Below are 72,089 nucleotides of genomic sequence, written 5' to 3' on the forward strand. Positions count from 1 at the left end.
TACAGTTCTAAACTCACTTTATGAGGTGTGCAGGAGAAGAAGACTTTAGCTACGAGCCAGAACAGGCACAGGTATCATTAGTTTAAACAAAGAACTGGAGGAGGTAGAGAAAATCATAATGCAGTATAAAATCACAATCCATAGTTGGCAATGTTCAAGAGGGTTGCACATGTTAGTTCCCAATCTCATCTTCTCAAAGCATTTTGTAGTTCTGCATTAAAATCAGGTATAGGAGATCAGAAGAGAAACAGTGGCACCGTGAGAAATGCTTTTTCCCTAGAAACTGTATTTTTCAGTCTTTTATTCTTTATTCCTGGCAAGGTTAAAGACTTGTTTGAAGGATAGCAGGCTGGATTCTGGGAAAGAGATTTCAAGGGGAAGGAAGGAATGATCATCTTCTAGCATATGTTGTAATTGTTTCCCACACACATCTTATGAGCCAGACAGTATAGGATCAGGTCACTGATACTTGTTTTACTGCAACAGCAAGAAAAACAGATTTTGGTGATGGGGTGGTGGTTGTTTTTTAATCACTTCATGCATTTCTGAAAGTACAGGGGAAAACCTGTCAGGTTTTTAACTGAGGTTTTTCTGGATAGACCTGCATTGTGAGCCATTTCTTTAACCAGCTGTAGGCCAGGTAGTTTTTATATTTGTTTCTTAGAACACATGCCCTCATGAACATCTGATAAATGTTACAATAGTGTACAGTGCACTCTGACAGAAGTGGACAAAATGATGGTACTATTGTATTCTATTAAAAATTAATCAACCCAATAGCATAAAATCTCCTCGCATCAAAGCTTTCTTACTTCACAGAACTTTTTATCTTGTCCTATGATTTTCTTTCTATCCAAGTGTATCTTTTCAGGGGAAAGTGTAGAATTTGGCCTTGTTGAAATTGTAATTTTCTTAAACCTTAAAATGTCTCTCATGGCTCCAGATTTGCAAAGGTATCTTGGGTTGAGTGACAAAATTGTCCTTTTGTACTTCTGATAGGTTTGTTAGGTTGATTGAGAGTCAGTGGGTGAAAATAGGACTCGAATTCAGTTTTGATTGATGAGTCAGATGACACAGTTGAGGAAAAAGTAGGACACTGCAGCTTGTGTTCCTTCTAAGTGGATAAAAATAAAGGACTAAATTTTCAAAAGATTCAGGTCACCGAAGTAGGCTTTGCTATTCATTATAGCAGGTGCATGTGGCAATAGGACCCATGGGCTGTTCCAGACATTGGTTCATCGAGGCAATGAATTGCACTTATTAAAATTTAACTCTGCTGAGGCAGAAAGGTTGCCTGGAAAATGAACCTGTCCAAATAGCATGGCTAGGTGGGAGTATCTCAGACTAGATGGTTTTGGTTGTATTTCCTCATCTGGGAATAGTAACTCCTGCTTACTTCATCATAGTAATGTGGGCCTTCAGCGACGAGGAATAAACGCCACGGCTGAGGCTTTCTAGTATGGTGTGTTGTTTTGTGCTGTGCTCCCAGTGCAAAGGTATTAGACCCCAGAGCTATCAGGACTGACCATTGGAAGACATGGATTTGCTCTGCAGGAATGACAAAGGAAGGGTGCCTGCTTCAACACTTACCCCCACCATGTGCTGGCTGTAAAGCATGTGCCTAGGGAAGATGGTTGCCTGGGTTCTCCATCCCGCTAGGACAGTTGTAGAGAAGTATTGGAGTCTGTGCCAGCCTACAGATAAACATAAAGCTCCTTCAGGTTGTAGGATCCATCCAGCACAGAAAACATCCAAGGTCAGACACAAGGGTTGTTTTCAGGTGTATCTGAGGATCTGGGTTAGAGAATACTTAGTGTACTAGAGAGTTGCAATGATCTGTAAGATGTGTGTCTCTTTAGAATTTAAATTGTCCAGGAGTCTAGTGCCCTGAAAAGCCAAGTTGCTCTCCATCCTAGCTATAAGCTATGGCTGCAGCAGGAAAGAGAGATCCTTTCCCACAGCTGCAACCCTACTCTTCCCAGGGTCCCTTACTTCTTGGGCTGCATCTAGGCAGCATCTGAAAGTCATTCTGAGAACCTGCCTTGTGGCCTCTGTATGATTCACAGGCAGGCAAGCCACATGCAGCACCGGGCTTCCCTGCTTCAGCAAAGTAACTTGGCCTGGAGGCAATGTGTAGTTACCACAAGGTCTCATACAGGCCAGGATGGTTGCAGGCATCCAGAAGTTCACTGTTACCAATGACAACGCCTTCAAAAACATCTCCAGCCACCCGAGCCGAACTGCCCAACCCAGAGTCAAAGGGCACTTGGTGTCAGGACCAGCTTCGGCACACTGGCTCGGGTGCATGAAGAAGTCTGAGTGCGCACACTGCTCAGTCTGAACTCATCGCCCGGGTCAGGGAGGGCTCGGAGAGCAGCGCTGTGCTCTGTACACATGCTAGAGCCCAGGAAAACAAATGGAGCTGAAGCTTAAAGCTATTTTGCCAAGTTAACATGACGTTTCTGCAAATGGGCGAGAGGGTGTGTTACTTGTCAGTGAAAACGCCACCGCTGCTGGGTCCGGGTTTACTTCTACACATCTTGCTGTCACACAAGTCCAGCTCAGCCTGTTGCATAAAATTGATTATACGAGTACACAAACTCTAAGGCAGCGCAGACTGCATTAAAACAGGCAAAAGAACCTACCAATACTCCCCAAGGCAGCACTAAACTAAGACACGGGGTCTGAGCCTCAATTAACCAAAACCAGAAATCCTGGAAATACGGCCTAACTGCTGAATAAAGGAATTACAGGCAGGTTATTTCGCGCATAGCCCTTTCTGGGGCTTTGTGTTTTGAAAGTGACCCAGAGAAAGCTGGTGGGTTTTGCTGGAACCATCATTTCTTGGGTGCCCAAGAACCAGCAAAACATCTCTGAGACAAAACCAAGATCAGTTCTGGAGGTCATAAGACCAGGAGGGAGGCTTGGACACCCACAGCTCTTCGAGTCCATCTCAGCTACTGCATTCTTTTATTTCCTTCTATAAACATCTTTGTCGCCAGGCTGCCAAGACAGAGGAAAAAGTACTAAAGATTATATGGAGTAGAAGGAAGAGAAATAAAGTATTTTGTGAACCCTTATTTTCAGTACAAAGTATTAAGTACCTTAACTGTTTTTTCTTTCTTCAGCATCTTGAACAAGAGGTTAAAAAGACTTATTCTGCTGACTGACTGCCAGAGGACTTAGGAGGGCAAGGTCACTTTATTTAAAACACGGAATTTTATTTAATGTAATGCTCTAATAAGGTCATGTTGACATCCTGAATTCTCTGAGTTGTTACATTCCTTCAGCATTAACACAATCCTGCAAATCACGGGTAATTACCTTTCTAGCAAGATACGGAGCAACTTAAAAATTCTAACAGTGAAAAGTTTGCAGAAGCACACTACTTATATAATCATATACAAACATACATATATATACACATATGAATGCACATATTTATGTACATATATGCAGCCCTCATCCCTAATGTACCTACACCTCTTAGAGTGACCAGGTTCCTTTTTGGATAAGGCCATTGGGTAAACCTGATGGTAAGTATACAGGAAATTACTTTTTCTGTGACATACAATGCTTATCTTATTAAAATTGTTATCAGTTATTCCATTAGGACAACGAGATCATTGGCTAAATATGAATACTTACGGTAACTCTAAGGAAAATTACATTTAAGCTGAACAGGGCATGACTCACTCGAGAAACAAATTGTGCCTGCCCATGCATATAAACTTTCTTGATTCTAAATACTACTACTCCATGACGTAAACCTTCCCCTAAATATAGCCCCCACACCAGGCACATTAATTCTTTTGCTATCACAGATCAGTGGTCTTAACCTTTATGGACAGTGTCGCACCGTTAAGTTAACGGCATAAAATTATTTTTTTTTTTTTTTTGAGGAAGCCACTAAATCTCAAACCATTTTCCCTCCCTCTCAAGTAGAACGCAGCCAGGCAGGATATTGGAAATGGCACAGACACAGACTTCGCTGACTCTTCTTCTTCCACGGCAAAACTTCTACTATCATCATCTTGCTTAGTGATAAATTTTAAAGACCTAAATATGTCTGTACTCTCCTATCACATCTCTATCCTCCTGACATATTAAGATGGAAACGAATCCCCTGTTCAAAGGTTACTTTTTCCTATCAAGTCAGACTGTGTTGTTTCAATTTTTATAAGATTCACATTATTTGACCCAAATCTAGATGATTCCCTTTAGCCAAAATAGAACACCTTAACCCTGTGAAACAGAACATACGGCAACCCATTTGACTGCTTCTCAACTTAACTACATTTGTGTTGGTGCCTCTGAGGATGTGGTTCTTACAACTGCACATCCTGCCTGCCCACGGGAGCATGACATGCAAGCAGAGCCACTGGACAACCTTATATTAACTTTTGCAAAAGCCTAAAAATTTTGTGTTCAAAAACAACTGTTCAGATATACTTTCTTCTACAACAGGAAATGTATTATGTTCCAGCCTTCATTTAACAGATACAGCAAATTATGAAGGATTCTACTTCTTTTCAGTTTCATTAAAAAAAAACAAACATATTCATGGGAACAGTTAAATGTGGCAGAATGCTTAATGGAAGTAAATTCAGAGAATTTTATGTTTATGGCTATCTTTCGTCATGTATGCATAATTTAGGACAGATCAGTCAGACTATAGGCTTGCTATAACCACTGAATTTATACTCATGCCAAATTTGAAGAAAAACCCTGAAGGACAAATCGGTTCCCTATTGCTGCTTGATATTCAGCTGTAGGGTGACACAGCTTTGATACTATTTCCTGTTCTCTCCATGTAACTGTTTACTGGCTCCCATACCATTACAGGCTCATCCCACTCTTCCACACCCCCCCCCCCCTCCTCTGTTCACTGTACCGTGAGCTCATGCTAAAGGTATGCCAGAGCAGAACAGGTTTGGCAGGACGAGTATTGCCTATAACTGATTTTATTTACCCTGCTTCTTAGGACTTCAGGTTCTTCAGTGTAATTATTTATACTTTTTTCAGGGGAGGGATGTTTTCTTCTGAGACTGATGTCAAAGTGGAAGGTTTTGTTTGTGATTTTGCCATGAGACTAGCTCTTCTGAAAAAAAAAACAAACCTTTCAGTCAACTTGAAACTGTGTATTTGAGTCACTTTCAGTTCTTTCTTTTCGGTGATGAAAATATTTTATAGTCTTGAAATTGGTAACGGTGCCAAACGTGGGTGTTTCCGTTTCCCCAGACTCATCTCCCACAGGGTCTAGAGCTCAGTGATCAGAGCAGCAGAGTCCCAGCATCAAATCTCCTCTTTACAATATGCCATTGAGCATAGGCCAGTCTCTAGCCACTGGGGCATTCTTAGGAACTATTCTTGCTTTTCACCGAAGCTAGTATTTTTGTCTAATATCATTTACATTCACTGGACAAAAGACTAGAGTGCAGTGGCCCCCTTTCTGGTCACTGTCTGCCACCAGGCTGTCATCTTCCTCCAGCCTATCACCATCTCCTTGTCTTCCAGTGTCTGGAACACTTCAGTATTTTACTGGAATAAAAGATTTTTTTAGTTAACCAAAAAAGCTCAGATAAAAATAGGCTGCCATTACCACAAAAGCTCTTTATTTCAATTTCTCCTCTCCTAACAGAAAATGTGATTCACCCAGCTCTGAGAGGGCCTTACATTTCTTACAAGAGAGGATTTTCTCAGCCTCTGGACAACCCTAGAGAAGCTGTTAACCCAGTGATGTGATAGGGGAGTTGCCATATCTCTCCAACCAGCAGAGTTAGACAGTCTACTAACTTTCTCTGTGGTTCTCTAGCACCTCATGATTTCTATCTCTCTCAGTTCTACGATTGAATTAGAGTGTCTGTCTTCTCTTCTACCCTTGTAGACGGGCAGCTCGTACTTGCATTTTCTGTACCTCAGAGGGGAGTTTGGTGTGATAGGGAGCACCAGTATCTACCAATAGCAGATTTCTTCTCCCTGCTAATACCTGGATTTCTCTGGCAGTAAGGAACTCAGTCATCGCTGAGCTTAGCTAGAGGATGAGTGATGTGATGATGTAGTACACTTTATTAACTGGATTCATGTTTTATTGAGAGGGATGATCACAGTAGAATGAAACTTCTGCTGGAAAAAGACTGCTCTGTAACAGCCTGCTCCAGAATTTCAGTCAGAAATTGCTTCCTTGCTGAAGTACATTGTGATTTTCTGTTACGCAGTACAAAACACTGGATTCAGTGCACTGAATCTGTGACTAGCTTGATCCTTGACTAGCAAAACAAGGTGAAAATGGACATAGCATGATCTGGAATTAAACCAGAATGACATAATTGCATTCATGTATAATATTATCATAGTAAATATAATCACTCAAAGTCAGAATACTGAACATTATGACAGCTTTCTGCACATCTATCGCAATGAAAACTGTAATTAAATTATCAGGTATATTAAGGGCTTTGAGTTAAAACATGAACATAAACAATGGTGGCTAAGACTCAGACTGTCCAGGCATTTGCTTTGGAAGCAAGAACGTGAACGCTTTGGTGACACAGCTGTGCTGCTCTGCTGCTGTTCTCCCCAGCCCATGTCTCCCAAAACCTGTGGGGGAAAAATCGAGTTGTAAGAGCAGTGCAGGTTCTGTTCAGCAGACAGTCCTCCTTTTCTCTCTAGTCCAGCAAGCCTCCAAGCGTGAGACTTCTAAGAATGGAGAATGAGTGATTCATAAAAATGGAAAACAAAAAGAGGCCACTAAATAAAACCGTTCAGCTACCCAGCCACAGTTTCTTATCACCACTGAAGAGATGTTTGTTCTTAGGCAAACATTTTCTAACCTTTAAACAAATATTTGGCTTGAAGGTTGGGAAAATATTGTTTTATAGCAAAGACATGCCATTCCCTATCATGAATGCAACTGCACCTACCAGATGTAGCCATAAATTAGATATTATGAAACCTATTGTATCTGGCAAACCGAGTACACTTGATCAAAACGGAGCCCAGTATGTCACACATATTGTTTTAAATGGTTTTTCTATTATAGATGGAGACACTCAGTCATTTGGAATTTGAGGGGACAAGTGATTAAGTAATTGGATGGACTTAGCCAAGCATACCAAATTGGTCAATCAGGTTCCTTGACCTCTTTTTCTGTAATGATGTTTAAATGCACGCTGTCGTAGTGCAATGCAATAAAACATTTGTTTGGAATACTCTCTTCAAAAGCTTGTCTGCATTACACTCTTTCAGACAGTATCCATTATTAATTGTCACTGTTATTGATTTAGATCGCCTTTTTCCTATACATCACTGGTTTACAGTAAAAAAAAAAAACAACAAACAAACATTTTAAAGATACACTGATGCTGATGAAAGGTGCTGAAGTGATGGTGTACGGACGTGACACCTCTGCCTTTGTCTCTCCTTCTGTCAATTAACTCTTGGATATATAGCATATTTGTCTTCAGTTGCTCATTTCAGACTCCTTCCCTAATTTAATTAGGCTGCACCTCTGTTCAGTGCTACAATTTATACATATGAAGAGGGCACTTTGGAACCATTTACCTTGCAACAATTCAGGAGTTTAGCCCTGCGGGAAAAGTTTGTCTTCCTACCAAAACACCCAAGTGCCTATGGTGCCCCCTCCCCGGTTGTATGATCGAAAGTCCATGCAAGAGGTGCACATGCACGCGCACATGGCAGATGCACATGTGTAGGCCAGAACACGTGTGCGCTCCTGGCACGGCATCAAGAGTCTGCTTGCTGGGCCTGTCTGGTATGTACCTGCCACATCCCCCAAGCGTGCTATTTGACCATGCATTCAAGCAGCTGCTTTTTGCATGCACGACGCCTTTACATTTTGATCACCCAACAAGAGATGCAGGGGGGGGTTAAGCCCCTGGAACAACTCAGCTCTAGTTGGCAGTGGGGAATGGGCCAGGAAATGGATGAGCCGTTCTGCCAGGCCAGATTCACACCCACAGCCCAGTGTAGCTTTTGTATAAAAGGAAACGTTGACATATCGTTTTAAGTTTCTAGCATGAAAAATTATTTCGTGGTGCTGTGGTTTAACCCCAGCCAGCAACTAAGCACCACACAGCCGCTTGCTCACTACTCCCCAGTGGGATGGGGGAGAGAATCAGAAGCATAAAAGTGAGAAAACTCGTGGGTTGAGATACAGACAGTTTAATAGGTAGAGCAAAGATGCGCACACAAGCAAAGCAAAGCAAAACAAGGAATTCATTCACTACTTCCCATCAGTAGGCAGGTGTTCAGCCATCTCCTGGAAGGAAGGGCTCCACTGTGCGTAACAGTGACTTGGGAAGACAAACATCATCACTCCTAATGTTCCCCCTTCCTCTTTCTTTCCCCAGTTTTATATGCTGAGCATGACATCATATGGTCTGGAATATCCCTTTGGTCAGTTGGGGTCAGCTGTAGCAGCTGTGTCCGCTCCCAACTTCTTGTGCCCCCCCAGCCTACTTGCTGGTGGGGTGAGAAGCAGAAAAGGCCTCGGCTCTGTGTAAGCACTGCTCAGCAATAACGGAAACATCCCTGTGTTATCAACACTGTTTTCAGCACAAATCTAAAACATAGCCCCATACTAGCTATTGTGAAGAAAACTAACCCTATCCTAGCCAAAACCAGCACATGTGCCTTTCATTTTGACATTCTTTTCCCATTTTAGCCCTTACAGCTCAGAGGGGTACCTCACGGCTTTGAGATATGTTGCCAGATTGGACATACTCTGTCTGAGCTCACCGGCTCAGCCCCAGTAAGTTTCTAATTTACAAGCTACCACTCTGATTCTGTGACTGCACAAGTTGCCATCGGCTGAGAGGTGAAAGCGAAGTGGCAGAGCTCTGCAGGATGCAACTAGAGAATCTCCTCTCGCTGGTGCCTTTCGTTACCTCAAGGGATGCTTTGGGAAGCTACAAGTTTCACTGCTCCTTTTAATGTGATGAGGAACTTCTTTGTGGGTTAACTGTATGATTGCTGGCCAGAGTTTGAGATGGATGAAGGAAGAAGCATTTGAAGTGAAACTTGAGAAGATCACTGGTTCGGACCACACAGAGGGCTGGCAGGACGGTGCATTTATCTTCATCACGGACACTGCTCCGAGCCCCGGCTGGCTGCTTCGTACCATTAAAAAGTAAGTACCACCAGGAGCGCAGCACAGAAGTAAAGATTCACTTCGTTCGGATGGGGCTCCTGGAGGTCAGCTGGTTCAAACCGCAGCCCCAAACAAGCCCCATTTTGAAGTTACGTCCCAGTGGACCTGCGGGAGGACATTAACGCCGGCCATCAGAGTTCCTCCTCGAACGCATCGCATCCCCAAACTGAAATTCAGCCTCCTGCTTCACACCGCTCCGTCTCCGGCATTACCTTCTTCCGTGCCTTTTGAAACGTGGAAAAAAACAAAACAAAACAGTGAAAGGAATTGCTGTTTTGGGGGTTCCTCACTGCAGGGGGTGGGGAGCAGGGAGGCACGGGAATCTCCAGACACTTTTGTGTGAAAAGGGGAGGAAATCTCCGGGAGGCGCCCGGCCGCACGCCACCCCGCCGCAGAGACGGCGGAGGGGTGGGGGCGTGAGCTCCCGGTCGGCTTCACGGAACGTTTAGCTGGGCCCCCCCGTGTCACCGAAACAGAAAGGGAAAGAGAGAAAAGACCGCTTTCACCGGCGGCGGAGACCTGAGGTGGGTGAGCGGGGCCGGGCGGGCGGCGGCGGGAGGCCGTCCCTCAGCCGCGGTACCTGCGCCGCGCGGCCACGTGAGCGCCACATCACCGCCGCTCCGCGCCTTCAAAGTCAGCGGCCGCAGAGAGGGCAGGCGGCGGCCGCACCGGCCGCGCTCCCCTCCCCTTCCCTCCACTCCTCTCCTCTCCCCGTCCCTTCCCTCCTTCCCCCTCGGCAGCCCGGCCCGGGGCGCAGCCGGCCCCGGCTTGGGGGGGGAAAATGCTGCAGTCGCTGGCGGGCAGCTCCTGCGTGCGGCTGGTGGAGCAGCACCGCTCCGCTTGGTGTTTCGCCTTGCTGGTGCTGGGTTACCTGCTCTACCTGGTGTTCGGAGCCGTGGTCTTCTCCTCGGTGGAGCTGCCCTACGAGGACCTGCTGCGCCAGGAGCTGGGCAAGCTGAAGCAGCGCTTCCTGGAGGAGCACGCCTGCCTCTCGGAGCAGCAGCTGGAGCAGTTCCTGGTGCGGGTGCTGGAGGCCAGCAACTACGGCGTCTCGGTGCTCAGCAACGCCTCGGGCAACTGGAACTGGGACTTCACCTCCTCCCTTTTCTTCGCCAGCACCGTCCTCTCCACCACGGGTAAGGGAACGGCGGCCCACCCGCCGCCGGAGGCCTTCCGGGGAGGCCCGGACCCCCTTTAGGGCCGCCGCGGAGGTCGAGGGGTTGGTGTGGGGCCGCCTTTCCCGCAGAGCGTGGGGGCAGCCGGGCCTGTGGGCCGGGGACCGGGACCCGCCGCTCCCCCCTCACGCCGGCGGCCCCGCACCAGCCCCTCGGCCCTGGGCGTGAGGGGGGAGCGGCGGCGGTTGGTCTCCGGAGCCCTCGTTACTCGCCAAACTCTCTTGTGTGAGAGGAATACTTTACGTAAGATGCACCACTCCTATTTTAAACCCACCCTGTTTAGCATGAAGAGGCCAACTCCCCCCTCAGCTTGAAAATTTTAGTGCTTTTGAGAAGCCGGCCAGGTGCCCATCTTTTTTTTTTTTTTTTTAACTTTTAAATGCCTTTTTTCTGGGGGGGGGTCTCTCCTTAAGCTCTTAGTCTCCTTTGCGCTTCTTTTCAGTCTGAATTGTTCGTGGGGAAACTGCTAACTTGGGTATAATAGCGAAGTTAAATTTCAGTTTCACGTTTATCATCAATTTCCGTTTAATGTAAAGGATCAGAGAATGGTTTGGGTTGGAAGGGGACCTTAAAGATCATCTACTTCTAACCCCCCTGCACGTGAAAGACTAAACGATAGTGCCTACTTGCTTCCAATTAGCAGTTTTCATTGATAGATTGAAAAGCCCGAGGAAACATTCCTTTGACCATAGTTTTTATAAGCACTTATTTTTACAGCAGGCGCGTTGCAGCCTTCTTGTAAAGGATGAGTGCAGGCATTTGTGCTGGGAAGCTGGGCTTTGGCAACTTGAATGTGGTTCACTGGAAGTCTTTTTTAAAGCTTTTCTTATTCGAGAATAAATAACAAAAATTACCTTAAAACTAGTTTAGCCTTTTGAGTCTTGACAGTGCCTGGATACTACTATAAAAGATGCAGCGCTTTTTTACTTTTTTTTTTTTCCCTCTGCCCCTAGGTGAGCACTCTTTCTATTAGGGAAATATAATCAGCTGATATCAATAATAACATTTAATAATTTACTTACTTGATCCTATTTTGGTGCTTCCTGACTGGTTTAAAACAGGCAATGCTTGTCCTAAAAATAGTTGTCATTGACTTTACAGATCCAGGTTGTCTGCTTGTTATAAGGAAGTTGTGTTTTGTTTTTTTTTTTTAAAAAGAAAGTAGAATAGAGTTATGAGTATCCCTGTAACACCTCCTCCCAGCTTAATAACTAGAGTAAGAGTTTGTAAGAATAAAGTGAAATACTTGTGACAATTAAATGCTTGCAGTGAATAAATTTCTAAGCATTAATCAATGTATAGTAATACTATTGGTGAGAAAAGCATGGAACTGTGATAGTACTTCAGCACTTAATTTTTTTTTCTTTCAGTAAAACCACGAAGTACTTTAAACTTAAGGTGTTGAATTGACCTTGTGAAGACTGTTTCCATTCCTAATCAATTACACTTTCTAGGACTATAAAACGTAAATAATTTTTAAGAGCTATTTTTTGTATTCAAATTATTTTTTCTATAAAACAATAACCTGCATTATCAAAAAAAGGGTATAAAGAATATCCTTCTATTTGTTCTTGTATAGTGTAGTGTATGTAACTTCTTTGTTTGCTCAGACAAAAATTTCATCCACAATCCCTGCAGTCATTATTTTTAAATCTTGCGATATTGATTTTGGAGATGAATCAGTCAAATATGTTCACAATCAGGACAGTGGGGATGGAACTGAGTTGTTAATGCTTTAGTACTGCCTGCTAAGACATAGCTACAGGATGTTTGGATTCAGTAGTACAGTTCAGGCAGAGATACCTCTTTCCCACTGCACACCCTTGCTTAAGGGCAAGGCATAACCTGGCGCTGCGCGTTTAGCTGGTTTGACCATAGAGGCTCTACACAGGAAAGTACTGAAAACACAAGGTACCAGAGTCCAAATTTAAAACCTTTCAGAAAACTCTTACTAAAATGGCATATGCTTAGAAAACACAGAGGTCTGAAATGCATGCAATATTATTATTTCCGTGAATTTCAGAACTGGAGTTCATCTAGTCATCATTGATGTAATAGACCAGGCATCAAATGGTGGTAATTCTTTTTATGTCCAATAGCCCTTTGTGTTGGACCCCTTTTTAACAAAATCCATCTGTTTCTTGTTTTATGCAGTGGCATTTAGCTTTTCTTGTTTCCTATCTAATATAAGTAAGAACTTGTGCAAGTTGACAAGTATAAATGCAGACCAATGTAGTATGTCCAACACTTTCTCAAATTCTTCCCAGAATGGACAGATTTCTGGTGAGGTGTGGGTTTTCTTTTCCCCCTCCCAATTTACTCTGCACGTGTGCAAGAAATCTTTTGAGTATTTCGAAATGGCCGTTAAAATGAAAGAAAAGCAAGAAGCAGAACCTGCCTGGTAATCTCAAACAGCTGTTGGGAAGTGTTTGAACATTCCAAAAATGCTGTATTATTATAAACTGTACACCTGAAATGCCCTCTCTTTGCCAAGTACAGTAAGGACACATGAGAAAAGGGAACCCTGGTACTAGTGGTACCAACTGAGGGTTGCTTCTGTGCATAAGTGAAATTGCAGGGAGCACCGCGATGTTCCTTGTGTTTGGCTGACTGAATTTGTCATTCATCACATAAATAAATGCACACCTACCCTTGTACAGAGGACAAGGCTTATTTCACAGCCTTCTAGTTTTCTATATAAAGCATGTAGGGAAAGTGTTTAATTTTAGCATCCTCAACTCCACTTCTTGTTCCCTCCCATCCTTATTATGTTCTTTGGCTTCTTACTCACTAGAGAAAATCCTTGGAAGAAAATGATAATGCCAATTAAGAATTTGGAAAAAAGTCTTAAATGGAGGGAGTTTGCAGAATAAACACAGTAAGGCAAATTGAAAGCAATTTGTATTGCTGCGCACAGGGACTGTCACAGGACTGTCACGAGCTGCCTGAAGGACAGGCAAACAAAGGGCAGTGAAATGGACTGGCGGTGAGGCTTCCGCAGATTGTAGCAGTGACTGGTAGCAGGTTTCTTTTCTAACAACTTTATTCCTCCCTGTGCAACTTAAGCAGTCATGCAGAATGCCGTATGACCAGTGTGCAAGAGGAAGCAATTTGGTCATTAATCACTGACAGCATAAACACTAAGAATATACAATTGGGTGTATTTAAATAGCATCTGTCTTGGAAACTCTGTAATTATGACCTTATGCACGTCTGTGGTCATCACTTGTCTCCATGCTAGATGGCATGAATGATCTTGCTGAAGCAGTTGTTTCTGGTTGTCTTTGTTGTGAGGGCCATCTGTATGAATGTGTTTTATTTCTAGCAATAAAAACGAAGTAATTATTTGCGCTTGCTCTCCCAGCTACTGTGTTTTTACTGTTCTTGGCATGCTGTTAGGCTCTGAGATCTTATCCTACATTGGTGCAATGTGGGAATACTGCACTACATTAACTGTAAGCAGAATGGAGTAAAAAAAGAAATCTATATTGGTTGTGTTGCAAGATATGAAGAGTAAAGTGGCTTCTGTTTGTTGAAGGAAAGGAGATGCCAATTAAGGAATTTGGAGCCTGTATTTTTATGTTTGGTTTTGGAAAGGGTCTTCTCAGTGTAATGATGTCTCATGACACTTTATGCAAAAGGACCATAAGTCTTGTTCTGACTGTTCAACTGAGTATTTTTGCCTCCATCACACAGAACTGTAGGTTTCATTTAAAATTTGGATACCGGAGGGATGCTGAGAAAGAGCTTCTTTGGATCCTTCTCTGTTGTGATAGAGTTGGCAAGACACACATTACAAGGAAGTTAGGATAGCCTTGTCCTGATCTAGGGATTTGTAGACGAAGAGTGAGGAGAAGCTGTGTCTTCTATGATGACAATGCATGTTTGTTTTTGGTTTGTTGTTTGTTTTTTTTTTTGTTAAGATCTTTCTGGACTCTCATCTGAGCCCCAGGAGTCAAGATGGTAAGAGAAAGGAGGAGAGGGCAGTTCTGAAGCCCACAGTGTGGTTGTCTGCAAGGTGGTTATTGCATATCAGCATCTTCTCCAGAATTTAGCCTCTACCAGTTTCAGTGATGGTGCTAAGGATGGGTGTATTACGCTGTGTTGCAAGGAGTGACACCAAAGAGCCGTGATGTGCTGAATTCGGGTTTCTGCTTGCTGTATTCTGAATAGAGTAAGGAACATCTGTGGAGTAGTAATAGCTAAATGCCGACAGTGGCTGTTACCTTGAAACTGCTTGGTTGAAGGACTAGTAAAGAAACAATACAGCTTTCGGGGAAAGCTTTGCATTCAAGTTAAATATCTTGTATGAGTCTTGCTGGCAAGCAGTATGAGGAGGTTAATACTAATGCATATATCATGTGATTCATAAGGATGTTCTTTGTTAGGTCTCATTCTCGTAAGCATTGCTACTGATGACTTGCAAGAGAAAACTAAACTGTGCTTTTATTTGTGAAAGATAACAAACTGGGAGGTTGTGCTGGAGTCAGTGAACATGCTGCAAAAGAAGGTGCAGTCCATATGAAGAGACCAGGGAGAAAGAAACCTGTCAGTCTCCATCATTTTCTCCACGTTCTTCTGTCAGGAAGTGATCTTTCTCACTTTTCTTCCCCCTCAGGGGGGGAACAGACTCCACATCCAGTGCATATTTAGTGTGCAGTAGGGATCTTACCAAACCCATGGAAGATTAGGGCATGCTATGAAAGCATCATGATGTCTTTGTAAACGCTCCATTGCAAGATTCGTATGCCCTTACAATAGAGCCCTTGGGTAGAAAAGGCTACTTAGGTTTTTCCTATCTTATGGAAGAATGTGAATTCAACTTAATTAGAAAGAGGATAGTTCAGAGGCTTTAGGGAAAGCAGATTTTTTTTTGTCCCATACTTGAATTTAATGTTAAATGCATTTTTTATTTTGCTAGCCTCAGAATATGTGGCCTGCGTTCTGAGGATGCCTGTATTAGCTCATTAACACACTGAGTAAATACATTTCATAATTCATACCAAATGTATGTCTAGAGACCTGTCATAAGATTCTCTGTTGCCTCTTGTATGAAAATGTACAAACTCTGATGGTTTAAACTCAGTCAGTCAGCCTCTCTAGTAGTCACCTCTGACTCCGGCAGAAAACTGAAGCTTCCTTGTACTACTGCTCTGACTGTAGCACTCACAGATCATTTAAATGCATGTGATAAATTGCAACTATTCACCAGGGTGGAGATGCCAAACTTTGGGAAGAAACTTTGTTGCTCTTGAAAGAGTTGTTTGTTACTTAGCAACGACATCTACAGGAAAAGGTAATTTGCTGGGGATGATCTAGGAGACAAAGCGAGATTGTGCTGTGCCCTGCAACAGAGTGTTTTATATCCTGGAGTGCTTCTAAGAAAAGCAAAGGAAATGAAGAGGTAGGTTGAGAAAGATGCCAGAGGAGAAGGATTACATTCAATAGGCCAACTGTTTGGGCAGTGACTTGAGGTGTGAGAAACCACGTTCTTTTCACTCCTTTGCCTGAAGGGTTTTGGAACGGAGTCCCAGGAGAGTGTTTGAATGCTACGGGGTGTTCTGGGACAGGGTAGTTATAACTACTGTCTCTGAAGCTGTCCCTTTCCAGATAGATCAGTAGACTGTCCTGGAACCAGGCGTCCCACCTCTCAGATTAGGTAGTATAAACATAAAGTGAGAGTCATTCTGTCTTCCTGTGTGTCTACTTTCCTCTTGAGGGAAAATCTCTATATTTTATACACTGCCGAACAGCTCTAACTTGCTGCTGTCATGTTCTAGTCTGGCCCCAGGGTTAAGATGATGTGTGCTGGGATGTAGGAGGTTTCAGTTGAGTTCTGCTTAATGCCATTCTCAGGACAAGGATTTGAACTAAGGTTTTCTAGCTGTCTTTAAGAAGATGAGACAAAAAGAATACCATCTAGGGAAGCTGTAAGAGGGAGGTAAGATGAGTATGTATAGACTGATGCCCAGAAAGTAGATTGGATGTTTTAATTTTAACAAAATTAAAAAAAAAAAAATCAGATTTAAAGCCAGAGAGGAGAGGTCTTAAGAAGGTTTTAAAAAGACAAAAAAAAACCCCACCAAAACCCAACCCAAAACCAACAAACAAAAAAACCCCCAACAAACCAACCCCAAAAAACCTATAAGCAAGCCCACCAAAAAAACCACAAACCAAAAATCTCATGTATGAATATTTCCAAAATACCTGTATCTGTCAAAACTAATGATAAACTTTTTGGGAAGGCTATTAGGCTCCCTACTTCAGGACACAAGCCGCGCTTTAGTTACCAGAGGTAACAGTTATAGCCGAAAGGCCGGTCACATTATCTCTTGTGTGTCCGGGACAAAGTTCTTGTCTTCTTACTGAAGTAGGCAGGAACAGAGGGGAAGTCCGGGTCTGTCCTGTCTTGTGTTCCAAGCAGGCTGGCAGTTCCTGGTTTCTTATATGAGTACACCAATGAGCTGTGCCAAACTCCTGCTTGTGCTTGCAAAGGGTGGCAAGAGTAGCTGTAATCCAATGTTTATGCTTTACAGGCCAAAGAGTAGTAAAAAAGGTCTCTTGGCAGAAATCGGAGAAGCCATGGAGTAGCATGACTGTATTATTGTTTGGAGCAGTGCTGGCTGCTGACGGATGGAGTGTCTCTTACAAGCGCTGTACTCACTTCTGTGTCCTGCTGTTCCAGCTGTCTTGTTAAATTCCCAGTGATGAGGAGCCAGCCCAGCACATCTCCGCAGGTGATGGACTACAACTGCTGCCCCTGTAGTCCTTCTGTGTCAGGTCTAGGGTCATTCTACCTCTGCTGAAGGGAAAAATACTAAAAAAAAAATTAAAAAAAAAATCACAAAACCAGTCCATTGAACTTAGTATGATACACAAAGTATAACTGGGGTCAGGACTGAGTTAATGGTGTTCTGCCCTGGGCTTATTAATTGACTCATTTTTTAAAATGTTAACTTTGCTACTTCCCTGTTTTTTCCTAATTCAGCTATGTTAAAATTATTTGCTGTTTGTCATAGAGGGATTACATGGCCTCCTGTTATTCTATTATTATTTCTAATTTATTACTCTGGTTGGCTTTATTTTGTTCTGTTATTTACATCTTTATTGAAAGGAAGAGAGTAATTTCTCAAACTGCCTTTCATTAAAAAGTTTCTATTTGTAATCCTTTTGCAAAGCTGGAATTTTTATTACCATTCTACTGACATCTTCAAATCAAATCCTAAGCTAGAAGTTACGTACACTTTCAGACAGGACTTCTTAACAATTAAATCCTGCTGTTCCTGACCATCGCTGAGTAGGATTTTCACTTTTATGTGAATGCAATTTAAAGTAAGTCTTCTTTCAAATCTGTAGGTTCTCCTGTTTTCATTTATTTGTTGGATGGTGTGGGATTTTTTTCCCACTTTGGCCCACTGCAGCATCGTTTTACAAATCTATGGGCTTTTTGGATAGAAGAACATCATAATCTGTGGAGAAATGTCTACTTTAGCCATTGCTCCAGGTTAATTATAAAGTAGGCCACAAGCTGCTAAACCGTATGAAGACCAGGATATATCTTGATAGTGTAGAAGTGGAATTTTAGCAGCCTGAGAAAAACTAGGATACCTACGAGAGTTTTGATACCTTCAGGATTAAAGAATAGCAGTAAAAAATTTCTTGGGAATTAGCTACCTAAATTCTTACTGTCTCTATGGATCTGACCTCAGCTGCTTCAAAGTTATGATATTTGTGTAAAATTCAACCAAAGTCCTACAGTAGTTACTGATGGTGACCCAGAAGATCCTAGGAGAAATGTGTTAGTTTGTTTTCTCACTTAAGAACCTAGCTGAAACCTGGCACAGATTGCATTTCTTACAAGGACAGAACAGAGATGTTGTTCTGATTAAGACCAGGACTGAAAGGAATGAATGGAGCAAAGCTTTCAAGTGGCTGTGCTTCAGAAAAGTATTGGAGTGGCTTTTGCGAGAGTATATGGATTGTCTCTCCCCTGGAAAGAAAGAGATACACATTCATCTCTGAAAGCGGAGTATGAAAACTTCCTTGCAGGAAAAGCACATATGAATCAGTGGTACACCAGCTGTCACCAGACCCCAAACGTTTACCAACTGATGCTTCCTAGGCAGAACCATAGTCTGTACTCTAAATGGATTCTGTGCCAATAGCTTAAGCAGCTTCAGAGGTATCACAGCATCTTTGAGGAACTGGGAGAATGCTGACGCGGAAGCAAGGAGTTCACTTAGGCAGCATTCCCTGGCAGCAACTGAGGGAGGAGGTTGGGCTGGGAAACAGGTTTTGCCAGCAGAACAAGCCAAAGCGGTACTCTGAGTGCGGCTCCGCTTGCATGCGAGAAAGTGAGGCTGTGCCCTCTGATGAAATTGCATACTGTTTACCAGTAGAAACTTTAACAGCAGTTTTCCATCTTTCTCCTGAAAATTGTGAGTTCAGACTGTCATTATGCTAACAGGGAGTAGAGTCTTTTTGCGTCTTTTTACTGTCCTCTCCTACAAAGTGAAAACTTCTGGCGTAACCAGAGCTTCTATACAGAATGTTTTCAAGCATCATTCAGTACCACTGCAAATGCAGCTTTTGAGAGAACTGGCACCATGAGAATGGGGTTGTCATCTTTTGCTCCTTGTGCATTTTATGTTCCACACACTGAATATATTTTCTGAAGATGTTAAAAATAACTCCAGAAGCTGAAATGAAAGGGTTAAAATGTACTCTGAGTTTCATCCTATGTGTAGTATCTGAATATCTTCTGTGTCTTTCAGTTATTTGAAGACCATTTAAATCGAATCGGCTAAATAACCTTAAATCCCTTAACAGTAGCTACTTCACAAATGGTTTCGAAAAACAGAAATATGAGTTGATTTTAGGGGGAGAGGAGGACCAACCAGAATTAGATATTGAAATGGTAGGGTTAAGACATAAATTGTACTGTTATTTACATATTTTTTTTTAATAAGCAGAAGCTTAATTCTAGTGGTAGATGAATTTCGCTTCAGTACTCTGACTTTTACAAAAGAAAATTAATTTCAGGCAGCACTTAGATTTTGGCATTTAGTTTTTGTTGTACTGGCTGTATGACATTGCTAGTTGTGGTATGCTGAAATGACTGTAAAAGGAATCCTTTTCACAACTTTACTGAAAATATTTAATTTAGAGGTTAAATATTCTTTATTCAGTGTTTACAGTAAAGGCACTGCGTTTAGTTGATATGACTATATGCCATTAAAATTGCAAATAAGTTACATATTTACTTCAGCATGTTTCCTGCAATGTTGCTAAAAGCTGTGTATCAGGCTTTTCGTATGCAGTGAGACTAAAAGTATGAACACATGGTCTGTTGGCAAGAGAAAAGTAGTCTGCCCTACATAAAATTACACAACTACGAAGCCTGATGGGAATTCTGTCATGAGTGCACATCTGCTTTTGCATCTTCTTTTCTGTAGTAATGTGCCTAAAGGTGACATGAGTATCCTGAAGCTAAGCTAAACACAGAATTGCAGGGAAAAGCTCTCCTGCGTAAGGAAAAAGGAGGCAGCCAGCTCAACAAGGATTGTAAAATTTACTGCTGTTTCAGAAAGTTCTTCTCCCTTTTTGTTACACACAAGGGTTAAATACATACCAAAAAGATAATTATTTCAAAATGTGAGAAGATTTCTTAGCATTAAGAGGCAAAAGTGATCCTTCAGAAGACCTCAAATGATGTCAGTGGTGGCTGGGAAGGGGGTTAGGCATGTTTTTCTTTTAAAGCCTGTACTCAATTGTCTCTTACATGACACTTGGTCTTCTACCTTCTTTGTTATTTTAAACCTATATAGCACACTATGAATACATATTTTGCACAGTCGAGCTTTTAAAATGTGATTGGCAGGCTCAGACATTGCAACATGCAGTGGTAGAGCCAAAGTCCAGAGGCAAGCTAGAGTAGGTATCCTCCTTTGTTTACAATATAGATTGAAAGGAAGTTTGTTACTTCAGAGTCATCAAATGCAAAGGCAGGGCAAAGATTCTGATTTCACCTCTTCCCTAATAGGCTGGAACTGTACTATACATGGCTTTAAAGGAAGCTGTAGTGGAAAAAAAATCTTTGCGTTCAGAAAATAGCAACGTGTTCAGAGAAAAAAGTATCTTGGATGTTTAACTCTTGGGGACTTCATTGTACAATCCTATACATCTCACCTCATAAAAGGAGCAAGAGAGCCCTACAAATTGCTTGTTATATTTAAGATTAATGTGAGAAGGCCATGAAATCTCTACTCTGTATGTTATTTAAGTAGCTATTTACCAAACTGCGTGCTGTACAACAATGGCATAGACCTTTCCATTTGGAGCCTGCAGCCTAAAGGAAATGAGAAAATCCTAAAGCAAACCGGAGAACTTCTATCCCTTGTAGAGTTTTGGAAGGTCTAGGATATATGATTTACTAATGGGCAATTAAATTTTAAATACTTCACAGCATGTCTTGTTACTTATTTTCATGGCTGTATTTTTATTTAGTATTGGAATGCTGACTCAGCAGTATAGAGAAAAATGACTGAGGCTCCAAGATGTATCATTGTGTTACTATTTGAAAGTCCTAGCTACTGTAAACTGTGATGCATAGAAATGAATTCAAAATGCTGTAAATCATGTGAATGGTTAATAGTTGGCAATGAAGCTCTCTTATGTGAAGTTAAGAGATTTTTTTTAATTTATCTACGTGTGTTTGCACATCTGAGAAGTCCAGGCCCCCAACCTGGCTCCTAGTCCACTGCTGCAACTCCAGTTGGACAAGCAAAGAACCATGAGCACTACGTGATGTTACATTGCGTGAATCAGCAATTCATGTTGATAAGACGAGTAAATCTGAAGTCAAACTCCTGCCTTAGTTCATTATCGGAATCATTATGCATTTACATTCTGCCTATCTGTAGAGCAAAGATAAACCTTTGTCTTTCAGTTGTAACTTCTAGTGCAGCTATTTGTACTAAGCGAAGCCAGCTGGATGTTCAGGTCATGCTTTCTGGGGGTAGTTGTCACCTGACAGAATTCTGTATGCTGCTTCGAGGAAAATGTCACTTACGCTAGAAGATATTAGTAGCTGTGAATCTCAACCAAAGCAAAAGTTAGAAATTCTCTCAACGTATCAAACAGAAGTTTGAGTTCCAGGTTTTAGCCTTGCATTGTACCAAGTCCCTAGATGCCATGAGGGAGATGGCAATAATCTTTCATGTTTCTGAACCACCTTCTATCAGTAGACCCTGAAGCATGCACATACCAGGAACTGCTTTACTGATTGGAGTGCCTTTATTATGTTCTGCATCTTGTGAGATTAGAGTGTTATTTCTGTATGTATTTTGCAAAAGGATGAACTAAGACAAAGAAAAACGGTTGTGAAGGATCATGTAAGAGCCATTAGTATGGTTGAGAATAGAAGCCAGTGAATTTTGTCCTGCAGTTCTCAGCTCCTGCTGCTAGGCTGTGTTTCCATACAGTAAGCTGATTTCCCATCCTGCTTTTTCTTGCATTTCATTTTCTTGCATTGAATGTTCTTCTTTTTCTTTTAGTAATAGCTTTTCTGCCTAGTAATATTAGAGGAAATTGCAGCTACTTGAATAGGGACTTACAGAAGCCTTATCAAAGAGTGCAATACACATCTGTGTATCTTTCCTTCAGTGGAGACTCCAGAAATATTGACACTCCCTTCTAGGAAATTGTTCAGTTGTGCACTGTGTGTAGAAAACAAATTAAACATCAGTTAATACAGCCCACACAATTTACCAAATGTGTGAGTGGCCTGCGTGGGAAGAAGGTGGTGTTTGCTCTGCTTTAGCATTTTGGTTGCCTCTACTTATACCTAGTAAAATGTTTGCTCAGGGTGGTGTAAAACAAAACAGAATGAGCCTACTTAACAGCTCTGCCAGCAGAAGGAAGATGTCCCACCCTATGGTCCAACCTTATTCTCTATGCTAGGACTCTTGCCTACTGGACCACAACAGTAAGCAAAGTCAGTTTATCAGATTGGAAGAAATGTATTTGCTTTCTTCTGGATTAGTTTACTCTGAGTTATTGCAGTCAGGTAAACGACAACCAGTGTGAGAGGGGGCAGACCCACATAGAGAAAAGGATCTTTCTCAGTGGTAACTCTGGGATTAGATTAGACATTTCATGTAACAATTTGGTGAAAGCACGGAAAGAATCAAAAATGCACGGCCAAATTAAAAACTGTAAGAAAGGAGCTGGCAACCTAAGAACATGTTTCCTGTAATGATAATGTATCTGATAATTGCTGGTTGCACCTTGTAAAGGAGTGCTATTTCAAGCAGGATTAAAATGACAGCTAGCAAAGCTGAAAGAATTTAACAGAACTCCTCTTTGTCAATAGAGATGCCACCACTGAAATATTTCTGTGTGGTGTGCCCCAGGTACACGGATCTCAAGGGGGACTTTATTTTTTCCCCATTGGTGACTAGCATTATGTGATAAATTGCATTGTCTCTGAAACTAGTGAGGAAGTAACGCAGTCCTACTGTTCTGTTTAGTTGGTGTAACTAATTTACAAATTCCGATCCTTGACAATCACAAGAAATGGGGTATGTTCTTAGGGCCAGATGCTTGCAAAGAAATTTCCCCCTTGAAAAGATGTGTTAACTATCGATTTACACATTGCTGCCCAGGCTCTTCAATGCTAGGTCTTTATTTTGGAATTACCAACCATTTTACATTCCCTTTCCTTTTATACTGAGGTCTGAGAGATGCCATTTACAGCATCCTGCTTTCCTTAGGTTGCATTGATCCCGCCTTTTCCACGTTGGCCATGGTTTGCAAATGTAAGCACTGGCAGGAGGGTGCTGCTGAGCATGAGACCGTAGTCAGTCGTCAGCCTGGATGATTGCTAAGCATTTCTGATGTGTGGTACCTTAACATAATGGGATTTAAGGAAATGAGCCTCAAAATTGTTGTCAGTGTTGATGGTCTTTGACATGGTAGGTCTAGAATTGTGATTGGGCAGTCGGAGCATTTTTGGTGAATCACCCTTCTGATTTAATGTTGCCTACGTTCGTTATATTGCGGGATATTCTTACTCTGTCACTGAGAGGTTAGAATGATGTATTTTTCACGAGGAGAATCATCCTATAGTTGTACGAATTTCTGAAAACATCAAATATCCCACAAAGAGACATTTCTCTAACAAACTGAAGATACATTCACAGTTTTAAAATAAATTGCCATTAATCTAAACAGACAATATAGTGTTTGAAAACCACAGAGCATTTAAGTTGCTCTGTCTATATCTTTACGGGCTGGCTAAATGTCTTGTATCTGTAGTTTGTCTTTCTAAATGTTGCATCACTGTTTATTTCTAAATAACTTCTGATAAACAAAACCATCTACATTTCATCCATTTACGAACATAAATAGTATATGCAGCTACAGTGCTGTTCTTTTCCTTTCTGTTTGTTTGTCAGTAAGTTGTGATTATCCTGGGTATCCTGATTCCACTGTAACTAATCAAATTTATGGTTCCCACAGTTAGTGCTTGGTATGTGGGATGTCCTAAACATGTGAATGATTCAATAGGACTAGTGATCTATAAAATTTGCTTATCGTTTCGTAAGCTAGTTCTCACAATAGTTGAAATATTTCCCCATTGGGCCTTGCAAATTAATGTTCTATTTTGAGCATGAAACTGTGAGTATATTCAGCTAGGCTATACTCAAATGGTGGAGTACCATCAAGCATCATATTTAGGACTGTGATTTACAGTTTAGAATAAGCCATCATGTCTGAAAAGTGTCTCACTTTGCCCCTTGTGTAAATATTGTCTCTTCATTTTTCTTAATTATTATTTTTAAGTTATAAATTAATATTCTACATGGAATATGCTGGGTGTAAAAGTGGAGACTGATGCACTTCAGTTCTGTATGGTTTTGTAGTTGCTTTAGTGATTTTTTTTTTTTTTGCTATTTCTGTAAAATTGATTTGCTTCTATTTTGTTTTATATACTGTTGAATTCCTCATGTTTCTGAGAAATAGCTATTAAAACAGAAGACAGAAATAGGATTTATTTGTATGGAAATGCATTATGATGTCTGATTTATGTATGAAATATTGAAGTATCTTACAAAAGACTATGTGTCTTCCTCTGCCAAACAAGGGAGCCGATGCTAGTTAATTTCCCTGAATTCCTGATGTTAAATCGATAACAAGATTCTAAGTATAAATTCCTATTCTCCTCCTGCATCCAGCAGGTAACACTTTCTTCCATTTTAATGCAAAGATGCTGCTTACAGATTTGATTTTAACTCTACAGCATGAAACGGCCTAATTTTTTTTAATGTTGTGTTATAATTCCTTACTGCCCACAATACCAGTTTCATTCACTGTTTTCATGCTCAGTTCTTTCTGATGGTGCAATAAAGCAATTTGTGTTACAGAAGTGGAGGTGGGAAGCATACTAATTTGCAGCTGGCTGTTTCTTTTTATTCCCAGATGGTAGGAAGAACAACTGTGGTTCATTTCAGTGCAAGAAATGATAACTTAGCAAGACTAGGTATTCTTCACTAATTGGATACGTGATTAAAGCACTGCAGTAAGTGCCACTGCAACACATTCAAAGCTTTTGACACATCCCAAGGTGCATTTGGGATGGTAACAGGTGCAAATTACCAATTTTTAGAAACCTCTTTCCAGTAAACTGCACCAGGCTTCAAGCTGAGTACCATACTGCACAGGTGCAGGGCTCAGCAGTGGCAGCTGGCACGTCCCTGTGGTACACCATGCATAAACAAGGTCTTTCAAGTGGTGGAAGCTGAAGTATTTGATAGACCTTTAAAACCTGTTACAGAACAAGTAGAGGGGGTGGGGAAAGAGAAAGTTGCAGCAGGAAATGAAACCATGGTTCCAGACCTTTTCCAGAAAGAAAAAGCTCCATCTTCTACCAACCAGCCTCTTCAGAAAGTGTGTATCCTCTCAGCTTCACTGCCAGTTAGATGCTAAATGTGTCTTGGCTGCTAAAATGAGTTTTTCCATAGGTGCAGACTGCCATATCTAAATACAAACTCTGGAAATATCGCTGTTGTGTAAGACATAGCGCCTTTGTGCTGCAGTCAAGATGAAAATCTCTCATCATGCTTTTTACCAAACAAACATGAGAAACGTGAAGATCACTATCATGGACAGCTACTGGCTAAATCTAGTCGATATCAGAGGAAAAAACATTTTCCATGTTAAGATTTTTTCCTACTTTGAATATTTCAGGATATGAATCACAGAAAGAACTGCAGAAAGGCTTGTACCCTGTTCAATACCTTGAAGTTGGTGTGGAAGCTAAGAAGGTTTTCAATGAAGCTGTTTCTTTGATTGCATGTTAATCTTGGTGATCAGCGGCTTTAAAAATCCATTATTGGGATATTGCTGCTGCATATGTGTTGCTGAACATTAAAGTGCAAAAACCCTTAACAAAAGACCAGTGCAAAACCTCATCTTGTTCTGTAACACTTCTGAGGACTACAAGTAAAGCTTGCCTAACAAAGCTCACTCATATTTCTCTTTATCAGATTTAAGTTCCTGAGACTTACAGAGTTTGTTCTGTCAGGAAACATTCATAATAAAGTAGTCTGTTGGTGAGGCCCCTACTTTGATACAGATTTTTGACCATCTGTTGCCTAGCAGGCAAGTAAACCAATAAAAGAATAATTGGAATTTTCCTGGCTGAATTCTCAGAGGAGCCCTCAGGAAGTCTCACCTTGCTTTTGACCTGTTGGTTGGGTTTTATTCAGCAAACTTTTGTCATTTTCATGTTTTTCCTCCAATGAAAAATGAATATGATTTACAGGGAAAATAGCTTTTGAAACAATATATAGGCTTCTTTACTTATGCTACATCTTGGCTAGAGGTGGATCTAAAGATGTGATGTGGATAGATATTTCTAGAAATGTGCTGTTATTGAGAGGTTGGAGGGCAGGGGGGTGGGAATCTCAGCACTGGATGGGTAATAGTTTGGTTGCAGTTTAAGCCTTAGAGGGCCTTAAATCCAGGATAACACTAAGCAGAACCAATTTCTAGTATAAAGACTTCAAGTTAAAAATAAAAAATGCTGTTAATGTTAAAACCCAACAGCAACAAAAAACCAAACCAAAACAGTAAACTGAGAAATGCATGCATATCTCTTGACTGTCATCTGTGATAGAAGTAAAGCCTGAATGTTTTGCCACAGAAGTTTAGGAGACCTCTGTCTGCTGAATGCACTGACATATTTCGTCTTTGCTCCTGCCTGGAGCACCGTGTGAAGCATGCAGAGTGCATGAAGTCTTCATTAATGAAATGTCACTTCAAAAAACATGACTGAAGTTGTCAGGGTTCTGTGGGAGCACAGGTCCAGCCCACATGAACCTCATGTCAGGCTGAAGGTTTAGCATGGCACAACAAAAAGGAGTTTCTCAATGGAGAGTTTGATAGGAGCTCTGTAGCTTACAGCTCGGATTTGAAAAATTTGTCCTCGCAGGGTAAGTGGGAAAGCCAAGCTCTTCCTGCAGAGAGCATGTCCTTTCTAAAGGCACGTTTACTAGCCCTGGAACGGAGTACGTGCCTCACCTGGAGTCCTTCCACACCTCTCTCATGCATGGTAGGTCCCTTTTTGGTGGTGTGAATGTGTGCTTTCATGCAGACTGCTGGAAGGGTCTAAGAGTACCCTTGGGTTGATAATGTCTGCTTTGCTCATATATAATGTATCCATGCAGGATTATCAAGATCCAGTGTCAGGCAGTGGCATGAAAGATGCTATCACTTTCCACTTAAAGTGTCTATCTTTTGAATTGTATTTCTCTCCGATACTTTTGTTGAGAAGAGATAGTATGGCACCAAACACTTGCTAATAATCATCTCAGATGTGGGAGGGACATATTAATTTCTGTACTTACTCTTTTGTCTGCATTTGGTTCCTGTGCAGTGGATTCTGTCTACTGTTGTGCTGCTCTAGTATAACATGTCCTTCTACTCCACAGCGTCTGTACTGAGCACTTCCTTAATATATGGATCTTAATTGCTAGTGTGGGAATGACTTCATCATTAGCATGGCTGCTCTACAGTTGTGATGTTTTTCACTGAACTTCATTAAATAGTAACTATGGATAAATACTGTCTAAAACAGCAGTCACTGTAAATCATAGAATCATAGAATGGTTAGGGTTGGAAGGGACCTCAAAGATCATCTAGTTCCAACCCCCCTGCCATGGGCAGGGACACCTTCCACTACATCAGGTTGCCCAAAGCCTCATCCAGCCTGGCCTTGAACACTTCCAGGGATGGGGCATCTACAACTTCTCTGGACAACCTGTTCCAGTGCCTCACCACCCTCTGAGTGAAAAATTTCTTCCTTGGATCTAATCTAAATAGTGAAAGCGTTACTGCTTGCTAGCCATTCAGTGCGCCCATCAGGCTGTCATCTTTGCATCTGGTGTGCATCGCCTTGCATGGTGGTGTGAGCGAGACGTGGATGAACTTTCTGATGAAGTGTGGAGTATCTGGATCAAGCTTAGGAAGTATTAGCATTTTTTTGATTTGGCCCAGAGTTGTATCTAGTTTCATGTCACTTCATGGAGCATCCTTGTATGTTCTCAAGTGACCTGTTGCTCAGGTAGCCTCACAAACTGTTAATACTGTCATCATTCATCTTAGAGTCATGATGGCAATTCAGAAACTATTAGTGAAAGTCTTTCCTACAAAAAATCTGGAGCCCTTTAGAGAAGTGGAAACACTTCACACATGAGAATCCGTGCTTTTAAGATACTCTGACATAGCCCTTCTGAACACGAGTGCGGAAGCTCATGCTAGAGAACTGCTGTTAACTTCAGCTTCAAACTGAAGGCAGCTGAAGTCTGCCAGGTTTCTTGGCCCTACAGTAGTGTTCTGGTTGAGATCAAGAATGCACTGCTGAAACAAATCTCCAGATTGTTCCCACTTCTGATTCACACTTGTGGAGCAGTTTTGGAGTGTGCAGACTGGGCTGCTTTTCAGTTGAACAGCCTCAAACAGACACTCTTGGAGGAGGGCAGCGAAGCACACCTCAGCTATTACTGAGCATCCAGTCTTTGCAAACAGAGTAGAGCAGATGTGAAGTAAACCCTGTCTTCCCTAAATATAATGGTGAATTTAGGTTGGTGCTACTAAGTATTCCACTCTATAGATTCACATTTACTGTGCAGTAATACTAATGTAAGCAAGGTGACTGTGCAATTTTTTTGTTGTTGTTGTTTATTTTTCCTGTTACTATACTTTACATTCCAATAGCCAAAATAATTGGTTCTGGACAGGAATTGACAGATAGTGGATCCTTTAAGTAATATGATCAAACATTGCTTTTTTTCCATTACGTTCAATTGAGATCTTTAGAATAAGATCTCAGCTCCTGTTGCAACCAAGCTATTTTCATGTTTTAAAGGACTAGTTTTGTTGACAAGCCAACAACATAAAAACATTTTCTTCATCACGACATCTTGTAATGTCTCCTACTGCCTCTGTGGGATGTGAAGAATATAAAAAACGATCACATTTTTTAAATGGAAAATTACCATCTATAAATACATAATTTCCAGGGGTCCCCCTGCACCAACTGTGGCTTTTCTCTTGCTGATTCAAATAACAACAGGGTACTTGCACTGCTTCGTTTTTGTCACTCAAATTTGATTGAAAAATATTTTTAACATGCCTTTCTATATTAGTGTTTGTGGATCACAAGAGCAGCTAACTCACAGGTGAAGCAAAGCAATTTTTCATCAGTCTTCAGGAACATGTTTTTTTTATCTAGTTTGAAAAGATGTGACTATATTTTAATCTCTACATTAGAGAAAATATTTATAATAATTCATATGACAGTATGTCAGAATTTGAAGAAAGAAATAAAAGGTTATTTGTGCTTTATTGTAATTTGTTCTGAACATTTAAAGTGACAACAATTCCTCTTGCTACATAAGTGGTACTGAAAAAAAAATAGAATTGGAAAGACATGCCCAGGCCACAACATCAATATTCCTACCTTCTGTATCTCATGTTTATCTCTAAAGTTGCACTGCAACACTAATATAGTCCAGGGTACAGAAATTTCTGCTCAGACAATTCTCCAGCATCTGCAGCTAGGTTGGAACAAAGGCAACAACCATCTTAATACATTTCCTAGCTGGAAAGAGCAAGAATATTCATATTCCTTGGAGATCACAGAAATGGGTTAATGGTAAACATGAATAATGTAAGGTTTTCCATTCCATAATTTTGGAATTATAAAATGTTTTTTGGAACTTGGGAGTTCCCAGAACTGCTAAGCTGCAGAAGGGGACAGCATGTATTGCTCTAGAAAATTGTAAGTGGACTTATAATAGCAAAAAAGATACATAGGAGTTCTTGTTACAAACAAATGGTACTGTAATTTTTCTATAGTTAAGAAAATAAATAGATACACAACGTATGGTTTTATTCTAGTCCCGATTGCTAAACTTGTCTGAAAAGACCTAATGCACTTTCCATTTTCCTTGCATAATTAATGGCCGAAGAAGAGCCATCAACATGCCCCAGTGGCAGAGGGCTAATGGTATCGTGAGCTTCATTAGGAGTGTTGCCAGCAGGAAGTTGGTCCTTCCCCTCCGCTCCACACTGGTGAGACCACACCTGGAGTGCTGGGTCCAGTTCTGGGCTCCCCAGAACAAAAAAGATGCAGAGCTACTGGAGAGAGTCCAATGAAGGGCCGCTAACAAGGGACTAGAGCATCTCTTCTAAGAGGGGTGGGAGAGACTGGGACTGTTCAGCCTGGAGAAGAGAAGGCTCAGGGGGTGCTCGTCAGTGTATCTAAACACCTGAAAGGGTGGGTTAACTAGTGATGGTGCAGGTGGCATATGGATGCTGTTGTGTCGCACACTACCCAGTATCATCTTGTTCTTTTCCACCTTTCTGTTCATGTTCACCAACTGCCTTGTATTTTGTACTGAAGTTGCACATTTTGAGGGCAAGGAAATATTTTTATTCTGTTTTGGTAGCACAGTAAGTATACAATAACTGAAAAGTATATAAACAGTAGTGATATTTATTGTGGCATATATGAAATACTTTCATACAAGTTTTAGTTTAGTTTTACATATTTATTTATGTATTAAGTGCTAAATGCTTATTACATTTATTTAAAAATAATATGCACACAAAATATTTGTTAGATATTGAATTTTAATGTATTTTTATATGGATAATTATTTCTTTTATTTCTGTAGAAGTTATTTTTCCACTAGAAGTGTCACCCTGTGCATAGGTCCAGGTCAGTAAGAGCTTTTGCTCTCTCTTCATGTGGGACTTCCAGAGAAGTCATGGAGTTGGGATTGAGTTTATTGCAGGAAAGGAGATAACTTTTCAGAGGGCTAAGAACATACTCAGTAGGAAATATGAATCATTACTCCTGCTCTGGCATGAGATGTTTGGTTTATTTATTAATTTACTTTTAATTAACAGTCAGCATGCTTTCTGGATGTGGATGTGTTCCATGTCAATATGTAGCTCTACCTACTGTCGCACTGGTTATTTAGGCTGGCTGGCCCAGAACATACCAGTCCGAACAGGAAGCGAACGTCAGTGTTTTGCCAGCATTGGTACAACTTGTTGGGCAGCTTAAACAATACCAAATATAGGACCATAAAGCAAGCTGGTTATCTCAGTGTATTCACACAAATAGTGTGAAAATATCCCTTGTCTTCATACAAGGATTTCCCCCAGTTTAATTCATCAGCGTCCCCTTTTCCCGGCATCTGTGGATGTAGTTTCTAGCTTGGGTACTTTGGGGAGGTGATATATTGTTTCCTGTGCAGGAACGGATGTGGCAGACTTTACGTGCTTTGCGAGATATAACTGTTCTGATGTACAGTTGTTCCGGTAGAAACTGGTTTTGAAACCGGCTTTGAACATAGAAGCCAATATATCCATGCTGTTGGCTTGTTTCTTGGGTCCAGATGTTGCCAACAGCCAGCCAAATTACTTACACAACCTTGTTACTAAACTGGCTATGTTTAAAGGCATTTCAGCCTTTCTTGGTGCAGCAGGTGACATTTGTGAGCTGATTATATGAACCTGGTCCTTTCCAAGGCAACTCCAAACCTACGTAGCCGGACGTTGATTCTGAGGAATTAGCAGTCTTCGGCTTTCATAGCTAATGGCAGCGAAGTATTATCTCAGAAGGAACTGAAACCTTGTACCATTACTAGATACATGCATATCAGTGTGTTGGATTCTCTATTTTATTTTATTTGTTTGGAAGAAGTCCCTTGACACTAGAAACTGACAAAACAAACCAATTCTATTCTGAGAAGTGATTAGGTGAGAAGTCCTTATGGAGGTGATTTAATTCTCATGGTTATTTAATAGTTTAAATACATTTTTATCACTTTTATTCTAGTGAGTTTTAAGGGATATATTATTATCGAAGGGAGCTGGAATAGCACTCTACTAAATCACCTCAGCTGGAAGTTTAAATCACCATTACTGGTGCTGTGTGAGGATGAACCTAATGAATGTTTTCTTTAGTGACAAAACTGGTTTCAGAGGTTTCTGCCACACCCTTCATCACCTCCCTAATTATGCCAATGCAACCCCTTGAGGGCCGCACTGTAAGCTTTTGCTAGTGAAATGTACTAGGTTTCAAACAAATCTCCTCCTCCTCACTTTCCCTCTTTTTTTTAAAAAAAAAAACCAAACAGATAATTTCATCAATTCAGTTTACAGTACCTCTTCCTCCTCCCTCCTCCAGTGCACACAAAACCAGTTCCATTAGCTCAATGAGGAGGTAGCAAAATGTAATATCCCTGTGGATTTCTTCTGCTTAAAAATGCCACAGTGGAATTTTTCCTCCTCCTTTCTGTCTTATAGGGTAGCTTATCTTAGCCTGACTGGAAATCAAGGTTCTCAGGTTTGTTTAACAAAATTCCATTGGTCAACTTTTGATTTTACTCTGTTTTAACATATAATTCTGTTTTAATGTCTTGTCTTAATGGTATTGCTGTGTCTCCAATCTCTGACTAGAAGTTCTGAAAAGTCTTTTCTAGCAGCACAGTGCTACTGTTTCACGTATTTTTAGCTGTGGACCAGTTTTCATGTCTGTTTAGTCTTTTACGTTCTTTTTTTTCCATCTGTATTGCAGGGAAGAAAGGCTGCTTAACTACCTGCCTATAAGCCATGTTTAAAGCAAGTCCTTCCCAGTGCACACGCATAGAAGTAGAAAAAGCAAAATACCTTTTCTGAAAGAATTTGATTCTGAGCAGATACTTTGGCACATGTAGATACGCTGCATAATATAGCATATCTTTTTCTTATTTCTTTAGTTCTGTATGGTAGATGACCTTTTGCCTCCAAATTTATGGCCCTGTCAGCTTTACATAAACTTGCTGATCAGCTACTTCAATCGTAATGTTGTTGGTTTGAACTCTGTAGCACAATTTTCTAATCACTTTGGTTGTTGCCCTGCTCTTCCTTGCAATAGAAAAAAATACTTGAGACTTACTTGTGATCTCTTTACCACATGATTCTACTGTCACCTGATGTTTCCTTTTTACCTTAGAAGATAATAGACCAGTTATGAAGAAGGATATATTTCACTGTTAAACACAATGGAAATTGTCAAAGGTTTATAAAAACAACAGTGTCGAAATTATGTAAATATTATCATAGACCTTCATCATCGTCATATTCCAGTGAGTCATGTTATGCTTGGGATGAATGAAAGATTTTTACATAACTTCAGTACAGATGTACATGATTCGTTTCATCTATTGGGGCATCTTGAGGTGATGAGCAGACTTAAAGGGCTGACTTCTCTTCAGGGGTGCTGACTCAAACCAGCAAAGCAATGAGCATGCTTGCCAGCACATTGGGGTTACATGTTGTGACTCTGCCATCTGAATGGGTGTGTTGGGGAGGACACTGGCTGTGCTGGAAATGACCCTCTCCCTGGCCTGAGAAGCTTGGTGGTGCCACGTAGGGCTGGTGGTGTTGCAACAGGTCACCTGGGGCTAGGGGGCCCTGAGGGAGCAGTGGCTTGACAAAGCTTGTGGTAGGAAAGAGGGAGAAGAGCACTTGGCATAAGAAAATGCACAACACAAAACCATCGACTGTTTAATTCATGAAGGGAAAGGAGTGAACTTTAATGCTGTGGATGGTGGTCCCCATTCATAGGACCAACTGATGAGAACAGTCATTGACAGCCGGTGCCCTGGGAGTATAACAGAGGGGCAAGCGAAAGAGGCAGAGCTACAGCATGCAGACACACCTTCCAGGCTTCATCACTATAGCCTGGGAGAGGCTGTCTGGGGGAAGCTTTCCAAGGGCTGTGGCGCCTCTGCTTGTTGCTTGCGTCAGCTGATGTCAGATCCATTTACAACATTCAAAAATCCGCCCTTCGGGGCAGCCTCTGGAGGCTTCTGTGTTGAAGTCCAGACTGGGTTTATCACAACACAATTGCAGCACATCTGCACTCTGGCACTAAGTGCTCAATTCAGTGTCCTGAAAGACCTGTGAGAAGGCCACTGTTTCTTAAGAGAGAGAAGACCAATTAATGAGCTACAGGAGTGACTGATACAGAACTGCTTGGGCTGGTCAAAGCAATATCTGAGAAGGATGAAAGGAGACACCCAACTGTTATGAGTTGGACATTGTTGTTAGCTACCTAGAGACTCTGAAAAACAAAGTGTGATGGTGTATAAAAATGGAGGGAGAAATATATGTCTTACCTGGAATACAGTGATCAATTCTATGTATTTCTCTACAAAGTGATCTAACAGGAACAATTGGACACAGGCAAGACAGAAGAGAAAATAACTAAAAGAGGAACTTGCACAAGAGGGATACAAAGCACTGAAAAGTACAGAAAAGTCATGATCAAGACTTTTTTTAGAAAGATATAAGAGCAAAGACTAACCTGAAAGACAAGCAAAAGGAGGAGTGAATATTATATTGAACATGTAATTGACCTGTATAACTCACAGCAACAAGATCAATGTAAAAAGATTGAAGTGTTTTAAATGATTTTTAAAAATAAGCACTTTTGTAGGCTATGATGACATTCAAAATTACATCAGAACAGATAAAGACGTTTTATGAATTTATGTAAGCTTATAACAGTAGAAGTCCTCCAAGTCATAAGAGGGTATGTGACTTTTAAGGAATAAGTTTCCCTATGTGAACAGAACTGAAAGCTGTTTACATCTTGTGGAGTTTTGATCTTTGTATGATGAATCAAATATGGTCTGTCTCAAGACACTGAACTAGATGGAACACTGATCTTCTTTAATTTGGCAAATCTTGCTGGTCTTGCATGCATTTTTTTCTAGCAGCTTTTTTGAAGGAATGGTACCTCTAATAACTGAATAGACAGTATAAAGGATTATATCCGATTAATATCCTTTTATCTCTGGTGTCACTTTGCTTCTGAGTTTGGTCAGGTTATCTGAGGGTTTGGTTTTTGCAAAGATCAGTGCTTTTAAACGAGTGATTGTTATCTGATATTTGCATTATACATATGAAAATGCAACATTCAGTAAACCTTGTCTGTCTTCATAGTCAGTAATACAGTTATCAGATATACTACATGGGCAATTTAATTCTAGTCTCCCATAGCAAGTCTCCTGGATAGAATAAATGTCTTCATAAGTAGTCTCTTTTTTGTGAGCATCCTTTTCTCATAACAAAAATAAGATTTTAGGATTGCAGTTGTAATGCTTCTGGACATTGTAGTTTCCACTGAAAAAGGCAAATGGCGTACATTTTATTATCTGTTATTTATGTAGAACTAGCATGTGCTAGGCTCTTTATGGAGGGATCATAGAAGGGAATTTCTCTGAAGAGGTTACAATACAAAGAAGCTACAAACAGCTGCAGGAGCAGAGATGGGAGGCAGTAGAGTGAAAGTGTCTCAAAGCAGACATGAACTGTCTCCTGCCTTGAATCTGTAATTTCCTCTCTTAGAGTATGGCTGTGTTGGTGTGTGGGGTTTTTTTAATGTTTTTTTTGTACAGTGATGACTAAGATTATAGGTATTGTTAGGAAAAGTAACATAAAAGCAATTTCCTACTGGGAAAAAATATGGATCTTTTTTGTCCCCACTTGCCATAGCCTCATAAATTGTGACTGTTTTAGCTCAAGCTTTTGCATATAATCATTCCTAAGCAGTGACTCTGTATCCTGAGTAGCAAGCAAACATTGATTACTCATCTGTTGCTTTTGGAAGATGTCATCCTCTTACTGCTGCTGGTTGAATGGAGCATACCTTCTCTTCTCAGCCTGAGTGTGTCAGTGCTCTTTAGTATTACAGTTCCTGTAATGGTTAGTAGCTGAGGGGCAGATACACAATCCCTTCAGCTATCCCTTAAGTGATGTTGACAACCTCACCAGAATGGCAAAGCAGACCTTAGAAGGTAGCATCTGCCTGAGGCACCTCCACTAATTCTGTGAATTGGGAAAATTTCTGTAAGGGTTAACTAGGCAGGCTAGTCTAAGCACTCAGTTTAATATAACCTTGTTGCAAGCTTTCCTGTAGTAAAGTTTTTATCGTTCTGTGCTTTCCTCTGAGTCTGGGTGTTTTACTGTGTAGCACCTGGAAGACTAATGTCTGTCCTTCAGAAGGAATTACGAGAGAAGTATTGGAGAGGCAAGAGAACCCTTCTTCACCAAGAAATGAGCTGATTGCTGCCTGATTGTCAGCACAGGGGCTGGAGTTAAATCACCATCAGCCTGCTCTGTGCATAATGAACTGACAAATGTGTCAGAGTTTTTTTTTATTTTTCTTAATATGGATGTTTGGGTTCAAATTAATGCAAGCTTGGATCAATTGTACCATGCAAACATATGTTAAATTTAGGAACCTGGAGCTTGCAAGGGACTTTGCAGGTCTGCAAGCTCAATTTTCTGCTTGTCATGCATAGCCTCGTGATATTGCACCATTCATAAAGTTATGAAGCCTTCATCAGGCTTCATTTAAACATAGCTGGGTTCTTTCCCCAGTACTGAAAGTGGGTGGCTGCTCTAAAACTCTTCTCTGAAGCTTAAAAACCTTTTTCTAGTTTCTAGACGAAATTTATTCATGCTACATCTAAGCTATTTGTTTGTGTGGCAATATTATTCTTCATCTAAAGCGTTTCTTTTCCCTTGGTACTACTTGTATGCTGATGCATTAATAGGGAGATACTATATCACTTTTCAGCGTCCGTTCAGCTGTGCCGAGGAAGCCAGCCACTTTTATTGTCCTCTCATAAAATAGTCTCCAGTCCCCTGATGGTTTCAGTAACCTTTCTCTGCTCTTCTTCCAGTGTGAATTAGTTCGTTAAGCATGGATATACAGTGATGTACATTAGTCCAGATGAGACCTGATCTACATCTCACTCAAATAACATGCCTCTTGTTCTGCTTTATTGAAGACACCTTGATGCGATGGAGCATTGAAGTTGCCTTTTTTTGTGTGTTTGTGTCACATGGATCAGTTTGAGGTACCCTGTGATTTACTCAAAGCACACATCTCTCTCCTGTTCCAAACTTGGAGTCGATTGACTGTCACAAAATGCTTTCAGGAAAACTAAGCAAGTGGGGCTGGTTCTCATATGGATATGAGATAGGGAAAGATAGAAAACAGAGTAGGAGAAAATGACTAGTTCTTGAAGTAGGGGAATGTCACAAGGGTTGTTCCTTGGAGGCCTTGGTGTTTGGGCTTGTGCTATTCAACATATTCATAAATGACCTGGAAGAGAAAGGTAACAAAGTTTATTTTAGGCTGTAAGGATGATGGAAGAGCTGTAGGGCAACTGAACAATAAAATGGTGCTTGAAAATGAGTGTGTATAAAATGTTAAGTCATGCACATGGCAAAAGCAGTCGTAGTTTCACATATGAAGGGATGGGATCTGCACTGGTGGATCCCTGGATACCTCTGAGGGGCAAGGTCCTGGGATTCTGATAGACAGGGCCAAGAAAGTGTCAGCTCAGTGGTAGTCAGAAATGCCAGTCAAATGTCCAGCATTATTAGGGATGGAGAAGAACACAAGGTGAGAAGCCTTCTCTGCAACTTTATACAGCTGCGTCTGGCGTGCTCTGTGTGGTTCCGGTTCTGTTATCTCAAAGCAGAAAAAGCAAACAGAAGGTGAGCAAGAAAAAAAGCCATTAATTAATGTAGTTTTCTGGGGCTCAAAAGACTGAGCTTGGGTAAATTATTCATGATGTCATTAAAATTCAAATACAACTGAAGTTTCCGGTCAGGTTAGCTAACATGGAGAAACTACACCTCATGCGTTTCTTCTCTAAGACTTTGTACATTGTAATGATAAGATATTTTGTCTGTCTCATTGTCTGGAGGTGTCTCTATGCATCTTAAATAAAAAGAACATTTCCTTTTCTTGCTCACTGGAAAACTTAAAAGAGCAATGCTTCTACTATCAAATTCATTAATGTAGAGGGGAAATCTCCTGTGTTCATATAAAACCTGAAGGGGCTTGCTGAGCAGCAGGATTCACAGGGGAGCAGGCAGGGCGTTCTCAGGAGCCCTCAGGGAACCTCTGCCTGGTCCAGTGCTGTACTGGGCAGACTGGGCGAGTGCAGAGCAAGCTCAGTTCAGAGATCAGAAGCAGCGTAACCCTGTATGCACTGGGGTCTGCCTGGGCTCCTCAAGATAGCTAGCTGCAGTAGCTCTGGAAGATGCCTCGTTGTACAGCACTGATGTAACCTGAATGAGCTGGCAAATTTGGGGCTGCAGAATTACTAGGGCCTGTCTGCACTTGCTTCTTAGATATCCGTGTAAAGTCTGCCCAAACTAGAGTTCAAGAGATTTCCTCTTCCTTGCTGCAATGAAAACAAAAATACTCTTGTTTTTTTGTGGGTTTTTGCTTTGGTTTTTTTTTTTTTTTTGGTTGGCAAACAGAAGAAAGCATTCCTGGTTTATACTGGATTTACTGTTCTTTTTTGTGTCTATGATTTACATTTAGAACCAGGCTGTCTGGCAGTGTGCTTTGGCAGCGTAGCTGCTTGCACTGGGTGCAAGTGTAATTGCAGACATTTGTGGGATTGAGATTGCTGGCCACGATCAGCCTGTACACTGCTGGATACGTTCCTGTGCTCCGAACAGATCACTATTGATTGATACTTCTAGTGTGTAAATGACTAGGCAAAAATCCAGCCACAGTGGTTATATCCCAGAAGCTTTGCTGTGAAAATGTTTATTCTGCTTTTAGGTATCTTTGATGGATTATCGTTTAAATGCTTTGCAAAAACATGGAAGTATAAAGCATGGAATGCTGATTATAATATTCCTATGTAATTTAAATGATTTTCACAAGAGGTCTTAAAGTGTTTTACTACAAAGTAGATGTAGGAACAGTTTTCTAAAGTATGTATTATTCTACTTGGCAAGGTGGGTAAAAGAAGTTACACTACTTTGTAAAGCTGAACAACAAAGGTCAGCAGGAAAATCCAGAATAAAACACAGATTTCCTGGTATAGCTTCCCACTCCTGACTAGGCATTACTTCCTTCTCCAAAATAAGCATGTATACAATTATGTTCACGATTTTGAAATAGTATAAAAATATTTTTTTTAATTTTTACTTGCCTATTGCTAGTACTTAGGCTTTGTTTACCTGCTTAAAACAGTCCTTTGAACAGCATTTGTCAAGAATAGCAGAATTCCGAATTAGCAATAGTGAAGCGTGTTTTTCTCACACAGTATAGCCAATATCAAATTGGGAAGTGAGCTCCCAGCTTTAGCTCAACCTGTGCCTCCTCTGCTTTGTTGCAGGTTATGGTCACACAGTGCCTTTATCTGATGGAGGAAAGGCCTTCTGCATCATCTACTCAGTCATCGGGATCCCGTTTACGCTGCTTTTCCTGACAGCGGTGGTACAGCGCATCATTGTATATGTCACCAGGCGGCCTGTACTGTATTTCCACATTCGCTGGGGCTTCTCCAAGCAGGTTGTTGCAATCATCCATGCCGTAGTCCTTGGGTTCATCACCGTCTCATGCTTCTTCTTAATCCCAGCAGCAATATTTTCTGTTCTGGAAGATGACTGGAATTTTTTGGAATCTTTTTACTTTTGTTTCATTTCCCTGAGTACCATTGGCCTCGGAGACTATGTGCCAGGAGAAGGCTACAATCAAAAATTCCGAGAGCTGTATAAAATTGGAATTACATGTAAGTGTCAAACTAACCAGCTAAATAAAAGGTACTTTTATTAAAAAAAAAAAACAATCGGACTTTTCCTCTCCATTCTGTGGATGGGTGATTGTTTTGTGAGCTGTTAGCTAACAAACTGGACATTGTAGGTAGCTGTTCAGAGAGGAAGCCTTTAAGTAAGGTCAGTTCTCTTAGTTAAGAAAGAAAAAGCTAAAACCAGAATTCCATTGTGTTAAACCATAGCTGCTTACTCTTTTATTAATAATAGGAAAAAAATGCTCACATTACTGTTATGAAAATGGTTGTAAGCATCTTGGGCTAAGATTTCAGTGCGTCACAGAGCCAGGAAGATGATTCTTGTAACCTGAGGTCATCTCATAAGATGAGATGACAGGTGGACAGAGACAAATTGAGGAGCAATGAAAAATGAGGCAGAATAGCAAAGTTTCTGACTCCACTTGTAACAGAAGGTAGCTGAAACTGGCGCTGGTACACACCAGTTGTCAAAGAGAGACAAGTCGACGGAGATGATAGCAAAGCAAGACCAGGAATGTTAAATTCAAATTGTTTAATTATGTTTGACACAGAAGAGAGGCATAGTGATCAGTGATTTGAAGTAGAAGTAGAGCTAAGAAAATTATCTTTATGTTGGCATTCTGAATGAGTGTATGCTGAGGGCAGTATTCTCCAGTGACAGAGTTTTGGAGCATCTCAGTTTCTGACGTGGCTTCAGTCTGCGTAGTCCTGGGTCGTCAAACACACTGGTTAAAAGATCTGACGCCCAAAATGAACCTTTCCTGTCAGGTCCATTTCTTAAACTGGTATGCATTTGTGTGTGCTCCTGTGCATGATCCAGCAATCTTAACGTAGGCCAAGTGTCCATTACCTTGTTTTTGTGTTTTTACCTAAAGGAAGATTGGGTCTGGAATTTTCATTCCTTGAAGCAGGGCCTTGAACTAGCCAACAGAACACTTTACTCTCCTGCTAGGCCTGTTGTCATTGCAGGAGATTTCCCCTGCTACCTATCATGTTTATCTTACCAGCAGTAGCTTTTAATTATTACTCCACTGATCTGCAGCATTGATTTGGGGATGCTAAATGATGAAGTGAATGGAGAAAGTCACGCATGGTAAAGGCCTTGTAAAAATTCTAGCTGTTCTGAAAACTCCAAATCATAAGAAAACATTATGGCTTAGATTATCCTTTTTCAAACTTTAGAACACTTACAACATAAATTGCAGGAAATACTGAAAGGAAAAAGTAGCTTTTCGGCAAAGTTACGACTTTAGAATATTTAATTTCAACAGTTTTGAAGGTCATAACTTTTAAATTATTCTTTTTCCTTTCATGTGAACATTTCAAGGAACCAAACAGCATGTGTAAGATATTTTCTCTTGCTGAACCTAAATTTTCTTTGAGAAAAGTTTTGGAGTTCTGCATCAGAAAATGCTTAATGAACGCTACAGGCTTTTCAAGAATTTTTAGGACAACACAAGTCCTGTTCTAAATCAAATGGTGATCAGCTGGGCTGAGTTTCAGAGGTAATTATGAAATTCTCAGTGCAGATTTATAGATGTCTTTTAATTGGCATAGCTTTGTCACTTCTTCCTTGTGTTAATGCATAGCTCCCATTTGATGTCATGAGATAAAGCTGAAGAAAATTAATAAATTTTGGCTGTAATGCTGATTTAGATCAGTACCCAGTATTGCAATATTGATTTAATGGCGCTCCTGGAAGGAAAGAAGTGTGTTATTGCCAGTGAATAATCTGTAACTACAGATGAAATGTTTATGCCCTTAGGTAATAGAACAGTGACCGTATGTAGATTATAATAGTTAATCTGTGTTGATCTTTCAGCACGTTTAATGTTCAGCCTTTGAATGAGCATGTTGTACTAATAATTATACACTTAGCTTCTGCTTGATTTACTCATTGAAATGATAAAATATTCAAGTAATCATGCTCCTCATTAAATTGTAATGATCAGTAGCAGGGATCTAATGAAAGAAATGCTTATTTTAACACCTTCTCTCAAATTCTAGATGCATATGTTTGGAGAGGGGAAAAAAAAAAAGAACACAGTGGTCTGTTATGTATGTTAGTAAAACATTGCAAATAGTCTTCAAGGTGTCATGAAATGTAGCAACTTTGTCAGGTGTTTAAAGTGTCAGCAGTAATTTTACAGTAATTTTTTTTTAATTTTCATTTTATTGGCGTTGTACACATTTCTAGTTGCTTTGTTTTTCCGCTCATTTCAGGATTTGGACATTTCAGGATGTTGGATATTTTCTTATAATTTTAAAGGAAAATAATTTAAAAGTTTTCATGAAATATAAGTGATTTGTCCAGATAAACTGGTATAAACAACAAATAATCATTATTAGCTGCCATATTTTTACTTCTATTTGTAACCCATAGGAATATTAAGAGGAAAAAGTCTTTTGAAGAGCAGTTAATTGTGAAGGTAGTAAGTAAGCGGGGGAGCGTGCATATAGTAAATTTTAGTATTCTGTTTCACTTAATGCCTTTACATATTTTTCTCTTGTACAGTTACAATGGAACTAAAGATACTAGTGTTACCTTTTTTTGATTATGTGGAGTCCTGTTGGTCGTAGAATGAAAAAGGAAAAAAAAAAAAGAATTTGACAGTCCAAAGTGGGTTACAGAACTCTGAAACTGGGTCATAAAGAAAATTAATGTAATAGTCAAAGATGACAGGAATGGGAAAAGTTACAAGGTTAAAACTATTACAGCCCCACCTAATTTGCTAATAATTATACCACTTTTCTTTTTTTTGTACCCAGGTTATCTGTTGCTGGGCCTTATCGCCATGTTGGTGGTTCTCGAGACTTTCTGTGAACTCCATGAGCTCAAAAAGTTTAGGAAGTTGTTTTATGTGAAGAAGGACAAGGAAGAGGACCAAGTGCATATAATGGAACATGACCAGCTCTCTTTCTCTTCCATCTCAGACCAGGCAGCCTCCATGAAGGACGATCAGAAGGCAAATGAGCCTTTTGTGACTTCCCAGTCCCCAACTTCCAATGACAGCTCTCTAAACAATTAATACAGGGGTATCCATACCATTGTTTTGGTGCATTTATGCTACTTACCATAAGAAATAGAATGCCTCATATTTTTTTTCTGAAAATATAAAAGCTGGAAGACTGTACTACTTTAACAAGGATTCATCACTTCTTACATAGAAAAGACTTTTGGGAAAAATGTGGGATCTGCCCTGGGAACAGGGGAAAAAAATGTAGGATGTGGCTGGGAACATTAGGCCGTTTTACTTGAAGGATAAGGAGTTCGGTGTACCACTTTTAGAGATGCCAGAAAGAAAGGCTTGTACAAGCAACTTCACCCAGCATCTTTAGGAGAGTAAGCCTTCACTGGCATCCAACTCATTTAGTTGCATGCCCCACCTTGCAACTGGACGACATAGCAAATTTTGGGATGTGCACTTTTGATTGTCAGAAGTGTAGTCACAGATTTAATTCAAACACACCAAATATCTTGATCTGGAACACATTTTCAGAGCAATATCTGTAGATCTGTTGGAAGGGGTAGTATCTAGATCATCCTTCTATTGCCCAGTAGCTTGCAAATGCAAATAATATTTCTAGGAATAAAAAAAAAAAAAAAAAAAAGGCTCCGGTCCCTCCTTTGCCAGTGCTATTTACATTCAAATTTCCTACTTCCTTCAAAGGTCCCCTAATCACAAGAAAAATGTCCTGAAGAGTGTGCCTTGAGTCTTCCATGCTATTTGTCTTTGTATGAAATACTTTTGTAAACTCTGAGAGATAGCAAGACCAATTCAAAGTGCTGGGTGAGATGGGGTTGTGGGGAAGGAACACAGCTGCGTTTCAGTCCTCTGTCCTCTGAAATGGGCAGGAGCAGGTTTTTAGCTGTGTGGAATGGAATGAAAAAGAGTCAGCATATGCCATGATTGGCATAGTCATGTGCTTGTGGCGTTTTCCTAGTAGATGGTTGAAGTCTGTTTAGCAGAAGAGGGACTCAGAGCTATTTCTTCCACAGTTCAACCCAGTGTGCGCTCTCTGCTGAGCTGATAGGTAAGCGGAGGAAAAGAAATAGCGTCACCTTTGAAGATAGCCCCTTTTTCTTCTTTTCCTTTTCTAACTAGTACTCAGAGCACTTTGGAGGAGAAGGGAATGTTCAGTTTTTCATATGGCAAGAAAATATTTTTCATATGGCAAGAAACAATTTTTCAGTTTTTCATATGGCAAGAAAAAAGGAAAAATGTCACATTTGGTTCAGATGGAACCGAAATTTTTTCCCCTTGGGAAAAGTCACTAAAAAGTCAAGATCTTGCACAACTTCTGAAGCCGGGACCTGTTTGGCTATAACAGGAGAGAGGTTTCAGTCCAGCTATCAGTTGCTGTGCTGAATGCAGGGGGACCTGAGAGTGAATTTCAGTGAGTAAGAGATGAGACTTAAGTGGTTGTAGTACTCTCTCTTCTGGCCTTAAGAATCTACAATATGGGAATCTTGATAATGCTTTGCAATGAATAAAAGATCTGGAGCACAAATAGCCATATTAGGACAGACTCTCATGTAGGAATAGCATAGAGGAGAGCCTTTTCCCTGCAGTGCAAGCATGCCAGATTGCCTGTAATTTGACTTTTAGTCTTTAAAAATGAATAATATTTTACTGTAAAAGAAAAAAATGCAGTGTGTCTAGATTTAGTGCTCATGGGAAAAATACTTGAAAGTAAATAACCCCAAATATAATGTGTTTGAGCTTAATTAGAGCTAGCATCAAACAGATTTTATATCTTTACTGCGAAAACTTACTTTATGGTTAAATCAGCTGAAAGACTTCAATTAAAATTTATATTTATAGAAAACCAGAGGTAAAGGTTTTGGTTGTTCTGGGTTTTATAGGTTAGGTGAGAGCATACTGTGTTTGCATGTTCCCAGGAAAGTGGCTATTTTTATACTGCTTAAGTTAACACAGTTCTATTTATAATGAATGTTAACCAATATATATGTACATATATACATAAATATATTTATATACTGTACGTATATCATAAATCACCAGAGTTTAACAGACTTAGGAATAACATTTTAGATATTTTTTTTCCCTCGGCTTCTCTTTATATAGTCAATAATTGAAAACTCTGGCATTAAAGTGACCCTGACATAAAATTAAGAGTACTGTATTACAAGATACATTTACACTGTTTTTTTTCAGTGGAATTTTATTGATGGTTTTCAGTACTTTCAAAATTCAAGATTTCTTTTAATTTCAGTGTAACATTAAGCTCTAAAGGATATGCACAGATGCAAAATTAACTTTGTATATCATTTAGCAGCATGTACACAATTGCAAAATGTAGACACATGAAACGAAAGCACAGAATTCAAAGTAGAAGAGAGAAACTAAGCAGTATACTGTGATATAGGTGAGTATTTGTTATTTTAAACGTAAATAAAAAGTCTGGCTTTTGCCTGCCTGCACTATGAAATGGGAAGTATTTTCTTTAGTGGTGTGTGTGCGTGCACATACTGTGCAAAAATTCTGTCTGCGTTTGTCAAGATTGTGCATCCTTTAGTTAGTGTTCCATAACTCAAGGAGGGACCATTAATGCAAGAGTGTGTTACCTAACCTTGATATTAATTGTAGCTTAGTATTGTGTTGATTATTCCTACAGAAAAAAGCATTCGGAAGTGTGTTCAGTTTTGTTTCAGATGCTGACTGATTATAGCAAATAAAAAACAGTGGCATAACATTTATCTTGTCTTTATAACCTAATTACTCCAATTTGTGAGGAAATCTGAAAAACCGTCATTGCAATTTATCAGTACCACTGATGAAAGTAAGGACCTTCATTCCCTACAGCTTTTACATCTTCATGTGAAGCCAACACAGAAGATCAGGACAGTTAAAACTGGAATCCAGATTAGAAGGAGAAAGATTACCGTGCAAGAACCTTAGTATAAAGTGTGTATCTTTCCTAGAGGCAAACTGTGAAGCGGGTGCATGTAAACCCAAATGGAGAGCATGGGTCATAAAACAGCAGTGCTGAAACAAAAGTTGCAAGAGGGAGTTAGAAATGTGAGCAAATTACTTGTACACAGAAGAGGATAGCCTGGGTCCTGTCCTCACTCTCCTCTCTTCAATTGATCCAGGCATATATCCTGTTAATAGCTTTATTCTCATGCTACAGCTGACATCTGCCATCTTCTCTTTGACTTTCAGTTGTTAAACATAAATGTGTGTTATTATTTCAAGGGAAAGAACTGGCAGGCCATTCAGTTGTGTTGGGGGAAGGAAAATGGAAGGATCCACTTGAGTTCTGATCCTGGAGCTGAGTTCTGATCTTAGAGCTGAGTGACAACCACGTTTGTCCCTTTGAGAGCCTGTCCTCTTCACAGAATCACACAATGGTACAGATTGGAAGGGACCTCAAAGGATCATCTAGTCCAATCCCCCTGCCGGAGCAGGACCACCTAGATCAGATCACACAAGAATGCTCTTCCCTAAGAGTTACTCTTCCCAGGGTTCACCCATAGCACCTCATGTGGGTGAGCACAAGACTTGCTGAAGGTCGAAATGAGTAATTTTCTAAGTAGGTAACTTCAGAGACATGAGTGGTTTGCAGCTTTAATGCCAGCACTATGAAAGTTATCTAGTTGGGTGTTTATGTCAGAGTAATTGCATGAGAGCAGCAATTCTGGATTACGTGCAGTGTTTGTCTAGATCATTATTTTGTCTCTGGCAATGTCCAAGAGCAGATGTGTGTGAACTCGTGTAAGGAGAGGGCAAGCATGTAGCAACAGTTCCCCAGAATCTTCTCCTAGCTCCCAGCAATGTTCAGCTCTGGATCTATGGTAGTATCTAGAAAGTATGGAAAGTCAGTGTAGGTATGATGGGGTGAAGATGTGGTACACTGATGTGTGTGCTCTCTGTTTTGGTCAGTAAGAGATTGTCCCACACAGGATTGAATGAACAGTATCTATTACTTTCCCACAAAGCAGTTTCAGGTTAAGTGCTTTGCAGTATCCAGGTGGGGTAGCGCTAACACTGTGACTGCATGGGATGGTCTCTTGAAAAAGGAAAGAAAGGCAGGGGAAGGCCTTTTAAGTGCTGGTACTTGGGACATTGCTGTCCTCTGGGTAGATAAGAACATGCACAGAACCTGATCTTGCAACTCCACATTATCATTTGCTTTGTAAATAGTAGTCAGAAATGTACTGAGATGAACCACAAGTTGCTAAAAACACTACTGCCCTAATGTTATTACATTATTATTAATTCTTCTAGATTCTGCGTTCTGCTGAAGCAAAATGAAGTTACTGTAACTACGCAGTATTCCTGATGTGCACCAGTACAAAGAAATGGGGTTTCTCTTCTTTGCACTAGTAACTGTCATTATTGTAGTATGTACCAAAAAGCTCCTAGATAGCCAAAAAAAAAAAAGTATGTCTTCATGTTGCTTGTCTCAAACAGAAGCAGGGATTTTGGAAATCATGGTGACTAGCTTTGCAAGTTCACAGGTTTGCTAATGCATATTAGGTACTTGATGTGTGTCACTTTTAATGCCTCCAGAGTTAGTCAAATCACTTCCTAAGTTACCATTCTACTCACCTTTTATCATGGATTTCTTATCCCAATTATCTTCAAATCTCATCATGTTGCTGCTGATCGAGTGCTGCGGTGCAGTTATTTTGCTGGTGTTGACACGGGTTTGTCAGAGCTGTTGCCTTGGCTGACAATGAGACTATCTCACCTGTGGCAGTCGGGGCCAAATGATGGATTTAGGTAATGAGGAGGGACAGTGTGGCTGGGAGCAGGTGCACAGGCTGACAGCCAGTGTCCTGGCAAGACTGCTAAGTGACCACATAGTTTTCACCAGGCTTCGTTGCCTGTCACTAGGAGTAAGAAGAAAATGCTTCCAGAGGAAGGAAGGAGGAACGACATTGCCAAAAGTCTTTTGAAATTAAGTCCGATGGAATTAGCTTTCTCACAATTTGTCTGTAGTCTGTGGCACTCTTACTTCGGTTGCACCATATATACTGCGAATCAGGAAAATGGTTTAGCATTTCCCCAGTGTAGATGGCCCCTGTGCTCCCTGAAGCAAGTTATGCTTGTTATCATAACCAGTTTTCCTGTGTTAAGTTCACTGAGTGTTCAGATCCATGAGCAGGAATGTAAGCATCACTGCTGAAACTTTCCAGAGGCAAATGCGGCGCAGGGCACTGCCTGGCCCTGGGGCTGCCTCCCTTTCTAGAGTCCAGGCTGTCTGGAAAGAGAAAAGTGAACCCTCTGCCTTAAAAAGTGATAAACCTGCTCTCCTGGGAGGCTCAAAGCTCCCCAGACCCATTTTGTGCTGATTCCAGAGGTCTTGTAGTCTTGAGCATACAGTATATATGTGCAAGTATCCAGAGTAACACACTGAACTGCAACTGGGTTTCTCTATGCCTAATTTTTTTTGAGACTGGTCAACCCATTCAACCTTTTGCATTTATCTTCCCCATTTAAGAACATGACTCACAATATTTGCTGACCGTCCCTAAGCACTCACCAGTACCTTGCTGGGCCGCTTCAGCAAGTGGTGAGGTGAGATTAAGAGAACTGGAGGGGCTCCTATACCGTTTTCCCTAAGGAGGAGCAGTGAGGTGAGGGGACAGGTAGTTGCTGAGAAAGCCCTGTCCCTGCCCATGAGTATCTGTTAACTTCAGCTGCAGCCACCACTTAAGTGTACCAGTTTATTTCTAAAGCTAGTTCCAATGTCTGGTGTATAAGGACTGTAGGATTCACCCGACTGTGCTCTGTACGTCAGCCAAAGTTCATGCTGATGGTAACGTAATGACTATAAAAACGAATAGCTTATCTAGAAAAATTAAAGAATTTTATTTTTATTTTTAAGTTCACTGTTGCTGCGCTTCTGGGCATTATTTAGACTCTGATTTTGTTCTGGCCTGCAATGCGATGTAATCCTACAATCATAAAGCTTCTGTGTCAGCCACGCATAGGCAAAAATTAATTAGTGTGCTTGTATAAACAGATGACAGCAGACTGTAGTATCAGTTTAAGTGAGAATTAGCAAATCCTAATTCTGCATTCCTGGGCTGATTTCCCAATTATGGGCAAAATCTGTTAAATTTGTTTAGCGATTGGCAGCTGTGATTTGGGGCATGCTTTCTGAACAGAGATGTAAAAAATATTGATGCCCAGTAGTAAAATACAATATCACCTTTGGGATTAAGTCCCCCGAATGTTTAGTTAGCTGATTTTGCAGATTAATCCTATTTGCATGGGGTAATGAGGCCTTGCTTGAAATTTAGTATGCAAAAATGAAAATCTGTGCTCTGTTTAACGTGAATTCCTACTGCATGTTCCAAGGAAAGAAAAAATCCATACAAAAGGAGAAAATGACCTTATTTTGTACCCCACCTCCCAGGGAGCTTGACCTGGTCCTGCTGACCCATGCTCGAAGCTGAGAAAATCCCTTGGCTTTCCAAGCCCACATGGAGGCAGGCAGGCAGTCTTTGCCCCAGGAAGGCTTGCAAGCAACATCCCTGGCGTCGAGAAGATGGGGCTGCCTGGAGAAGCAGCAAGGGGAGAGCAGCCTCCATGGGACACGAGAGACGACAGCTGCTCTGAGGCCGAAGGTAACTGGCAGTGATGGCCGATAGAGGGGATGTAGTGGGACTTGGAGTGGGCAGGGGCAGACAGCCTGCTCCAGCCCCTGGGGAAGGACCTGCACCTGCTGCAGTGTGAAGAAAGGAGTGAAATAATTTGGTATCAGGATTATCAAAGGGAGGAGGTGGTGGTGGTGTTGCTTTTTGAAGTTACTTGATTTTTAATCTTCCATGCTGAGTTGTGGGGGGCTTTGAAGCGTGTTGCAAAGAAACAGAAGTAGGAACTAGTGAATCTAAAATTAGGAGGTGTTGAGAGAAAAGATGAATTTGTCTTTTAAAGGCAGAAGTGATCCTTGTGATTCTCTTCCCTGACCTCTTACAGGACCCAAGACACATCAGCTGTAGCTGTATTAGGACAGATCAAATTGCCGAGTCTGACAGAGACTGCCCCAGCTTTCATCCCTTGTCCCAGATGCTAATTACCTTTTCTGTTAAAAATTTCCTGTTTCCTTTGGCTGGCTGCACAATTTCTAATAAATTGTTCCAAAAGCAGCATTTCTGTAGAGCTTTGTTATGTTTTTTTGTCTGCTAGGTGACAGAGCACATTACATTATCTATCAGCTTGCCCTGAGATGATGAGCATCCCTCAATGTCCTCTTTAATTGGTGAAGCAGGCTGAGCAGCTCTGGGTGCTGAACACAACAATCTTGTCAAAAGCTCAGCTCATTCCTACTTCAGTCTTTCAACACGCGTTTTTCAGCACAGCACTGAAACCAGCGTGCCACCCTCCTGCCAGTACCCAGGGTGGTATCTGTGTAGAAGGGCTGGTCTGTGACCATGGAGCAGAAAGGGCAGATAGCATTAGCCACTATGCCCCCACCACTGTACTTTCCATCTTCCTGGGGTCCCCCAGGTTTCCCTTCATCCCTCTCCTCACCCAGCCCCATGGAGCACACCTGGTGCCACAGCTGGAGGCACAGGAGGTACTTGTGCCTACCCCTGCTAACCCTGGGGGATGTGCATGGGGACAGGGGAGAGGCTATGGCAGCACCAAGTCCTCTCTGCCCCAGATGGTCCTAAATGCCTGAAACATTGAGTTTAAAATAATCTGCTGCACCCTACGAGACCCAGGAGCTTTGTAACCCCCTTCCAGACCCTCTGCCCAGCCTGCTGGGCAGAAGATGTGTGTTCTTTGTTGACCCTCAGGATGTGAGAGGTTGTCAGAGCTCAAGAGAAACATGGGCTGACCTGCCAGAAGGGACCATTACACATTTACTTCAGGCAATCTCAGAGCACTAATTTTAGGCAATAAGGCTAACTCATCAATCTTCCTGCTCTCCTAGCAGCGCCTTGAGCATTGACAAGGTGCTGAGCACACGTCTGAGTGTATAAATGCACCCTTGGTTGGGAGCAAAGCACCTTGCAGGGAGGGCTTTGCAGAGAGAGAGGAAATTTATTTTTATTAACTTCAGGGTACAGCTCAAAAATATAATCTGTTGCATTCACTGGAGCTACTCCAGGTCTGTACCATCCCCCTGTGATAGACAGTGCCCCTGTGATGTGCACTGGGGGCACTCGTGCTCTGACCCCCTTAGTGAGGTCTGGCTTTGATTAAAATGCAGCTGGGACTGCAATTTCCTTTTAGAGATGAGACAAGAGACCTAACTCCAGGATACCAAAGTGGGTAAGGCCATGTCCTGAGTCATGCACCGAGGACCTACCTCTAAACAATCCAAAAACCTGTGAGCATCTGCCAAGTAACTGATAATTTTGATGGTGCAAGTATTGCTATCTCATCTTCTCACAAAGGAGGCTAATAAGGTTTATGTTTTTTTCTTTGCATATTATGCATTAAAACAAAAACTAAACTCAATGTCAATACTTTTTCCAAAGGTTTTAGTCCTGAATGCCCTTAAATGTGACTTTGGTGGCTAAAGAGAATAATGTATTGATCTGTACACAGACAGGAGACTGACACTGAATGCTTGAACAAAAATAGATCCACTGGGCAAATAGTTACCCAGGACTTTCTTCCTCAGCTGCAAAATGTAAGCCTGGGTGAAATGCTCAGAGATGGCAGCTGAAGCAGAGAAGCAGGAGTAAGTGCAAAGTGCACAACCTCAGTTCATCAAGACCCCAGGAAGGTCATTTTGCTGCACTCCCAAGAAACAAGAAGGATGTGTGTGCACCAAACCGACCCAGCAGGATAGCTAACGCAACTGTTTGCTTCTGCTGGTTTTCTGCCTTTTAATCACTGTTACACTCTGCAGCCATCCTGTAATCCAGGGGGTACCACCCTTCTCAAACGCAACCCAAACTTACTTTGAAATTATTTTCGGAGTCGCTGCATCAGCAGCATGATGGTGTCCTAACACCATTGTGCTGCCAGCTCCATGAGGCATTCCCTGAGGTCGCGTGGTCAGTTCGGTGTTTTAATAACGCCTCGCATCTCATGAGATGTTGGATAATAAATCAGTAGAAAACCTAAGCGTTGAAAAGTACAAGGAAATACATCTCCAATTTCAGCCAGTAGTTTTCTACCTCTCTCAAAAGGAACCAAGTTTACCTTGTTTATTGGTTTTATAAACCCTGCTGCCAATAAACTCGGGGTTCTGTCATGCCCTAGAAATGCAGCCTGGTTCTGTCCCCTTCATGTTTGTGATACTCTTTTACCGGAGATGAAAGTATTGACACACAGAGTTTATCTGAGAATCAGAAGCGTGTACAAGACCTGAGACTTCCCCGTCGATCCCAAGAGCCCAAATTCAGCTCCTTAAATGACAAACTGGTCTCTGAAGGACTGTGAGGAAGCAAGAACGGGTGTTGAACTGGGATATGAATTTCTGCTCCTTTCTTGCTTAGATGCAATTCATATTCTTGCCCCCATGGCAGCAGCCACGGTATGAGCTCCCATGGGAGCTTAGCAGTTTTAACCTAAATTTGGCCTATTTTGCATCCAAACTTTAATGCTGCACACAAGCCATAGCATTGACAGCTCTTCTTCTATATGATACTGTTTAATCTGAAGCCCAACTGATTGGATTACAGGAAAACATTTGTGACAGGCTGGGAGGTGCTGGATAAATATTTATCATTTAGAGAGACAAACTCAAAACAAATGGAGACAGGTTTCATATCGGCTGTAGGTACGTATTAAAGCCATGGCAAGAGTTGTGTATGTTTTTAACAAGCTTAAATTTTACTCAGTTATTGGTCCTCTGAGAGATGTTGCTGTCAAATGGTTTAGCCTAAATACATCCAGCGTGTTTAGTGGCTGGGCAACACTGGTTCTGAAGGAGTTTTTGGGTAAACAACACTCCTGCTGAGGAAAAAGGACATCGTACCCATTTACGCTGCAGATTAGTGACTGGGGAATATTCCTGGGTAAAAATACACACTTTAAATAACAGCTCCTTTGGTTATGTTTAAATGGGCTGTTACCTCTCAAGGTATTTATATGCATTTTTTTTTCTATTTGTTGGCACTTAATAGGATTCCGTTATCTTGTTCTAATAAAGCTAGAAAGCCTGGATGAGCATTCACCTTTGGAAGGGTATGGGCTGAAAGTCCGACTTTACAAATACTCATGGTTTCTGTAGGTAAATCTCTCCTGAAATCAGAGGGTGTCTCCCAAACTGGATGTACTGACATGTGGAAATGTTTGCAGGACTGAACTCAGTCCAGGTCAGAGGAAAAATTCCAGAAGACGCAAGGACTTTTCAGTTGCAGGTGGCAATGCCTTTCTTTATCTCGCTCTTTTCTTCAGTTTTTATGCTGTCAGCTGCCAAACATGAGTCTCCCCCCATCTCATCTAATGCAATTTAAAATTCCAAGGAAAAGAGAAAGCAAAATAGTCATGCAGTCTCAGCTGACCTGGGCTACTCTGGGGTTTTGGGGAGGGGACACAAACTAGTCGGGTGCCTAAAAGCGGTCTCTGTGTCATTGAGGCATCCACACACCTGGACCAACACCCTGTTGCTGCCTGCAACTGCTCTGGTGCCCTAGAGAAGAGTGAAAAACAAAATCAAAATGAACAGCATCAAGCAAGAAAGAGGAAATCTTCCCTGGAGCCTGGTGATAACCAGGCAACCAGCCTAGCATGGGATTGAACAGCTAAATCTAGTGTCACAAATGCGTGTGACTAAGTCTCCTTTCAACTGGAATGCTAAATAGTACTAAAGGAATCGAAACCCTGTGTCTTAACACCATCAATTCCAAAACCAAGAACCATTCCCATGTTCACACAATCTCTTCTGTAACCCAATCCGACGTTATCTCGTAACAGTCAGATGCTCTTCCCCAGCATCCCTGTTCAAAGTTTGGTCTGGCACTTTATTTCTTGAAGTTAAGTATATTTTTCTTCTTTCCAACCCAAATTCTTTCAAGATCAGCATACACCTGGTCGATCTTGTAGCAGCTTTTATCTGAACGGAAATAATTCCTCTCTCTTCCTGAATTTATTGCTCGAATGTAACCCAGCCCTCTCTCAGTCTCCTGTTAACCCAGCTACGCAAGACAGGCTATTTAATCTACCCTTAAGACACAGAGAGACTCATCTCTTGTTTCTGAGTAGCCCTTTCCCCATTTGTCTATTTAAAATCATCTTCTTGAAAGGCCGATGACGAGAAGCGCACGCTGACAGTTCAACAGGGCTGTTGTGGCTCCTGAGCCCGTGCCGACGCCTTCCCTGCCGCTTTGGGAAGCATCTCACCTGGCACCTCCGGGATCTGCTGCTATGTCTTCCCCAGCTGCCAAGCGCAGGAGGCTGAGCAGCAGTGGATTGTTTTGCTGTGCACCCAGATCGCCCTCCTCCCCTGCATCCCCTGATAACGTCTCAGCACAAGGCAGCAGGCAGCAACAGACCTTCTTCTTTGAGCCCAGGTGAATTATACCACACTTTTTTTCCTTCATGTTTCATACTTTTTCTAGCCTCAGGGCTACCTAATACTTCCTATGAAATAATCCAGTCGTCTGTTACAAACACAGGCCCTGCCTTGCACCGTAGACATGAAGGAAAATGGGCTAATTTGCCTTTTGAGATACCTCTGTGTGCTGGTAACACCCTTACCAATTAATCTTCTTATACTGTCCTCTTCACCCAAGTCCTTACGCTGCTTATAATTCTTGCAGTACATCCCAGCTTTACAAACAAGTCCTTGTGAGTCACTGTACGAAATTCTTCTGTAGAGATGAGGCCAACCAGTCTTTGCTAACGACTGGAATAACCTTTTTCACAGCACTCCCTGTCTGTACGCATTTGTACATAATAAGCAGCTGTTTCTATGATCACTTTTTGTAATTCTTTTCAGAGAACATGGCAGGTTTTGTTATCTGTCCAACTCTACCCCTGCTCATTGACAAAATGTAGCAAAGGAGATGAAAAACACTTGCCCTATGTGCTTGAAAGAAAAAGGAAGTGGCTTGATGGATACAGAAACACTGGCTTTATGTATCATGAAATACGAGATCTGACATGGTTTAACCTGTTGGGTGTTTCTTCTTGTCATCCTCCCCTTTCTGCCCGTAAGAGGTGGCTGCACAGAGCCTGAACGTGCCGCCCCCCAGGAGAACAGTGCCTTTTTTTTCACACGACAACTTCCAGCAGATCCTCAAATCCAAATGCCAGTGCTCAAGAGTTAAATGCGATCCCCTCCATAAGAGAAGTGTGGATGAAAAGGTCTCACCTTCCCTTGCCTGTGAGAGGGGACGCTGTCCTGGGGCAGGGCTGGCTGGTGGCCGCCTGCCTCGCCGTCACTTGGCAGGCAGGATCACAGATGGTCCGGAACTCAAACCTCCTTCCACACCGGCCCATCTCTCTGCCATGATCATTACTAAAAGTGCTTACGCCACTTTCTCAGAAAGGTCAGACATATGCTGGCTAACGGCTAACACCGATTCATTTTCCCCCCATAATTCAAAGTTGCTGTTTGTTGGCTTTCCAGCTGCTTTCTGCCGGCTCACCGCGGAATTTGCTTCCCACAGAAGGCGGCTGCGGCTCCCTGTTTGTGCAGCTTTAATCATTTCCTCCTTGGGGTGGGGGGTGGGTTGGTTGTTTGTTGTTTGTTTGTTTAATCATCTCCTGCTCTGTTGTGCCGAGCGCTTTCTCAGTGCCTTGCACTCCCCCACTCCGCTCCAGTGCCTGCTGTTATTCTTGGCATCCGAATCAATGCTAACCGGTATATAATCAGCCTGTGTTTTACCGACCAACATTTGTTCCACTGTCAGTTTTCATCTCAGCTTCTGCTCTGATGCCAGTTACTGTTCTGCTCTCCAGTGCGGAGCTCTGATTGCTTTGCTGGGTGCTGTACACCAGTCTTTGGGCCACTTCTAATTATTTCCACATCCCTATCAGTGCAGCTTGTTGCCTGGTGTCTGTCATGGTTTTTGGACTGAGGGTCGAGACAAGAACCGAGAGGGAGCACCCACCAACCATGGTCCTGGGCAAAACATGACTCAGGCTTTCTTCTTAAAACAAAACAATTTATTAACAGTTACTAAACAAGAGACACAAGGGAACAAAACCGGTTACTTGAGAGGAGAAAAGAGAAAAACAAGGCCAGATCTTAAAACAACACCTCCCCACCCCGTTTCCTTTTGTTCCTGGCTCAACCTCCCCCCCGGCAGCGCAGGGGGACAGGGAATGGGGAGTGCAGGTCAGTTCATCCATGTTGTTAACTACCGCTCCTTTCTTAAAGGAGCAGGAGTCTTTACACCATTTTTCCCTTGCTTCGGTGGATCCCCTACTCATGAAGAAAAAAAAGTCCCCAAACTTTTCCAATGTGAGTCCTGCCCGCAGGATTGCAATCCTTCCCCATGGATTGTACCAGTTCGGGCTTTACCAGTCTCGGCCTCTTAGGGAGCTGCTGCCACTCACGTCGGCGTGGGTCGTCCCACGGATCCCAGATGCCTCCACGACCTCGTCGTGCATTCCATGCCCCATTGTTAAAAGTACCTGGTCGCGCATCCCCTGCTCCACGACCTCTCCTGGGCTCAGGCATCTCTTTTCCGACGTGGGTTTCTCCGCGGGCCACGAGTGGGTCTCTGCTCCACTGAGTACACCCTGGCTGCAGGGGGGCCGCCTGCCATCTCACACCGATTTGCAAGGGAAGCCTCAGCTCCAGCACACCTCCTCCTGCTCCATCCTTAACTGACCTGGTCGTTGTGGTTGTTTTCTCTTAGATCTTAATCTCCTCTAGAGGAGCTCGGCCCAGCGGGCACCCCGGGAGCGGGGCGCTTCCCGAGCCCCCCCCATGCGGCTCCCCCGGCGCCATCTTGAGCACATGGCGCCGGCCCGGGCCTGGGCAGCCGCCCGGCCGGGAGCCGGGAGCGAGGGCAGTGCCCTCCTGCTCTCTCCTCGCTCCTGAGCAAAAAGCCCCTTTCCCGCCCCTTTGTCCCAACTTAAATAGGGCAATTCGCAGAGGCGCCAATTTGGCTCAACCTCCCCCGGGGGGGATGGGACTCAGATCTGGTGGCACAGGGAGCAAATCCCCTCCCCTGCCACCAGAACACCCCCCCCCATCAAACTATCACATGTCGCATCCTTGCTTCTTACTAATCCATATACTTGGTGTCCCGGCTTTTACCTACCCTCTCGTATTCGCAGGTTCTTGTGGTTGTAATTTTGTACAGAGTGTTTCTTAATTTTAAGCCTAATATGATAAAATCTTAAATAAATGGCTCTTGACAGGCTGACTAATACATCGTAAGATGCTAGTGTGAGTGTTTCGGCATAGAGCTAGTTCACTACACTCTGCCTGTGATAATCAGAATGCTAAAAACCTATTTCACTCAATCCTCGATTTTCCAAATTTGTATATTATTGATTACTAGAAGCATCTGTTGTGGTGAACCAATAGAAATGTAGCTACCTAGGCATTTATCTACATTGGACTAGATCATGTAGATCAGGCTCTGATTTTTGTGAATAAGAGGCCATAATTAAAATAATCTTAAATAAAAGCTAGTTTTTAAGCGTCACAATTCCTCCTCTCCCACTCAGAGCTCTGTCAGTTGCCTTTTTAGACCACCTGCCTGTTTTCTAAAGAAGGGCCTCCATGCCAAAGTCACCTTTGAAAACGGCCCTCAATCCCCACAGACATCTCCAAGAGGTGCAGCAGCTTTCTCCTCTCCCAGGCTGCAATTGCAATGAGCAAGTGGCTGCTGGTGCCAGGTGGCCATAATGCAGTGACCTCACGGGACCCACCCTGTCACAGATGAGGACAGCAGGTGAAAGCCCTGGAGATCTAAGAATATTCAGATGCCAAGGGGCTGGGAAGTCTTGTATGGACATCTCACAAACACTTTAAACATCTGAAAAAGATCCTCAGTCCCTTCTTGCCACTCACAGCAAGAGTTCTTACAATTTTATCCTAAATGCCACTCTCTTTGGTGTTTGTCCCAACTTCCCAGACCATATCCAAACCCTGTGACAGTGATGTGCACCGATGGGTATGTACACTCACGTACACTGACAGGTGTATTCACTCCATTTTGCAGAGCAGGGTGTGACTGTGAAGTACTGTATTGCTTCGATACACAGCGTAGCCTGGAGACTGCAAACTCCATGCACAAATGTATTGTGCCTAGCTAGACAGCAGTTATTAACAAAAACTGTGTCAAGCAGGGGGGAATGGGCCATGGTGTTTGTGCTGGCAGGAAGAGGCACAGTGGTCACCATGTTAGACCTGCGGTTAATGCGGCGGGAGGAGTGGAGTAATGCAGACGGAGCAGGTGGGTTCATGTATCACCTGTTCTAGTGTCCAGGAGCCCTTCTTCTCCAATGTCATGTAGCTGATATGTTCTAGGCAAACTGGAGGACGTGGCGTTTCATCATCTGGCATATGAAAAAGGTCTGCTGGAAAGAGCTGAGCAGCCGAGAAGGACACTCACACCAGGGAACCAGAACAGGAAAGCTGAATATAAATTGTTTTTCTAAAAGTTTCCTCAATTTAAGCAGCAATGAGCTAAACCACTAATAATCAAAGAAGAATCACAATTCTTTCCTATTAATGTTGTGAATAAGGAAAAGATACAAGAGTGAACAGAGGATAAAATATTCTAAAAGAGATAAGATGTGGCAATTCATTTTAAAATAATTAAAAACGACAGCCTGGATCCCAAGATAAGGAAAATGAGGATACAAAAGGAATCATCAGCTCAGTAAGAATCTGCCAGCTCTTTTGTGTGGCCTGATGTGGTTTTGAAACAAGACAATATTGTCTGTTGGGCAAATACCAACAGAGAGTAAACATAGCTGTATTTTTTTTCAACAGATAAAGTTGATATTACCTTAAAGGGAGAGTTATTGTTCCTCAACAGACCAAATCCTGCCCCTAAATCACACTCGATGCTGTCTTCAAGATGTTGTCATTTTCTTTTAGCTGAACATGTTTGCAATCCTTACTGCATTAAAAGCGAGTGAACAAGCACAGAGTGATCTGCTGAGCTCTTAAAGAAAAAAGTGTATTCTCCAGGGTTCAGGCAGCTCTCCCCTTAACTGAGACCAGGCAGCTGGGATAGGTCATGGCAATCAGTGGCTGGGTGGAGGAAGGCCTGTGGTTTGAATGGAAGAGCTTCTCCTCTGCAGAGGGTCAGGCTAGCTGAAAAGGAATACCACAAAAATCTAAGCAAAGTGCAGAGGAAAAACCCGGGTAAAACAGTCCTGGCAGCGTTAGCTATGGAGTGAGGACTTGTAGCAGATGATGATGGTGGCTTTATCAGTGCTGGTGGGTGCAGGAAGTGTTAGCAGCCTTGCAGGCAGCCTATCTAGGTCAGCGCATCCATGTATGTGCAATGGCTCTGGCCTCACTCCTGGAGAAAGGTAAGATCCAAGTGTGCATCTCCTGCTTGTTGAGCCTTTCCTCAGCCCAGGGCCAGAGCTGTGGAGCATCCTGGTCCGACCTGGGTGTGCAGGGGCTGGTGGGGGGATGTAACTGCTGCTTGGGGTGGGGGCAGCTATAACGGACTGAGGGGGATGCTGGGGAGCGAGAAGCTGAGACTAGAGAGAAATCAGATGGCTCTGTTGAGAACAAGTGTAAGCCAGGAGATCAGTTTTCTTTTTAGGCTCTCCCAAGTGCTGTTTGGAGATTCAGAGAAAAAGGCTGAACTGCCCCAGGGCTAAAGGATGTGTTTCCTAACTGAGGGGAAATAGCAAGGCAAGGATAAAACCCTTGTTATGAGAATAGCCAAATGTATTCCTTTGATGTAGCTGGGTTTAAACCTCATCCATATGTTTATTAGCCTCCTCTTGTCTGAGCCATATGCCTTCTTGCAGCTGCATTTCCCTTATCACACAGCAGTGGAAAAGACTAAAAATGCCTAAAAACCGTGTCACTTTCCTATGCTTCATAAAATCCCAGCTGTCACCCCACCCATATCACTGTCGTGAGTGCCTAACTACCATAAGTCCTCCTTACTTTCCACTTGATTGCCCACTCCTTTCTCTTCCCAGTCTTTCCTTCACCCTTATCCTCCTTCTCCTTTGACCACCTCTTGCCCTCCTGGGGACCCCTGGGCTCTTGTTTCCTCTCTTCCTGCTCGGTTCACCAAGTGAATGGCTGCTTTGAAACATTGACATGCAAAAGCATCTTTGTGGTGAGTCTCTGGCACCTTTAGAAACCCAGCTGCTCAGGACACTTCTCAGGGGAAGGAATCACCTCACTGTGATTGAAGCAACCGTCAGTGAAATGTAGGCTGTCAGAGTCTGATATGACCCTATTATGCTTATTTGGAAGAGATTTTTGCATGGGGACATCCCCTCAAGCCTGTAGGGAGGTGGAGGTATATGTTGATGTTCTGAAACACACCTATAATGATATGACTTCCATTTGATCTCCTCGTAAGGCCAGTGCTTGGCTCGATTTAGGTTGAGTAAAATCTCACATAGCAAATGTATTTCTTGCATGCGACAATTCAAAGGTGTTTCTTGCTTGCTGCTAACCCATAAAAGTAGGACATGAGAAACCATGTTACATGTGCAGAGCCCGTGAGAAGAAGGTCATTGTTTAGGGACATGTCACAGGAGCTTACAAAAGAGCAGACACTCCAGCCAGGTTGAGTATGAGCTGGTATGAAAACTTCACCTAGGCAGTGGCTCGTGGAGTGTGTGGATGTGTGCTGAGGCTCTGCTTGACCTCACAGCCGGGCAGGAGCTATAGCTATGGAGTGGGACACTGGACCTGAGCACTCCAGAGAAGCATGAGCTGTGGACAGGACCCTTCTCTTGCTTCCTGGAGAAAGTACATGTCTCTTGGTCCAAGGTACTTTGTCACAACATCCTGGCTGAGGGTGTCCTCTCAAGGGAAAACACAAAGCCCAGGCTCTGGTGCTGCTCCTGGGTGCCCAACACAGGGCGTGATGGAAAAGTCCACTTAGAAAGGGGTTTGAGCCTTTTTGGAGATACCTGTTATGGAGCTAGGGTTTGGGGACTGGTAGTTGCAATTACAGGCCTCCACCTGCCCGTAGCCCTTCTCTCTGGTATGTTTCCCTTAAGCGCAGCTCACGCTCTACCTGTGTCTCATGGGACCTCATCCAAAGGCAGCTGTGGCTTGAAGGCAGCCATGATGTGGGCGAGGCTCTCCTCTCTAACCTCAATGTCAGGGTGCCCCAGGTGGCACCTGGCACCAAGTGCACCTGGCAGAGCAGTCAGGGGCTTATTTTCCTTTTTGACTGAGGGACTTGCCCGAGACATGCAGAATTGCAGCTTTCGTGTGTTTCATTTGTCAAACCACCCTTCACATGACTGGACTGGGAAAGGATGGCGCTGCATGGCTGCAGCCTGCTGGAACTTTTGCTTCTGAGTTTATCCTTAGCTGCCTGTCAGCTACAAATGCATCAATTCTTTTTTTTTTTTAAATACATTTTTTTTCTCTCCCAAACTTTCTTTGTGAGTGAATTAACAGAGTGATCAACTACACTGGCTCAAGTAGAGACTGATTTTTGCCTGCACCCCCAGGAGTTCTCCATATTGCTAAAGTTTCATTTCTGGTTTGTGAACTGGGGAAAGTATTTGACAGGGAATAACATGGAGTGGAGCACATGAATGTGGAAAGAGGACAAAGGCACAGACACAAGACAGGCTGACACAAGCTCCTGTGTACCACTTTACTGAGGGAAACATCTCCAGAAAGTGCCTGGTTTTGGCAAGTCCCTCAACCTTCCCTGAGCAGTACAGTAATGAAGGAAAACAAGCAGGACAGAGTAGGGCCAGGACACCAAGGTGTGGGTGGAGCACAGACATTGCACTGGTGGCTGCTCTCAGCAAAGGGCTGCTATGCAGTACAGAGCAACAGAAGAATGTAAACAGGCTTAGACCGATAGTCTGCAATAACATGAACTACTTCTAAACACTTCTTTTTGCACTAAATCTTCATTAAAATGAAAATTAAAAAAAAAAACAAAGTTGGGAGTATATTGGGAAGATTGATTAGGGCCACTGATGCTGAAATGGTGTTCAGTTCATCCTCCAGCCCCTTCCACCTTGACGTTTGAGGACACCACTGGACCCCTCTGGCAATGGAAGCAAGCCAGATTCACACAGTATGGTTACAAAAACAGGTTTATTGTCCTGCTCCAGGCTGTGTTGATCAACTACATGGATGTTTGACAGGTGACGCACAGAGCCCCAGCCACGTGAGTTGTTTTAGCTCGCAATCCCTTTTCATATCCTTTCCTTTCCTGAATAACTGGCCTGCCTCTGTTTAATCTTTCCCGATGGGCCCTAGCTTTGCTGATTTGGCCTCAGTGACAGGCAATAAACCAGGATCTCCTTATCTCTTGAGATTTCACCTAATGGGAGTTCCCAATGCTCTCTTTGAAATGCCTGGTAGTTTTTTCCAGTTCCTGTTTGATTAGCACAGTGCCAGGTGTGGCTGGGCAGCTACTTTGCCCCTTCCATCCTCTGCAACGTCTGGCTCTTTTCTACTCCATTTTCCTGTTTTTTTTTCTGTTTTTTTTCTGTTTTTCAGCCTTAGGGCTGGCCAACCTGTATGCAGACCTTAACGGCTGATACTTCCTTCTAAAGCCAGCATAGTATAAACCCTTTATGGCTGTATTCAGGTTTGTCACTTTCAAAAACGACGCTTTCAGTTCTCTGGTCTACCAAAAAGTAAGGCTGAGTGAAAGGAAAAAAGGCAAAGAAGTTCTGAATCCCGTGAATCGCATATGTATAACACCAGTCTCTTCCAAGGTGTTCAGCTGGTGCGAACAGTACACCCCACTTCAAGGTTTCACACATTTGTAATTTTTTTGACTAAAAACCACTTGCCTTCAAACCCAGGTCAGACTTCATAATAAATATCTGGTGTGCCTTGGAAGAGGTAAGGCCTTTTCAGGTACTATTGACTGTAAGCTTTCATCACGTCAGTGGTGGGGTTGTTTGCTTTTTGTGTCCTGTGTGGCCTCACTTGCTCTCTGTGCCCTGTGTTTGCCGTGAGGTTAATTGTACCTCTCCTTATCCAAGAGATCGCTGGGGCTCTCGGGTGCTGTTTGCAGCAGAATCAATCGTTTTGATTTTGATCTTGGACTTTCTGCCCGAGTCTGTAGCAACCTGAAATGTTGATTTACTGTCTAATGTGTTTGGGCACAAGCATTGCACGAAGTGTTGGCAGAGCCAGGGTGACCGCCTGTGGGACCATCCAGCGGAGCAGGAGCCTTCCTGTGGCCAAGGGAAGCAGGAGAGGGAAAGGATGAGACAGGATGGGGCACCAAGGGAAGAAAGACTAGAGACAGGAAACATGCCAAAAGGGGCCACAAAGGAGAGGTAGGACACATAGAGAAGGGGCATTGATTTGACCTTTTGTACCTGACATGGAGAGAAAGACTTCCGTCCTCTACAATTTACTGTTGCCAGTGGCAGCTTCTGGAAGAAAAGTCCATAAATCATGTTGCTTTTCTTAGTGGGAAGATGCAGGTTTGAGGGGGAAACATCACAAAACCCATGTTCTAAGCCTTTGTGAGAGGGAGCTCTGTGGCAGTGAAATGCTGACATCAGGCAAGCAGCTGCCTCAACACACTGAGCTCGCACCTGAATCACTGCTTTGAGACTGTGCCAGCGCTTAGGGGCTGACAAAGAGTGACCTCATTTTAGAATTACCGTGCATAACCGCTTAGTAAACGCAGTGTATTTGCTTTTGCAAGCCATAAACAGAACCATAAATAAAAAGTTGCCTGCATGCATGGGCCATAGCTAGTGAGCATCCACAGTCACCTGGGTCCTTCCACAGATGACATATGGCAAAGCCTACCTGAGTCTCCTTCACCCACGGCACTGGCAGTACTAGCTTGTTTGCGCAAAAGCTGTCACACCTCATTTTGCTGTGCAGACAGAACCTTTAATTTATACCCTCTAGTTTCTGATGTAAGACTTACAAAAGCACTTAACACTCGAACACACCACTTTTCTATAGCTAGGAACTGGGCTTCAAAGCTAGAGGTCATGCCTAGATGATGTGGCACCGAGCTATGAGAGGGACGACGCTCACTTGCACAATGCAAATACTGCAATCCTTTGTGGCTCTCCCAGCACTTCTAGTTTGCTTAGAATATCTGAGTTAGTTCAGGTGTCACCATGTCCCCAGCACATTTGCTGTTACAGAGCTATGTAATTATCACGTATTACAAGTTTGTATAATATCGGTGCTCTAAACCGAGAAATCCTTCCTGCCTGAAGCTGACCATACAGTGAATGAATAGTCTGACATTTCTCTTGATCCTCCACCTGCAGAAGTCCCCCAACACTAGACTGCTGTGACAGTAAAGGTACACCTGTCCACCTATTTATTATGTATTCAGACACTATTGTGTGAGTGTGCAGAAAAGTGCAGGAGAAGCAGCACTTCTCCTGTCACGAAAGAACAGAGATACTGTGCGGTTAGACAAGACAATGATGGTGTGGTAAAACACTGAAGAGCTGTATTAAGCCAGCTCCTACTTCGTTCAGTGTACAAATGGGTCCTGCAGCGAAAAGCGAAACAAAAAGCTAAACAAAAAGCAGAAAGAATCCTGAAATCCAATACACTGTTTGAAAAAACAACCTCAGTTGCAGTGTCTCCTAGCATCCAAATAGTTCAACCAATACCACAAGACCATTAATGTCATAGGGTGTATTTTATTATACTCATAATCCAAGAAAAGGGAAGGAGAAAAGAGATTTGTCACAGACGTGTTCGGTAGAAATTCTCTACAAAGGTAAATGCCAGGAGATGGCCCATCTTAAATTTAAGGCATTCCCCCTAGGACTGTGGGACCAAACAGTGCTATGTATTCAGCACCGTGGTTAAAAGAAAGGCTGTAAATAAAGATGGTACAGCTGAAGCAACAGCTAGACAGCATTTTGGAAACTGCTTTCGATATGGGAAAGCGTATGATCTGAGTGACAGGACCTGACCGACAGAAGGGATAGGGGAAGAGGTAAGGGAGAGTCGGATGTGTGTCTGGTTTGTCTATTCATCACTCACCTGCTCTGTACAGTCAGCATCACACAAGGTGGTGTCTCTCACACAACAGGTCATCATCTGCTGCCTACTGTCCAGGTGGAATTGGTAATGAATTGGGGTTCTTCCTCCTAGTTTGATGACTGAACAAAAAAAAAAAAAAAAAAAAAAGAAAAAAGTACTTGAATCTGAAAGGAAAAGTTCAGGTTTGTGGGTTCTTGACAAGACTGTTTGGCATCAAAAGTAATCCTGCTGTGAGGGGGAGCTCTTAATCATCTTTTTCTTTAGTGAGTGTTAGCACATATTAGGACAGTTATAAATTTGATCTTTTAAAATTAATTGAAGCGAGTTTTTAACAATATACTTTTAAAAAGTAACCATTTCTGAAACAAAATCATGTTCTTAATCTCTTTTTTTTTTAATGTGTTCAAAACTAATCACTTAATTTGACTAAAATTCATAGATTAAGTTCTCCTGGAGCTTCTTTGAACACTGGGAGGGATATGGAAGATATCAAATAGCAGTTGCAGCCTCCACTCCTATGGTACTAGCCCACCTGACTCAAAAAATGGGTATGAGTGCTTCTTCCCTGGATATAGAAATTTCTTTTTCCATCTTTGCAGTAGGAGCAAGGAAGCACATTAATCGGGCATGGCCATACTCTTGAGGGAGGGTGGTGTCATCATTCTCATAGTTTATTCCAGCTTTTCACTGCACTAATGTTAGCAGATATCACCCATGTCTCACCTGATACTTTGAGCACTTTGCTGTTCCCTGTCCTTGTCCTCAAAAGGTGACACGTAGTGGACAGAGGCTTACTTTTGCATCTTACCGGATGCTTTTGTTCTCTAGCAGGACCTCAGTACCAGTCTGGGACCAGTGCCTTCACACTTTGACTTCTCTCAATTAGTTGAGCATACATGATGCTATGACTTGCTTCCCAGCCAGACATTTTTACTTACTTATGAAAAAAAATAGTTATGCTGTCCTCCTCACTTTGGAGGGAAGATGTGTGTCCACCTTCACTTAGCCCAAGTGTTGTACACATTTTCGTATATAAATGTGTTTTTTCTCTTCAAGTAATTGATTGGCTGAAGTTTTCAGATGCTCCTATCCTGTTGCTCTTCATCAGTCAAGTACATTCCTTTTCAGTTTAAACTTCAGAAGGATGATTCTTGTCAAGGTGATGGCTGTCTGCTCACTGATTGCCTGAAAAATCACTGGATCATCCTCAGGCCAGCACTGTCCTGGTTCCACCATCAGAGGCCCCCTGTCCTTCTGCTGCTTGGGTCATGTATCAGTGCTCCTTTTTAGTTTTAACAGGATTTTGCATTCAGTTTGACCTGCTAGCACATATTTCCGTCATTGAGTTGCAGCTAAGACACTTTCCTCCTCAGGCTGAGGCTTTCTGGCACACACACAACCCCACCACTGCCACCACCTCTAGTTTATAAGCAGGCTGAGTGACTTTCTTCATTTTCTTTTTCCAGAAAAGCATAGCTCACAGTCTATGGAATATGGAAGTACCGTAAGGCACTAGGTTTGATCTCCATCAATACCACTGGAAGTCCTGTATTATCTCTACTTGTTTTCTGCCTTACTTTATACTCACAGATGAGGTGCATCTACTTAATAATCAAGAAGTTCTCCTACTGGAGAAAAAACAAAAAGGAGGTGAAAACATACAGCTGATGTAAAAAGCTGGAAATAAATACCCAGAAACTGTGCTCATGGGTATCTGGTATATAAAAGTGGTGTGTGAAAATAGGATTTATAAATCCCATTAGCTCTTGAAAGGAAGATCTTCTGAGATTGCAGTTTCAATTGCAAACTGCAGTATATAGATCACATAAACAAGTTTTCAAGTGCCGCAACTGAGCAAGTAGCCTGAGGTTCAAAAGCTGCAGACCACTTGTGGTTTTAAGAAGTCTAAATTAGCTGTTGAGTGGCAAATGAAGATTTTGAATAACTCCAATAAACAAGTTGCTCTGTATAATAATACGTGGGAACTCTTTCATAAGCCTCCCTTCCACTGATATAGAAAAAGAAATCCTGTAAAAATTGCATACAGTTTCCGTAAATTCATAACATGCTGGGATGTCATCTTCAGTTTGACATAAATCTGGATCTATTAAAGTGTTGGGATTTCTTTTTTTTTAATATACAATCCAAGCTAAAAAGGAAAATTATGGGCCTTCAGTGAACCTCCAGCTGGTGGAGAAGGGCCTGGCACTTCTAAAGGGTGTGATGTTGCCTGCTGTAATTATTGACAAGTTGAAAGGGGAGGCACAGACTACCCTTAGTTCAGTGATGGGACTTGCTGCCAGGAAGTCTGCCACCGTCCCCAAATCAGGTGAAAGACCCAGGTAAGCAGCTCCTTCATATGCAGAAAGGATCTGCCGTATTATAGGTAAATTCAAGTATAAGGACACACACCGTAGGACTATCCCTGCCAATGGCAATACCTGTCAAGTCTCTGAATGTGATTTTTCCAAACCAGGTGTTGCCACTAGCTCAGGCACTGTGTCAAAGGACAGGTAAGCAGGGGAATATCGCATGAGCGGAAAGAGTACGTTGTTTCTGTACAGGATAATGATACCACCACTGCAGGGATATAACGACCTGCTCCAGGGCTAGTACTCTTTCTTACCGTGCTTTGTGCGAAAGGATTCAAGAAAGATTTTAGAACAAGAGGAAAAGGATATAAAATTTAATTTATTTGCTTACTGCAGTTGAAAGTCAGGATGTGACTTGATCACAGTCCACATGTACGTGAATAAGAGATGGATTTGAATGTTTAGGGAGAAAAGCACACACAAAAAAGAAATCTTTGGTGATATGATAAGCTATCACATTTCTGTGTTCCCTGATCAGTTTGAATTCAGAGAACTTCTGCAACTTAGCCTGTAATCTACTAATACAGATGTGAAGCAATTCCAAAATCTTCTTATCTCAATTATTCAAAGAAATATTAAGCTGTTAAGCTAAAGACAGCATGAATTAGGTAAACAGAAGCATCCAAGCATAAAAATGATTTATCTGTCCAGTTTAGAGCAGAGTCTCCGAAGACCATGTTTTAATTCTTGGTCTTGTTCAAACATCATAAATCAGGTTCAGTTCTGGACAAAGCTAAGCTGTCATCCTCTTGGCTGAAACATTTCCCTGTACTTCTAAAAGCTCTGTTTCAGGGATTTATGAGAAATGTCTGAGGCAGAGGGAAATGCTGGTATAGAAAACGTGCAAGTGAATTTGTAAGATGCATCAACAAGTAAGATTTTCAGAAATCTCTTTGGTCATTAAGAGCTCTTGTTTAAAGCCTGTTTTGAAGTTGTGTAGGAAAATGAACAACACACAGATGAAAATCGGCAATTTTAATTTTCCTCTTCTATGGCGAACTATTGAGTCTTGCTCCATGTAGAATCAATGTTTGTAGTGCAGAAGAAAGGAAGAAAAATTAGGCTACAGTAAGAAAAGCATAACCATAGGAAACATTCTTTTTAAGCACTCTAGTGCTATTTTCTGCCTAATTCTTTAAATAAGCTCTTATAGGACTGTGGAAGGAATTTGTGGTGTTCAGAGCTACACTCTGCTGGGCCATGTGAAGAAGCACACTGGTAAATGAAGGATTATTTCCCACAATAGTAGGGAAAGACAAGCAGATCGATCTGTGAGCAAACAGGATGACAAGCCCTGGTTGTCCTGGCTGTGCAGCAGGAACCACGGCAACTCAGGGAAAGCAAGGAGTGGAGAGGGATTGTAGGAAATGTCGAATACTGAAACCATGACAGAGCAAGACAGGTAACTCAGCAGTGCTCTGAAAGAAGAGCAAGGGCTTGAGAGTCAGAGGCTCAGATTTTTATTTACTGTAAACATACGCTTGCCCAGGGCTGGGCTCGCTCCATAGAGCAGGTCTTCAGAGACAGCTTGGAGGAGCAAGGGACAGCTGGGTCCTCATAACATATTATCACCAGAGCAGTAGTTAGCAGGAATCTGCCAGTGGAAGACTTTTCTGAGGAAAAGGGGGAGAAACTTGAAAGCGGTCATTGACTCATGAGGGAATGGTTATTACAGATTGGTCCATGTGGCCAGGCCTGCAGGCTAGAGACTGAAGAGAAGTCCCTAGAGACATGCTGCTATATTCTGTAACAGCTGGGTGAAGAAGTATTGCAAGTGTATTCCCTAACTGGTGTCTCATTTTTCTGGAAATGGGATTACTTACGTAAGTTTAACTCTCTCTGACACCAGCAGCTTCCCCATACAGTGTTCAATCCATCCACTCTCTTTTCTGTCCTCTTGGTGCAAAAATTCAAGTAACCTCAAAACCTATAGCAGTTAACACAGCTCTCCAAAAATTGTCCCCAAAATGTACCAGTAGAGATCCTAAACATGACACCTACTTCATCTTAGTCAGATGCAAGGGAAATAAATCCAAGCAACTTAAAAGGTTGTTTTCATTAAAGATAAACTGTACATTTATCATTAATTATACGTTTGGTAAACAGCCAAACGTGGCTGGGTATGGCAGAAAGTTCTGAGTTTTGACATACACAAACTACAACCTCATTGAATATATATTTTAAGGCTCATTTTTAGGTGTTTTAGGCTCAAAAGTTATTCTTTCAGCAGGTCTACAGCAATCAGTGTGATTATTTGTGGCCAGGATCATTTCCCTATGAACATAAATGTTTTCTGAAAGAATAGAGCAGATTATCAGCCTTGTCTGATGTGCAAGTGCTAGCTATTCATGACACATTTTCAGGCTGATACGTATGATCCGATGCTAATTAAGCCCCTGCTATCTGTGCTTCTGTGAAAAGTGACTCCCTGATGTTTCTTGCTGTCTTTCATTTGCAATTATGTGAACTCAAAAGGAATTGGCTTTTTCTTTTATATCGTGCAATTTATATTCTTAACTTGCACAATGGTTATCTGCAGAATTGACATGATTGCTCTGAAAATTGCACCTAGCTCATGAAAGCTACAATTGGTTTAAAAATGGTGTCTATTCTCGCTTCCTGTGATCTCTGAGCGGGTTTGAATACACTAGACTTTGTCTAAATTTGCTGGGCATCTCTGTAGAAGCATCTCATTCATGAGAAGCTATGGTTTTCATTGGCAAATTTTAATGGGTCTATAGCCTCCAGTGACATCAGTTTGGATCTCCTACTGAAACTAATGGGAGTTGCTTTGAAAGAGTAAGAGTACCTGTGTGCAAAGGCTTTCACGCAGCTTGTGAAGATGGCTCTGAGTTATATTAACACCCATGGTGCACGAATAAATACTGTTCTGATAGAGTCTTTCTGTACAAATTGTCTCTAACCCCCATCAGAGGCAGTCATGGTTGCCTACCACATTTCAGATCTTCAGCCTCCTTTGTCTTATTCCCGCCTGCAGCCTTAGCAGCTACAAACAGCTGTGAGAGAGTAGAATGTATTAATCTAAACCCACCTGGATAGGTAAGTCTTGAACAGTCTTGCAGAACAGCTCAGGCCACACACAAAGTAACTTAGCGTGGCTCAGCGATGTCTTGTAGAGAAACCTTACCACCTAAGTGAAATCCACCTGCCAGGATATCTCTGTGCTTTAGCTTTGCCTCGGGCTTAGTGTGTCTCTGGCAAGTGTTGTGCTGCAGTTGTTGCCTGAGCTGCAAATGCAGTGCCGTTGTGCTACAGCTGAGATATTTCTCCCCTAGTGATTTGGACTGATATTTTGATGCGGTGGTCAAACGTGCAGTGTTATCCTGGTTGCTGCTCTGTATGTCTTCTGGAATGGTTAGGTTTTTTGGCCTGCACTTTCATGAAGGTCAAAATTGCTTTTCTGCTACTCCCTGCAGAGCTTGTCATGGCACTGTTGCGATAGCCATCTACATGCTCTCTTTGCAGTGACTATAATCCTTTGGTTGCTAGCCTAGATTAGCTACAAGCTGTTAACAGTGGCCATTTTGTGTCTGGTAGATCAAATTCCAGGTGTGCTTGTAATGTAAAGGATGCATCCGGAAAAATCTGTCCCCTTGAGTCATAATTACAGCTGCACTTTGCAGTCTCGTACTTTAAGTTTGCTGCAGCTGGGTGCAAACATCATATTGATGGGACCATATGACAACAGGTACCTCGCTCCCTGCAATGTAGGTAACATGGGAGGTCACCCCATAGAAATGTGGGGTAGTCCAGACAGGCAGGTACCAGGACATCCAGAGAAGTAAAACTATTGCTGCACTGGTGGGCACCATGGGACATGGTGACAGCATTTGGTTGGGGAAACCCGGCTTAACCTCTGCTTGCTTTTCAGAACCTGAGCTAGGGAAAAATACCAATTCCTTCATGGTAGGGCTCTTCTGACACCCGGGTGGAAAGAGCTTCTTTTTCCCCATGGGCTGTCTTATCTCCTGCTGCCAGATGTAGTGCTCTGAGCACACCAGTCTCCCAGATCAGCTCCGTGTGCCAGGCAACGTGCTTTGACCAGCATTTTCAATCCCACTTGCTACTTGAACAACGCCAAAGAGACAGCACTGGGCATAGTCTTGAGTGGCTGGTAGGTTCAAGGAAACCACTAAAAAAAATTCTGTGGTTTATCAGCTTAGGATCTAGACAAGCAGGGATAAATATTTCGGAATGAAACTCGCATTGGAGTACTCTTTGTACTACTGTATATATTTTAAGAGTCTGAAAAGGCTTTTCTGTTGCTCTTTGTCTGGTTATACCACAGCTCTTTTCTCTTAGGATTATCAAACATATGCTGAACAACCAACCAAGGCACTGCATGAGCTTGAAGAAGTAAAATCTTACACAGCACATGGATTACTAGGAGCGTTAGTTGTTTGCAACACACAGGACCTGGTTGTCTGGTGAATCTGTAACCTCCAAAACAAAAGTCAGGTAAATCTGTAAAGATTTCTAGTAATATTATACATATAATATTCTGCAAGGATAAATAATAGTGATTTTTTTAATCAAATGAACATGTTTGCAATTGAGAATAACTTTAAAAGCAAAACAGAATCTCTAGCATAGCAAATCTATGGACATACTGCAGTGCAATAAATGATGTAGCTTAGATTTCTGCTCTTCCCATGAATGAATACTACTGATACATCTTTCACAAGTCATAGGCTGCAATGTATGTGGGCTTTAAATCTCTGCCTCTTTGCTAGTGCATGCTTCTAGCAGCAGAGATTTTGGTCAGCCAACTTAGTTTCAACAGCAATAAATTGGTAACGTTAGTCTGGCTTGAAACTGTTCAGTGATTTGAAAGAGATAGGATTGTTCTGCTACAACAAAACCACTTGATTTCCTAAATTTATTGTGATTATTACAAAAAGATTATTTACAGTATTGTCAACTGGGCTCTTAAATATTTTTGTTGCTCGTATTTAACGGTTCAATTTTTTATTTATATGAATTCTGTTACCTGAATTAAAGCAGAATGACAATGTTCACATTAAGTACTTGGGTCCAAAGAAATAAATAGGAACTGTGAGCTCTCATCTGTCTGCTTAACCAGGTTTTTTGTCAGCTTTCATATCTTCTTCTGTTTTCTTGT

General features: G+C 42.0%; 1 protein-coding gene and 1 long non-coding RNA gene across 3 annotated transcripts; one reads left to right on the forward strand and one right to left on the reverse strand.

The window, feature by feature from the left end:
* Positions 1 to 8,168: 8,168 nt before the first annotated feature.
* LOC147529258 (uncharacterized) lies at positions 8,169 to 10,089 on the reverse strand. 2 transcript variants are annotated; one of them, XR_015223024.1, is made up of 2 exons: positions 10,053 to 10,089; positions 8,169 to 9,396 (listed from the first exon to the last, which is right to left on the reverse strand). It is a non-coding gene; the product is annotated as an uncharacterized LOC147529258 (long non-coding RNA). The 2 variants fall into 2 exon arrangements; XR_015223023.1 differs by having other exon boundaries at positions 10,044 to 10,083.
* On the forward strand, positions 9,954 to 43,768 carry KCNK1 (potassium two pore domain channel subfamily K member 1). Its single transcript, XM_086631572.1, has 3 exons — positions 9,954 to 10,308; positions 39,132 to 39,527; positions 42,315 to 43,768. The coding sequence occupies exons 1-3, from the start codon at positions 9,954 to 9,956 to the stop codon at positions 42,572 to 42,574; spliced, it is 1,011 nt and encodes a 336-aa protein (XP_086487698.1). The 3' UTR covers positions 42,575 to 43,768.
* The last annotated feature ends 28,321 nt before the right edge of the window (positions 43,769 to 72,089 follow it).

Source organism: Tauraco erythrolophus, chromosome 2 (assembly GCF_009769465.1).
Source record: "Tauraco erythrolophus isolate bTauEry1 chromosome 2, bTauEry1.pri, whole genome shotgun sequence".
NCBI lineage: Eukaryota > Metazoa > Chordata > Aves > Musophagiformes > Musophagidae > Tauraco > Tauraco erythrolophus.

What these genes read in the sequence shown, in the direction of transcription:
- KCNK1 (XM_086631572.1), top strand. Translation starts at nt 9,954, where the DNA reads ATGCTGCAGTCGCTGGCGGGCAGCTCCTGCGTGCGGCTGGTGGAGCAG. An exon ending in CACCGTCCTCTCCACCACGG is followed by an intron (nt 10,309 to 39,131) that starts GTAAGGGAACGG and finishes GCTTTGTTGCAG; the next exon opens with GTTATGGTCACACAGTGCCT. An exon ending in GTATAAAATTGGAATTACAT is followed by an intron (nt 39,528 to 42,314) that starts GTAAGTGTCAAA and finishes TTTTGTACCCAG; the next exon opens with GTTATCTGTTGCTGGGCCTT.